The 60681-nt window shown below is 35.1% G+C and overlaps 4 protein-coding genes and 1 non-coding gene across 5 annotated transcripts; 1 reads left to right on the forward strand and 4 right to left on the reverse strand.

Annotated features, from left to right (window-relative positions):
• Positions 1-10429: 10429 nt before the first annotated feature.
• On the reverse strand, positions 10430-12485 carry LOC133032972 (glutenin, high molecular weight subunit DY10-like). Its single transcript, XM_061107462.1, has 3 exons — positions 11562-12485; positions 11397-11486; positions 10430-11311 (listed from the first exon to the last, which is right to left on the reverse strand). The coding sequence occupies exons 1-3, from the start codon at positions 11877-11879 to the stop codon at positions 10430-10432; spliced, it is 1290 nt and encodes a 429-aa protein (XP_060963445.1). The 5' UTR covers positions 11880-12485.
• A 1558-nt stretch (positions 12486-14043) lies between these two features.
• On the reverse strand, positions 14044-16041 carry LOC133032973 (uncharacterized). The gene has a single exon (XM_061107463.1). It carries the CDS (start codon positions 16039-16041, stop codon positions 14044-14046), a length of 1998 nt encoding a protein of 665 aa, XP_060963446.1.
• A 9135-nt stretch (positions 16042-25176) lies between these two features.
• Positions 25177-26478, reverse strand: LOC115720639 (cysteine proteinase inhibitor A). Its single transcript, XM_030649804.2, has 2 exons — positions 26023-26478; positions 25177-25428 (listed from the first exon to the last, which is right to left on the reverse strand). The coding sequence occupies exons 1-2, from the start codon at positions 26332-26334 to the stop codon at positions 25417-25419; spliced, it is 324 nt and encodes a 107-aa protein (XP_030505664.2). The 5' UTR covers positions 26335-26478; the 3' UTR covers positions 25177-25416.
• An 8013-nt stretch (positions 26479-34491) lies between these two features.
• On the reverse strand, positions 34492-34575 carry TRNAL-CAA (transfer RNA leucine (anticodon CAA)). Its single transcript has one exon. It is a non-coding gene; the product is annotated as a tRNA-Leu (tRNA).
• Positions 34576-35560: 985 nt separating this feature from the next.
• Positions 35561-38246, forward strand: LOC115719894 (uncharacterized). Its single transcript, XM_061107425.1, has 2 exons — positions 35561-35671; positions 37109-38246. Exons 1-2 carry the CDS (start codon positions 35663-35665, stop codon positions 37778-37780), a joined length of 681 nt encoding a protein of 226 aa, XP_060963408.1. The 5' UTR covers positions 35561-35662; the 3' UTR covers positions 37781-38246.
• Positions 38247-60681: the final 22435 nt, after the last annotated feature.

Here is a 60681-nt window from a genome sequence, read left to right on the forward strand (position 1 = left end):
AAATTTCAAACATTTCAAATTTCTTTTGCGTAAGGTAAAATCTAGAGTGATCGTTTTAAGAATACAATGAAAACTCATATCCACCCCTGAATGTACATCCATCTGCGAATGAGATGAACTTAATTTCAGTGGATATAGGCATATTAACTCTTTGCAGAGAATGATCTTGTCAAAACCACTATGAACAAGACACAAATGCCATAGATTTATAAAATATGTGGTTGTATCTTTTGATGACTTGAGTTAGTTATATCAAAGAGTTCTTAGAATAGTGCAAGTGGATTCTGGTCACAGAATACTAAACTCATACAGTTTGAATCCATTGAAAGAAAATGGTTATGAAACACTTGTGAAAGTGTAACTGTATAATGAGTAATTCTTTCTTGGACCACCACTACTAATCTAACTCTATGATTTGCCCATACAAGTAGGAGATTTCTAAGATTGAGGATTTATATCATTTTGGGATAGAATTTCGGGAATATAATCATATGCGTCATCTAATTTCTTAAGAGAAAATAAGACTTTATATGATTTATAGACCATTCATCCAATGATATGTCGTTAAGCTAATTCGAAATGAATAAGCTAAGAGGAATTAGGATAATTTCGTTTTAAATAAGAATCCAACGATGCTCCGATTAGCGAGAGTCAAAGTAATCTTATTTATTCAATCTTCTTGTTTCATATTGTAAAACACTAGTTTAAGGTGTCATCAATTGATGAACAGCTAGACCTTGCGTATACAATATTTATCTTTCGAGATTTAACACTATTATGTTAGTCTAATGGTGAAATCCATTAGGGATTTATCTCATTAGAAAAACAAAACAAGTTAGACCAACAATGAAGATTCGAAATTAAACTACAATTTAATAACAGAAAATAACATGGTTCAATACAAATTCATACACAATTCAGAAATTATCAAGCATATAGCAAGTAGGAATGACAAGTGAAAATACTAAAACATACAATCCTAAATAATTTCCAAGGTTTTCAACAAAATGATATCAGTGTCCCGTTTAGGCGAGAGTCAAAGCTACCATCCATTGAATAGAGTTGTCAGCTCATCTAAAATGTCAACATTCTAGCAACCTTTTATTCGATCAAGATTGGAATCCGCATTGTCCTGTTTAGGCGAGAGTCAAGGCTATTCTATCTTATGAGCTTCCACCATTGTTTCATATTCTTGCAAGTCTTATACAGTCGCCACCATTAGGGTGATCATAAACTATATAAAAAACTTACAAGATTACTTATCTTTCGAGATTAAACGGTGCTAACTTGCTAATGAACGTTCCTCCATTAGGGAGGATTACTCACTAAAACAATAGCTATGTAAAACCAACAATGGAGATCGAATATCCTTATAATAAAGCTCATTATTTAATGAAGGGTTGTATTTTCTTCTAATATTTATTTTAATCCATTTATTTTAAATATATATTTATTTAATTAAAATTTCTAATTTAGAATGAAAAATTCCAAATATAAATTTTAATTTAATATTTATAAATTATACTTAGATAGATATGAAGATATCGTGAGTTATTTTTATCTTAGTAATAATTTCCATAAATATTTAGAAAATTATTCAATTTAAGTTGTTTCAAAATTAATTTACAACTCAAATTTAATTTTCTATAAATATATATTGCATTTCAAAAATGCTTTAAAATAAAATAAAAATAAATCCTGGAAAATTACTCTAATTTTATGTTGGCCCAAAATTAATAAAAATTAATTTTCAACAAAAAATATCATTTTCCTATTTAATTAAATATTTAAGTATCATGATTAAAAAATCAACTTAAATATTAATTTTCTATTTAATTAAATACACTAGAAAAATACTTCAAGCAAAACAGATAATATCTATCTAGACTTTTCATAGACTAATTAATTCAATTTCTAATTATTATATATTTTAGTTCATTTATTTTAATTAATCATTAAATGAAAAAATCACTAATTTAAGTTGGTCCAAAATTAAATAAATAATTTTCAACTTTAATCTATTTTTCAAATAAAATTCGAAATTTCTGCATTAAAGAAATGCAATTTCGAAATTTTGGGAAATGATTAATAAAATAAAATAAAATATATTTTGAAAATTATTCAAACTTAAGTTATTCTGAAATAAGATTCCAAACTTAAAATAATTTTCAACTTTAATTAAATAACATGAAAATAACAATATTAAAGTATCATGATGAAAATCAACTTAGATATTGAAATTTTCAATTTAATTAAATGTATTAAATTCAAGAAATAAATAATTAAGTAAAGAGGAAACATAATTATTAATTCTAGTTTAATACTAGGTTTAATACTAGGAAAATATACTAAACTTAGATTGTACCAAAATTAATTAGGAAACAATTAATTTCACAATCTCTGATATTTTCCTATTTAATATTAGAAATAATAACTAGTACTAGAAATAACTGTCTAGAATATATCATTGACTAAGTGTTTTTCTAAAATTAACTTTAAAATATTACAATGAAAAATAAATTTCATATATTTTAAAAGTTAATTATGTTGCTAATTCAATTTTAATTAGGTTAGACTAATATAATTAACCTAATACAATTATTTAAATAAGGCAAATGGGCCTTCACAATTGGGGTAGTTCATGTGAGGGGGAGCTGGGTTCAGTATGTCGTACCCACTTCTATGGCCCCCAACTCTCACACAAGGCCCAAAAGAGAGGAATTTAACCTTAAAATAAACAATTGTTATTCATTGAATAAGCCCAAATCTAATTGGACCTAAATAAATTTTCTTATGTCAAAATTTATTTTAGCAACCTAGTCCATTTACTTAGTAAAAACTTAAATGGGCTCCCTATATGTATCTAAGCCCAAAAGCAAACATATAGGCTCACACAGGTCAAATGATTTGGATGGACCCTATCATGTTACTAGGTTTACACAGATGAAAGAAGTACAAAATTTACCTGTTACAAATTATTTATAAGATCTATCGTCAATTGGACTATGATTAAAATCAGATCATTGGATCATGATCTGTCAACAAGTTAATCATAGCAATTTAGATCAGATAAATAATAGGTTTGTTAAAAAGTTTTGAATAAACAATATAAATAAACAAACATTGTCCATGTAACAGATGTGAAAACAAGATATTAATATAATTAAATTATTATTCTTAAACTAACCAAATAAAGGAAACTAATTTTAAAATATCTAGGTTTATTTGAATCAAATAAAATTAAATATCTAATAAGATCAATGATTTAAAAGGAAAGAATCTTCAATATCACTTTCAGATCTTATAATTTAATAAAATAAACCAATTTTAAAATAGATTTGGTTAAATAATAATTACCATAATTATATGTCAAAATATCTCAAATTAAGCAATATTCAAATCTCTAAAAAATATCTATGTTATTTAAATATTTAAGATATGATTTATAAATTTCTAATAAGGAAAAAATGATATATATAGAAAAAATATCATTTGTATACTTATAATTTATAAATAATTAAATATTTAACAAAATAACAAATTTTTGAATTTGAAAAACATTATGGTAAGTATATCTATAAAAATATCTATGTTAATTTCAAATTTATTAATTATTTAATTTGTCATATAAGATAATTTTAATATAATATTTTAAATAAAAAGACAAAGTTATCTTTTAATTTAAAATATCTTAAATATCAAAATATCTAATCTTATAATTAAATAATAAATAAATATTAAAGAACTTAACAAATTTTTAAATCTGACCATAATAGGAAATATTTAAAAATTTGAAACAATCCAAAATAGAAATATTTAAAATTGGAAAAATTCCAACTTGAAAATATTTAAAATTGGAAACATTTCAATTTAGAAATATTTAAGAAAGGAAAATTGAATTTTGGGAAACAATCCCATGAAAAAATTGGATTTCCCAGAATTGGGCGTGCAACAGGCTGCACGCAGCCTTCATGCGCGCGCGGATGGGGGGAACTGCCGAGAAATCTCGGTGCCTGCAGGGTGCCTGACCGAGAAACCTCGGTCAGCTGCAGGGTGATGGGCGCGCGCGTGCCTGGCTCGTCCGAGTGCCTGGTGCACTCGATGCACCCACTCGACAGCCATGGCATCCAAAATTCAAAAATTCATAACTTTCTCAATTTTTATCGGAATCGAGTTCCGTAGAAAACAAAATTGCTTAATTTTTCACAAGGAATCCAAATAAAATATTTTCAAAAATTGAAAAAATATTTTTCATGGAAAACGAAACTGTACAACATCAACATTCATCAAACAACACATAAACCAACATGAAGCCATCCAAATCAACACAGAAACATGCAATCATCGTTTTAATTCATATTACATGAAAGTAAATCATTACCATGGCTCTGATACCAGTTGTTGGAAATTATTTTACCAGGATCTAGATTTACTAACAAGTATGTTGGATTAACAACCTAATATGAATTCTAAAACAATGAAAATAAACACATATAAAGTTAGAAAACCTTACAGTGGGTGCAGCGGAATAATATGACTCCTTCCGTTCAGATCTCTAGCCCTTGATTCCTTTCTGTAGCAGAGCATCACCAAGATCTGAACCTGGATCTTCTTTTCTCCTTCTTTGATGCAGAAATTCCATAGTCTTCCATACTATGATTGAGATACCACTTGATGTGTGTGGGCACTACTCATCTCACAAGGATTTCGAAATTTCTCTCTATTTTTCTCTCTTAATTTCGTGGCTTTTCATCCATACAAGAGAAGAGAGCAAGGTTGCTTTATATAGGGAAAAGGGAGAGCACAACTTTCCAAATAAAACAGTTTCCTTAATTACTGTGTAATCAATTAACTGCCTTATTTAGTGTGATCCACCACTTTCCTATTATAGCTAGGCTTTGATTAGCAATTACATGGCAATTAAAAAATAAAAATAATAATTGGGAAACACAAAGGGAGTGCTCGGCCATAGAGGGAAATGGGCCTCACTTGGATTTTGCAGTTTCCTCAATTTTATTTCTATTTCTCCAAAAATGCCATTTTTCCAATTCTAATCATTTAAATGTCAAAACTAATTATTTAATAACTAAAATAGATTGTTAAATAATATTGTCATTTAAAATAATTATTAATTAGACATACAAAGTCTCTTAATTAATAATTAAACCTAGAAACCCTTTTCTTTACGATTTCATCCTTAAACTGTGAGAATTCATAAAGTAGACATAGTCTAACTTTTAGAATTATAATTGATTAATTAAAATCAATTAACTGAGTCTTACAAGCAGTATGGCCTCAACTAGTATGGGGACCATGGGTCTATATAACCGAGCTTCCAATAAGTCGAACCGAATTTACCAAGTAAATTCCCTAACTTATTAATTCCTCATTGAATCCACACTTAGAACTTGGAATTGCACTCTCAGTCATATAGAAACGCTCTATATGTTCCACGATATAGACACGTCATCAGTTATCCATTGTTATAACCCTAATGTGATCAATGATCCTCTATATAGATGATTTACACTGTACAGGGATTAAATTACCGTAACACCCTACAATGTATTTTATCCTTAAAACACTTAACCTTGTATAAATGATATTTCACCTAAGTGAAATGAGATCTCCACCATTTATCTTCGTTTGGTTAAGCTTGAAGGAAATCATCCTTTACTTCTATTTGCCAAATAGAAGCTATAGACTCCATATTTATGTTAGCGCTCCCACTCAATTGCACTACCGTGTTCCCAAAATGTACGTATCACCCTGATACAAAACTAGGCTTAACTAACAAATCAAAGAACACGAGTAACACTCTTGAAATTGAGCCTAACCATATCAGGATTTCGATCATGTGATCTAGGATCAACAGTTGATATTGAATTGAATAGATATTACGGTAAATTTCAACATATCTAATCAAAGTTCAATATCGGTCCCTTCCGATGTATACTCCATACATCCGATACTGGTAAACTTTGCCAATGTCCTGGAAAGGACATAACACTTTTCCAAGGTGTAAGAATACCTATCGCTGATTATACCATGTCAGTCTAAATCCAGTGTTCTGACAAATCAGGGAATCAACTTTTGAACATATAATAAAGATTATATTCCACTGTGCTGACAACACTATAATCTTTAACAAACTCATATGTTCTGGACTTAAAAAGAATTCATACATTATATACATATAATCATGAAATAAATCATGTGAACCATGCAACATAAAATGTTATTTCTGATCTTTATAAGTAAATCTGATTATATGAAATGAGTTTTATTTAGGGCATAAAACCCAACAAGTCGTTGGGTGGAGAGTCGTTTGGACAAAGCTCTAGTGTCTTCTCAATGGATTGATATTTTTAATGATGCAACTCTCACTAATTTGGAGATTTCTTCTTCTGATCACACACCGATCCATTTGGAGCCTACCATTTTTCAGCATAATCGCAGCTGTGTTCCATTTCGTTTTGAGAATTCTTGGACCCATGAACCTATGTGTTATGAGATCGTTAACGATTGCTGGCGTAATAACCAGTCGTTGACCATTCAGGATAAAATAAAGGCTTGTGCTAACACTCTTGCTGCTTGGGGGAAAGACTACACTGGTGGTTTTTAAAGAAAGATTGCAGCAAGTAAACGAAGATTGAAGTTGCTTAAAGGCAAGGAGGATGATCATTCAATTAATCAGTTTCAACAAGCTCAAGAAGAATACTTTGGGGTTTTATCTCAGCAAGATACTTTCTAGCGTCAACGGGCTAAACAATTCTGGTTGCGGGATGGCGACAAGAATAGTAAGTACTTTCATGCCATGGCTAGCTCTAGAGAAAGAAGTAATAAAATTCAAAAGCTGATCAATACGGATGGGGTTTGGGTCGACTGGGATGGGGGTTTGGATCAGTTAATTATTGCTTACTTTGAATCTCTTTACACTGCTGGGTCGACTAATTATGATCAGTTTGTGAATGGTATTGTGCCTTTGGTTTCGCCAATTCAAAATGCAGACTTACTTGCTGGTCCGACGGACGATGAGATAAGAGGTGCCCTATTTCATATGCACCCGGATAAGTCTCCGGGACCTGATGGCATGGGGCCGGGGTTTTTTCAAAAACATTGGGACATTGTTGGTTGTGATGTTACCCAATTAGTGAGGAATTTTTTCGAAACCAGATATCTTCCAAGCAGTTTAAACGCCACCAATTTGGTGCTAATTCCAAAAAAGAAAAACCCTTCGTCTATGGGAGAGTTAAGACTGATTGCCTTATGTAATGTACTCTATAAGATTGTTTCAAAAGTGTTGGCAAATCGAATGAAAGGTCTTCTTGATCATGTTATCTCTGAAACTCAGAGTGCTTTCATTCCGGGAAGGCTCATTTTAGATAACATTATGGTGGCCTTTGAGGTCATGCATTTTTTGAAAAGAAAGACAACGGGAAAGAAAGGTTTCATGGCTATTATATTAGACATGAGTAAGGCGTATGATCGTGTTGAGTGGCCTTACTTGAGAGCTATTATGATTAGATTGGGGTTTGATGTTCGATGGGTTGAGATGATTTTTCAGTGTGTCTCTACGGTTCATTATTCGGTTGTTCATGGTGAGCATGTTATGGGCCCAATCACTCCTACCCGTGGTTTGAGACAAGGGGATCCGTTATCCCCTTCTCTTTTTATTTTCTGTGCGGAAGGTCTTTCTCATTTAATTGGTCAGTTTGTGATGAACAACTTACTTCAAGGTATTCGGGTGGCTAGAGGTGCACCTGTGGTTTCTCATATATTTTTCGCCGACGATAGTTATCTCTTTTGCCAAGCAACACAAGATGCGACTGTTCATGTTCGTGACTTCTTGGCTGCCTTTGAAGAGGTCGCTGGTCAGAAGGTGAATACCAGTAAGTCTTCAATCTTTTTTAGTCCTAATACTACTGGTAGTGATCGGGAGCAGATTTGTGGTACTCTTGGGATGGTTGAGGCTAGTGAAGACAGTAAATACTTGGGACTGCCAAATATAATTGGTCGTAATAAATCATCTATCTTAGGCTTTTTGAAGGAAAAAGTAAAGAATCGTATTAATAGTTGGGATGGAAAGTTATTGTCTCGGGCGGGTAAGGAAATTCTCTTGAAGACAGTTGTTCAATCTCTTCCAACTTACGCAATGAGTGTCTTTCTTTTGCCTATCAAGACATGTGATGAACTACAAAAGATGATGGCCAAGTATTGGTGGAAAACTTCGTCTAGTAGGGGGAGGGGCATAATTTGGATGAGTTGGGAACGCATGGCTAGGGACAAGAAATTTGGAGGTATGGGATTTAGGCTTCTTCATGAGTTTAACATTGCTATGCTAGCTAAACAGGGCTGGCGTTTGTTGGTTCAACCAAATTCCCTTGTCGGTCGAATTTATAAAGCAAGATACTTCCCACATGGTGATTTTCTTTCTGCTGAAATTGGGGCCAATCCGAGCTTTGTTTGGCGTAGTGTTTGGGCTTCGCAATCCCTTATTAGGCTTGGGATGGTTTGCAAGTTGATATTCTTAAACACCCTTGGCTTCCTAATAATGAGCATCCTTATGTCACAACTCTTAATCCTGGCCTCATTAATCAACCCGTGGCCTCTCTGTTCATGGTTGATAGTAGGACTTGGGATGTTGATCTCATTCAAGACATGTTTAACCAAAGGGATGCCAATCTGATCTTGGGAATACCTCTTAGTTTCACTGCTGAAGGTGATTTTTGGTCTTGGAGAGGCGAAAGTTCAGGGGACTTTTCAGTAAGTAGTGCATACAAGCTTCTTGAGGATCAAAGAGGAATGCGGTCTGGTGCAAGTAACTCAGGTTTTTGGGTTAATTTGTGGCAGTTAAAAATACCACAGAAAGTGATTTTTTTTTTGTGGAGAGTCTGTTCTCCTTGTCTCCCCACTCGGGTTCAACTACATATTAATCATGTTCCTCTTTCTCTAGACTGTCCATTATGTGGTGAAGCCCAAGAAACTGAATTTCATCTATTTGTTTCTTGTGCTTTTGCTTCTGTCTGCTGGTCTAGGATCGACTTGGCTATTACAGAACTGGATAATGCCAATATAGCCTCCTGGTTTATGCAGCAAATTGACAAGTTAGATGAGGAGATGATGTGTAGAGTGGCTATGATCTCTTGGGCCATTTGGAAGGCTCGAAACAGTCTTATTTGGGAAGAAAAAAGGCTTTCGGTTGTGGAAGTTATGGCATTAGCAAACACTACTTTACACCATTGGAGAAAAGCTCAAAACAAGGATAGCATTCCATCCTACGATCTGCAGCAGCCAGGGGATGGTAATGAGCTTTGGACAAAGCCGGTTGTTAGTGTAGTTAAAGTAAATGTGGATGCAGCCTTTTTTGAAGATGAAAGTTAGTTTGACTTTGGTTTGGTTGCTAGAGATCATACGGGAAGACTAATTGAAGCGTGCTGTCAGCCGGTTCATGGGCAGCAGAACGTTGCAGCAGCTGAGGCTCTAGGCGTCAAAGAGGCCCTCAGTTGGATTAAAGGAAAACAATGATTTCAAGCTGTTATCGAAACTCATAGTAAAAGGACTGTGCAAGCAGTCCGTAGTTCAATAGTCATGAAATCAGTTTTTGGTATCATTGTTGATGATTGTCGTTGTTTGCTTAAAGCTATGCCTAATGTCAGTTTATGTTTTGTTAAACGGTCTGCTAATCGAGTTGCTCACTATGTTGCTAGGCAATCTCGTTCTTATGCTGATCGTAGAATCCTTAGTTTAAATGATTCTGCTATTTTGCAGGACTTATTGTATCAGGATTCGTGCTATTAATAAAAGTTTGCATCTATTTAAAAAAAAAAAAACACTACAAGAAAAATGAGCATTACTGAGGACAAATTTCGTTGGTAGAAACCCCTGTTTTCGTCAGTATTGCGCATCAATGAGGACATTTCGTTGGTAAAAAGTCGTTGGGAATACTTCGTTGGGAAAAACGATTATCAACAACAACTTTTTAAGTCATTGGGAATAAAAATTATCAACAACGATAATGTCGTTGGGAATAATATTTATTTAATTTTTTTTTTACATCTGAGTGCATCAACAACGACATTGTCGTTATTGATATTATTATCAATGACGACAATGTCGTTATTGAAGAGCTTCTACGAAAAAAAATAAATAATTATATTAAATTTATTTGTAATTAATTATTTATATATATTATTATATTAAAATTATTAATTTAAATTTTAATTATTTTTAATTAATTAATATATAAAATTATTGAATTAATTAAGATATAAAATCATTTAACTAAAAGAAAATATTTAAAGTCACTAATATTACAATAAGAGTAAGTCATAAACATTATAGTACTGCCTACCTAAATATAAATTAGTGTTCATAAAATATTAACAAACATATTAGACCGATAGTTCGTAAAATTAAAATAGATATTCTAAAAGAAGTTTGTAGTAGCATCGTCCTCATCACTAGCATCTCGAGGAACATCCGACCCAGGAACATCCGGCATTTGTGGGTAGTATGGCGGCATTTGCAAGGTGGGCATCATTTGAGATGTCTGCTGCCCATGTAGTGTCGGCATCATTTGAGATGTCTGCTGCCCTTGTTGTGTCGGCATCATCTGAGAAGTCTGTTGTCCTAGATGTGTCGGCATCATTTGAGATGTCTGCTCCCATGGTTGTGTCGGCATCGTCTGCGATGTGTTCTGATATTGCTGCCCTTGTGTCGACATCTGAACATTTTGCGGCATCTGTGACATTTGTGGCATCCGAGGCTCTGACACATGAGACGTCTGAGGCGACTGCGTCATCATATTCAACAATACTTGCGAATTGTTTGGCGACTGAAACACAAACTGCAAGTATGACTGGTACATTTGACTGTGAAATTTCTCAGGACTTAACCTTCCAGGCGAAGGAACAAGAGGCTGTTGTAACAGTTGCTGAAACGAAGTAGGAGTCTGATGCGGCTGCTGAAAACCCATTGGGTTAAAACCCATTTGAGAGCGAGACGGTTGAGGACGTATGGGTTGGGTTGGAGCTGCATCATTCATCTCAACATCCATTGGTTCCCGACGTTCACGTGACATTTGTTGAGTCAACGTCTGTATTTGTTTCTGTAACTCAACAACTGTTTCCCGTAAGTCCGGTTGATCAGCAGTTGCAGGTTGTGAGCGTCGTCCTGATGATTGGCCTTTCAACTTGCGACCCACTCCTCGTTGATGGCCACGCCTCTCTCCAAGTGTTTTCCGAAGAATCTCAAGTTCTGAAACTTGTGAAGATTCAGGAGCACTATTTCGAGTTGTCAACATCTCTTCCTATAATTAATATAAATAAGTTAGAAATCAAGCAAAGTTACAATTATTTGAAAATATTTAAAAGTTATTATTTTATATATCTTACATATTTATTTTTGGCAGCCTCATTGATGAAGGTGTTGGTGTCTTTCTTAGTATGACATTCTTTCCAAGTCTCAATGTAACCCTTTCCTTGCTGATAAATATAACTTGTTAGAAAATTATATATAAAGTAAACTTTGTAAAATAGAAATTTAATATATTAACTTACTTTTTGACGAAGAATCTCAGCCATAGTTACCGACCCTGTTGTTGAAGAGAATTTCATCTTCTGTCGATTGATAGAGTTTTGCTTCGACCGTTGAATGAAATCAGGAGTTGTGAACAATTCACATATTAGTCGCCATTGGTCTTCATTAAGTTCATTGGGAGGGTTCTTCACTGCATTTTCAAAGTCTTCTGGGTTTTTGTAATATTCTCTGAAGTGTTGCAATCTAATATTCTTTCGTGTTTTGTACTTCTCGGCCATCTCAGCTATCGAAATAGCTACTAACTTTGGATGACTGTCCAACTGGTAATAATGCTGCATATGACAAAAATAAATTAAAATAACATGGTAATAATCACATTTATTAGTGTAGATAAATTAATAATTATTTACCCGAAGCTTGGTTAAGATGAGGTGTTCGTACTGCTCCGGGACATTTGCCCAACTTGGATGATGTCCAGGCACATGCAGTGCAACCTCTCGCCCTACCAATCGAGGAAAAGCTTTACTCTCCAAGCCTACTATTTTGTTCGAGACACTGTCAACTTCTAATGGCAACGGGCCAGTAGAGTTTTTTCTTCTCTCTTCTAACTTTACTAAAACATTCCTCCCACGGCCTTTTCTCGCGTCACCACCTATGTTGCCATCAAAAATGTATATGTGTGAATAGTTGAATTAAAAAAATTAAACACTTAGATAGAAAAATAACAAAAATACCTGAAGCCTCGCACGCAGTCGGTACCCTAGTAGGATCTAATGGGTCATCCCCGCCACCATCTCCACCATGATAGTTAGCAACATCTGCTGACATTTTATGCTAAAAATAGAATAATAAAATCATATGAGTCCTTACTTAAGAGAATACGAACAACTCATTAACTCTTAAATTTGTTCTTTTACAATAATTTGTTGAGACAAAAGGATTAAAAAAATATAACTACTCATCAATACAAACAGTACTAAAATCTATTATTCACAATCATCATCACTAATGAAATGCAAATTTGTTGCGGGCGCTTCTTCAATTTCATCTTCAAGATGATCAATAAGCAAATCATCCTCTAGGTCTTCTGCAATTTCTTCATCTTCATCATCCCTACTATCATCAACATTTGCAACCATCTCAGAACGTTGAGGGACATCTACAATTGTTGGAGAATCATTAGTTCGTTGGACATTCAACTCCCCCAAATCTACTGATAGTGTAAAATTTGATGAGTTTGTGTCATGTACAACATCAACATCATCTGGCTCGTTAGAAGAATCCAAAATATTTTCCCAAACTTGGCGGTGATGGACATTATGAACAACTCTCCAATTACGACCTCTAACTAGATCATCCACAAAGAAAACTTGCTTAGCTTGACTGGCAAGAATGTAAGGATCATCTTTGTACCATACACCACTAACATTTATGCTAGTGATATTCTTTTCAATAATGATTTTTTTCTTTCTCGGATCTGTGTTGAACCACTTACACCGAAATAATACAACTGAATATGCACCACTAAAGGACAAATGCAATATTTCTTGAAGTTCCCCAAAATAGTCAAAACCTTCTGTCCCTGCAACGGACACCCCACTATTTTGAGTATTACGGTCTTTATCTCGACTGTGTACAACAAATCGAACTCCATTCACTATACATGCCGGATATGAATACACAACGAGATCAGAGCCAGCTGCTAAAGCTAGCAATTCATCACTGTGTTCTAAAGACCCGAGCTTATACAAATCAAAAATCTGAAAAAACACGCATAACAATCAAGATTTGAGAGAGTTGATAATTTACATTAAGTAAATAGTACAAAAAGGAATACTTGCACACCTTCTTATGAAACTACGTAGGAAATTCTTTTTTGTGTAAAAGATTATGGTTGGCATTCGGGTCCCTCTGTGCGATTATTTCAAGGTGCTCTCTATTAAAAGAAAAAAATTATTACAAATTTAGCTATATAGAATAATATAAATTATTTATTAAGCATTATGTAATAATTTTGATTAACTTACGTCATATAAGAGTCGATCTCGCTAGAATTCTGCAATATGTACCACTCAGCTCTTTTGCGAGTCTTCTCATCGAGAGTTGTTATTGTTTGCTTACCGAGTGGACGACATTGAGATTTATACACTGTTAAATAGCGAGATACACTAGGAGCATCTTCATTGCGCTCAGGACAGTTGAATTTTGTATGCACACCTTTGAAGTACATGGAACAAAATGTCAAAGCCTCATCTATAACGTATCCTTCAGCAATAGATCCTTCCGGCCTTGCTTTGTTCCTAACATAATTTTTCAACTTTTTCATATACCTCTCAAAAGGGTACATCCACCTCATAAAAACTGGCCCGCCCAATATGGCTTCCTCGGGTAAATGGATCACCAAATGTATCATGATATCAAAAAATGCTGGAGGATAAATTCTCTCCATTTTGCACAAAATGTGAATAAGGTCTCCCTGGGCCTTCTCCATGTCTTTTACGTTCAATGTCCTTGAACATAAAATTTTGAAAAATTGCACAATTCTATAATGGTGCTTGATACTTCCTTCGACAAAAACTTGCCAATACAAGCTGGAAGTAACCTTTGCATTATGACATGACAATCATGGGATTTCAATCCAACAATATTGTCATTAGTTACTTTCTTCTTCAAGTTCGAACAAAATCCATCTGGCAATTTAACGTCCTTCAAAAATTTACAAAACAATTGCTTATCATTAGCAGTTAACACATAAGGGGCATGTGGTTTTAGCAATCTTTTACGAGCATCTTCGAAAATCCATAAGGATTGACGAATTCTCATATTTTTCAAATCTTGTCTTGCATTAGTGGTGTCTTTAGACTTGTCATTATCCAAGAGAGTGCCAAGGATACTATCACAAACATTCTTCTCAACATGCATAACATCGATGTTGTGTTTCAACTCATTTGCACTCCAATACTCAAGTTCATAAAAAATACTTTTTTTCCTCCAGTTATTTTCAATGTCGCCTCTTTTTCGTTTCCCCGGAGCACGTTCAGATAGAGCATTCACTTGTTCTAATATTTCAGAACAAGTAAATCGTCTTGGCGGAGGTCTCTTCTCAACATTTCCATCAAATTCACGGTCTTTTCTCATACGATGATTGGATGGCAAGAAACGTCTATGACCAACATAAGATGTCTTACCAATCACTCGAATAGAAGTAGTATCCTCGTTGCATGTAGGACAGGCTTTATATCCCTGTCCACTCCATCCGGACAAGCTACTACGGGCAGGAAAATCATTAATTGTCCAAAGAAGAGCTGCGCGCATGTTGAACATTGAGTTGGTTGTAGCATCTCTTGTTTCAACACCCTGAGTCCACAATGCGTTTAGCTCGTCCACCAATGGCCTTAAAAAGACATCCATGTCCTTACCAGGTGACTTCGGTCCGGGAATAAGGAGACTCAACATGAAATTGTTATCCTTCATACACATCCAAGGTGGCAAATTGTAATTCACCAACACTACAGGCCACATACTATACGAGAGGCTCATGTTGCCAAAAGGATTAAATCCATCAGCAGCTAAGCCTAGGCGAACATTCCGAGGATCTCTTGCAAAATCAGGATGTCTGGAGTCAAAGTCTTTCCACGCGGCAGAATCAACAGGATGACGCATAACACCATTTTCTCTCACACGACCAGTACGATGCCATACCATCTCTTTGGATGTATGTCTTGAACTGTATAATCTTTTCAATCGAGGAGTCAACGGAAAGTAGCGCATCACTTTATGCGCTACTTTTTTTCCGCTTGTCTCCTCATTAATCCATCTACTGGTCCCGCACACCGGGCAAAAATCTTTCGAGGCATGCTCATTGTGAAACAAACAACAATTGTTCACGCACACGTGGATTGATTCGTACCCTAATCCTAATTTTCCTAATTTCTTCTTCGCCTCATAGTGTGTTGCAGGAATTTTATTCTCCTTCGGAAATGCAAACTTCAACAACTTCAACAATTCATCAAAGATATAATTTGGTATTTTTCCCAAATTTTTTAAGTGCATCAACTTTGCTATAAAGTTGAGGGACGATATCCAATCGCAACCAGGATACAACTCTGCCTCAATCTCCTCAAACATGTCATCATAATACTGACCCCTCTGCATTTCATCATCACCAGCTCTTTCGTCGTCATCTATAGGAGGGAAGAAATCTTCAATGACACCAGCCATCTCATCCGCATCGACATTGATGTTAGCCTCGACAGGTTCATCTGGCTCCCCATGGTAAATCCACCTCTCATAGCTGCTCTCGAAACCCTTTGTAAAGATGTGTGCCTCCACAGTATTCAAAGGATGCAATCTAGTATTCTTGCATTTAACACAAGGACAGAAAATTCTTCCGTCACAATCCTTGTGTTTAGACGCAAGTTCCATAAAGACTTGGAGACCTTCCCAGTAAGCTGGATCCTTACGATTTCTCATGGTCACCCAAGTCTTATCGATTGCCATCTACCAAAAAATTTACGTTTACTACATTATAATCAAATTGTCTACTGTCAAACGAATTTGGTAATTTTGAATGTGTAGTTGAACTAAGGCTAATCTTACGTCATTTTATGAAACTTTTTTTAACTTTTATTTTAAACTATACTTACATTAAATATTATAGTATTTATCAAATTATTTGTTAATTTTTTTTATTACAAGAATTTATTAATTATAAAATTTATCACTTATTCAATTATTAATTATTTATATTCAACTAATTAAAGTTATTTATAATTATTTAATTATTTATTATTATTTTTTATAAATATACAAAAAATATTTTAAATTAAATTACTTAATTTTAGGATTTATTTCATTAATTTTGTTAAATAAATATTAATTTAAATAATTGTCCATTTAAAAAATAACTTGTTACTAGTTTTATAACAAACTATTAACTTATTATAAATTATTAAAATAACAAAATTTTTATTATCTCAAAATTTTACCGAAATTCATTTATTTAAATTATTTTTATTTAACAAAATATTATATTTTTCATTAATATAATTATTTCTTAATATTTTTTATTGTAAGAATTTATTCAATATTAAATTCATTACTTATTCAATTATTAATTATCTATTCTCAACTAATAAAAGTTATTTATTGATTCAAAAAAAAAAGTTATCTATTAAATATTTAATTATTTATTATTATTTTTTAATAAAATACAAATTTCATTTACGTCATTTTATGAAACCTTTTTTAACTTTTATTTTAAACTATACTTACATTAAATATTATAGTATTTATCAAATTATTTGTTAATTTTTTCTATTACAAGAATTTATTAATTATAAAATTTATCACTTATTCAATTATTAATTATTTATATTCAACTAATTAAAGTTATTTATAATTATTTAATTATTTATTATTATTCTTTATAAATATACAAAAAAAATCTTTTAAATTCAATTACTTAATTTTAGGATTTATTTCACTAATTTTGTTAAATAAATATTAATTTAAATAATTGTCCATTTAAAAAATAACTTGTTACTAGTTTTATAACAAACTATTAACTTATTATAAATTATTAAAATAACAAAATTTTTATTATCTCAAAATTTCACCGAAATCCTTTTATTTAAATTATTTTTATTTAATAAAATATTATCTTTTTTATTAATATAATTATTTCTTAATATTTTTTATTGTAAGAATTTATTTAATGTTAAATTCATTACTTATTTAATTATTAATTATCTATTCTCAACTAATAAAAGTTATTTATTGATTCAAAAAATAAATAAAAGTTATTTATTAAATATTTAATTATTTATTATTATTTTTTAAACAAAATACAAATTTCATTTACTTAAATTACTTAATTTTAACATTAATTTTATTAATTTTTATAAATAATTATTACCTTATAATTTTTCTTTTTAAATACCACTTTAATATTTTTTATAAAAAAATTACTAATTTATTAAATTAACCTAATTTTTTTTACTATATGAAATTTAAAAAAAAATTGGACAGCATAACATTTATATTTTACACTATACCCAAAAAAATTTTAACCTGATTTATACAATCTTTACAACTTTAAAATACATTACACATTTTTAAATATTACAAAGTTTCAAAGTAAATCAAAAATTTATTACAATACAAAAAATAACAAAAAAACAAATACAAACACACATACTATTTTCAGATTATACACATCTATATTAAAAAGAAAAAAAAAATTACAATCACTTAAAACAATACATACATTATTAAAAACACATACATATAACTCAAATACATATATATTTAAACATATATTTAAAATAAATATTACAAACATCTAAACAACAAAATTTATCTACATATTTATAAATACATATATAAATATAAAACAATATATATACATATTACAAATGAGGGTATACCTCAAAAATCGCCGCCGGTGGCGGTGGGCTGACGGAGGTTCAGGCGGAGGAGAGACCCGGTGCTGGGCTGAGCTGACGCGCGACTTCAGGTGGGCGATGGTGGTGGCCGGACGTAGCTTCAGGCGCCTGGGTTGAATGGGTTAGGGTTAGGGTTGAATGGGTTGAAGGTGGCTGAATAGAGAGGAAAATGGGTTAGGGTTTTTAGTTTTGGCTGAGAAATGAGGAAGGCTCGCTGCATTTTTTTTATATACAAAGAACTTCCCAACGATATAGACCAACGACATTGTCGTTGGTGACAGACTGATCACTGCAACGTGTCAGTCTGTCACCAACGACAATGTCGTTGGGAGCTGAAATGAGAGGGAAAATTACCGCCCTTTTACAACGGCCATTTTTCAAATTATACAAAACTTTTCCCAATGACAATGTCGTTATTGAAGTATTTTCAATAACGACATTGTCGTTATTGATGATAAATTTTTTTTTTTAAAAAAATAATAATAGTTGTCCCAACGACAGGTAAGTGTCGTTATTTATAGTACCATTTTTAATGAGGACTTTTTGGCGTTGGTAATAGTGGCGTTGGTATAAACCATTATTGTTGTAGTGAAAACAAGTATGTTTCATTAACATCCTGATATGAATTCTAAAACAATGAAATAAATATAAAGTTTAGTAAACCTTACATTGGGTGCAGCGGAATATGACTCCTTCCATTCAGATCTCTAGCCCTTGATTCCTTTTTGTAGCAGATCATCACCAAGATATGAACCTGGATCTCTTTCTCTCATTCCTTTGATGCTGATTCTCCTTCTTAATGTTTGGAATCTCCTACAGTCTTACACACTATGCTTGAGATACCACTTGATGTGTGTGGGCACTCACTCATTCACTCAAGGATTTCAAAAATCAAGAAGAAAGAAGAGGGAAGTGGTTTCTGCTATAGAGAATGGAGGCTCAATTTCATCTGACAAAAGTTAACAAAGTTCAGTTTGAATGAGAGCCATCACTATCTATTTATAGGTAACCACCTAGGTTTAGGTTAGAATTATTTGGCATTAAAATAATAGAAAAATAGGAAAATTGCACTAAGTGTGCCGCCCATGGATAGTGGATTGGGCCCACTTTGCAATTTTGCCATTTTGTCATTTTTTCTATCCCATATTCTCAAAAACGCAAATTTTCCAATTTCAACCATTTAAATGCTAATTCTAATTATTTAATAACTAAAAATTAATTATTAAATAATATTGTCATTTAATATATTTATTAATTAGACATATAAAGTCTCTTAATTAATAAATAAACCTAGAATTCTCTTTTCTTTATAATTTTGCCCTTGCTTAGTGAAAATTCATAAACTAGACATAGTCTAACTTTAGAATTATAATTGATTAATCAAAATCAATTAACTGAGTCTTACAAGCAGTATGGTCTCAACTAGTATGGGGACCATGGGTCTATATATCCGAGCTTCCAATAAGCAGATCAAGAATTTATATCTTAAATTCACTGACTTATTAATTCTTCGTTCAATCCACGCATAGAACTTAGAATTGCACTCTCAGTATATAGAACGCTCTATATGTTCCACGATATAGATACGCCATTAGTTATCCATTGTTATAATCCTAATTTGATCAATGATTCTCTATATAGATGGTCTACACTGTAAAGGGTTTAGATTACCGTAACACTTAACCCCGTATAAATGATATTTCAACTAAGTGAAATGAGTACTCCCTCATTTATTTTCGTTTGCTCAAGCTCGAAGGAAATCATCCTTTACTTTCTATTTGTCAGATAAAAGCTATAGATTCCATATTTATGTTAGCGCTCCCACTCAATTGCACTATCATGTTCCCAAAATGTACGTATCACCCTGACCCAAAAGTAGGCTTAACTAACAAATCAAAGAGCATGTATAATACTCTTGAGATCGAACATAAACATATCAGGATTAAGATCATTTGATCTAGGATCAACAGGTGATATTGAATTGAATAGATATTACGGTAAATTTAATATATCTAATCAAAGTTCAATATCGGCCCCTTCCGATGTATACTCCATACATCCGATACTGGTAAACTTTGCCAATGCCCTGGAAAGGACATAACACTTATCCAAGGTGTAAGAATACTAATCGCTGATTATACCATGCCAGTCTAAATCCAGTGTTCTGACGAATCAGGGAATAAACTTTCGAACATATAATTAAGATTATATTCCACTGTGCTGACAACACTATAATCATTAACAAATTCATATGTTCTGGACTTAAATAGAATTCATACATTATATATATAATCATGAAATAAATCATGTGAACCATGCAACATTAAATGTTATTTCTGATCTTTATTAATTAGTAAATCTGATTATATTGAAATGAGTTTTATTTAGGGCATAAAACCCAACAATTTGCCTGTAATCCTGGATGAGATTTTGGTAGGTAAGGCCGGTATTGGGGGAGAATAGGATGGAAGATTTATTGAAGTTCACCAACTGACTCGAGATACTCTCATACTTGGCAAGAGCCTCTTTGATAGCATTACAAGCCTGGATGTTAGACCAACAAAATAGTATGCTATCATTAGCAAAAAGAAGATGTGAGATTTTTGGAGCAGTACATGCAATATCCAAAATTTGTTTTAGTGTTTTCAAATTGCTTAAGAATAGTAGAGAGACCTTCTAAACAAAGGAGAAAGAGGTATGGTGAGAGAAGATCCCCTTGGCAAAGTCCTCTAGAGGGAATGACATTCCCAAGGTCATGGCCGTTGATGTTGAATTTAAAGGAAGCAGTTGACAGGAAAGTCATGATTAAAGAGACAAACTTAGAGGGGAAACCGAATTCAGCATGATCTTATTAAGGAAACTCCATTCAACTCTGTCAAAAGCCTTGGCCATGTCCAACTTGACTGCCATCCAGCCAATCTTGCCTTTTTTCCTACATTTGATGGAATGGAGTATTTCTTGGGCCATGAGAATATTATCAGAAATTAATGAGTCAGCCCTTAAGAAAGGTACTTTGGTTGGGAGAAATAAGAGGGTTTATGACTAACTTGATCCTATTAGCCAGGACTTTTGAAAAAAAATTTATAAACAGTAGTGCGCAGGCTAATAGGGCGATAGTCTTTAAGGGTAGAGGGATCCTTGATTTTGGGGATGAGGGTAATAAGAGTGGTATTGAAGTGTGTTATATCAGATTGGTTATTTAGAAAATTGAGACTTAGAAAAAATTTCTCCCGAAGACCCACACTTTTTCAAAGCTTCTCTTCAACCTATTCTATGAATAGTATGAGATCATAATAAGAAAACTAAAACCTAGTTGAATACTCTAGGTTTCTTACATTGGAAACACTCTTCTCATAAAGAAAGATATGAAAGTATGAGAATAGAAGAGATAAAATCGTTTGACTGCTCTTTAGGTCCTATTTATAGAACATAACAACCTTAGAGACAACCACAAAAATATTTTTCCAGCTGTACAAAGCTTTCTTAAAAAAATTCTTGATTTGTAGCATCAGAATCGGACTCTACAGCAGCAAATCAGGACCAGATAGAAAACTTTCTAAATTAAACTAAGATCACGAATTTAGACTTCAAACCCGCCAAATAAAATTTATTTGCTCTGTTCTAATAAAAGCAAAACCGAAATCATCAATTAGAGAAAGAGAGTTAAATTTTTTAAAGTTAGACAACTTTCCATAAGAGAATTTTTTTCTCTTACAAAAAGCTTCATAAACCAAAGAGACCAAAATTAATGTAATAAAAATAATTTAAATACTCAATAAAAATACATAATAATTAAAACATATTTTGACAATTAAATTACCAAAAAAGAACCTAACACAAACAAACAAACAAAAATATAGAACTTTAGGAGAAAGTAATATTATAACATACATTATTGAAAAATAAACATATATAATAAAAACTAATTAAATAAGTAGTTTAGACTTGTGTAATAACTAGCAAATAGTCAGCCTCCTTTGAGTTGTCTTCTTTGACCAAAACCCCAGCACTGCAAAGAAGGACTTTAAGCTCATCAACGTCTAGTGCATGGAATTGCATAGAGTACATTATACCAGAAACCACCTCTTCTTGAAACACACCAATTATCTTTACAAAGGCCAAATTCAGAGATGGGTAATTCTTATTCTCGTTATGAAATTCGATGGCAAAACGAGCAAGCTCCTTCATCTTTGGATCACTCTCAGATCCTTCCACTTCCCTCAGTTTTCCCACTATATCTTCCATTATATTATCAATATCTTTTATATAAATATATTAACTTCTTTGTTTTTCTTATTTAGGATCTTAATCTTCTCTCTCAAAGTTCTCTATATTTGTGTATTGTTTTTGCTTAATTATATCAAAATTGGACATTATTTATATACTAATTCATTTATGCATGTTTGGTGTTCTATTGTTTCGTGCCTTTGTTGAATGAAGCACATACAAATAGTCTTCGTTATTATTATAATGAAAGTGTACGGTTTTTGACTATGTAGTTTTAAGACCTCTGACTTTCATATCTTTTGATCAATTGGGTTTATCCAATTGATTGAGTTGTTTAAACACATCTACACATATATAATATTTGGTTGATTTTTTCTTTTCTTCCATATTATATATATTGTTTGTTTATAAAAATACTAAACAGGGTAAAGATGGAGCGTGGCAGGTACTAAGTATTGAAACTTTCTCTTTTTGTTGAATTGAGATTATATATACATACACAGCTGCCCATATGTGCTTAAATACATGTACGTGTGGCTTGTTAAACTCGACTAGATTTTAATTTGTATATTTTTTGTTATGATAATTGATAAATAACCCAACTGGAATTAAATAAGGCATTGTTTGAAAGTAATGCTGTAATGGAAGAGAAATGAATACATATATAAGAATAGTAATGAGAATGATAATAGGAATAAAAATCGAATGCAATTAAATTAAAATGTATAATTGATAAAAGAATTAGGGAAATTACTTTATATACTATTTTTAATTTTTTTTTTTCAAATTTACGGTTTGGGTTTCTAAAGTGGTTGCAGCGCTAGTTGCAATAGAGATTTCTATACGATTTTTTGTTGCAATTTAGGTTGCAGCGCTAGTTGCAATAAAGGTTTCTATGTACAATTCCGTAAAAATACAAAAAAAAATTATTTTGAAGTGTAAAAATGAAAAAGTCCCAAAGAATTATTATATATTTTTTTCATTTTGTATTGGAATAGTCATTCTTTTCATTTTAAAATGAAATAGTCATTCCACTAAAATGCAACTAAACAAAAATGAATGGAATGAAAATTATTTTATTTTCATTCCATTTCATTTCATTGTCTCCAACCAAACATCACCTAAGTATATTCAATGTATTATCCCAAATCACATAGAAAATAATCTTATGTAACGCACTATTCTTCATCGCGGGTTGTGCAAAATTGAGGTAGAGTCAGATTATTTTTTGTCGTCCAAGTTATTTGAAGTTCATGTACCATAAAAGCAATATGACCCACTACTGATCGAGGGAGAACCACATTTTTTATTTCTGATCGAATTTGCTCGTGGGCAATGCTCCTTTCGAGTTCATTTTTGTAATGATGAATGATTTGATTATGTAATGAAGTTTTACCTTTTATTTTTTTTAACAAAAAAAATATAATTTGAGTTTTTTATTCTAATTTTTAAGGGTATTTTATCCTATTTTTACTAAAATATAAATTAAAATACATGCTAGTAGAATAGAAAATTTTAAATCGGGATAAATAGTTGTGACCCGATCAGTAGAAAATAGTTCAGCGTTCAAAAGTTCTAAGTTACATAAGTGATAAAAATTGAAAACCAAATTTCAGAAATTAATCCTCTCAAGCTTTTAATACTCCCAACAACTTTTTTACTCTGTTTTTTAAAATACATCACCAAAATTCTATTTTTTTTTTTTATTTTACAACATACTTTTACATTACATCATACATTAATTTCTTTAAAATACATTATCAAAACTTCATTTTTTTAACTTTTTTCTAATATATTTTATTCATTTTTAATATGTACTATTAATATAAACTGATATATATCCTGGGGACAGACCCATTAATACTAATGTGGAGGCTATAGTCCCACTAATAAAAATATTGCTTTTTAAAAAAATTAATGTAAAATTTTTAATTTGATAATTATAGACCAAAGTAGTAGAAAGTCCCACAAAATTAAATAAATCTAATAAAAATGATTATAATGTAAGTATAAATATTTTTTTAATGATAAATAAGACTCCACAAAGTAAAAATTCTAGGTCTCCTATTTATAAATAATTATTCAATCTCAAAAAAATTAATAAAATATGTTTAGAGTAATAAATAGTTAAGTGTAGATCATGAATATATAGTAAATTTTAATATATAACTTTAAAATATAAGGGCTCGTTTGGTACACCATATAAGAGTCGTATTATATTAAATAATAAATAACACTATGTTTGGATAAATCAATGTATTGTATTAATTATTACGACCAAATTTTTTAATACAATGTATGTTGTATTATTTAATACCTAATAAATGGTCCGTATTAGCTTGTATTATAATATTTACAAAGAATTTGGAGTTAACACCAATCTCTGATTCGGACCCAGAGCCGAGACCCGAGACCCGGGACCCGGGACCCGAGACCCGGACCTGGACCCTGACCCGGACCTGAATTCGGAGCCGAACCCAGACCCGGACCCAAACCCGTAGTTGGTGTTAGGATCGAGTGTATTAAAAATATATTATAACTTTACACAATCAATTAATACAAGTCAATACCAAATATTGTATTGTATTAAATAATACTAATACAATACAATACAATACAATACAACACAATCCAACACAATACAATACAATACAATACATTACAATACGGTGTACCAAAAGAAGAGTTTAGAATAATATTTGCTGTAACGTATTTTTAGTACGATTTTTTAAATTTTTTAAAACTTCTCTATTTTAAAGAGGCTCTTGTGAGTGCTATAAGTCTCTTACTAGTCTTTATTGTATAAATACTGTCTTGTATTTTTTTCTTTTTCCTTTTGCATAATGATAGAGTTTTCACTCTGCTTTTACTGAAATACTTTATTTCTAATATTCAAACTCCAATCTAAAAACGTTTATAAGGTTAAAAAAAATAAAGTGCCTTTAACATTATACACAAATAGTAACACAAGTAGTAAAGTAGAATACATTCTTCTGAGTAAAATTCCTTGATTTTACACATGAGTATGACAATAAATAATAATAATAAAAAAAATACAACAACATCATATCAAAGTATAAACGAAATAATACATTGAAAAGAAGAAAGACGTCACGTGAATCCGAATCACTGTTCTGGCATTATATATATATATATATTCTCAGAATTATTTTGGCTCCATTAATCGATTAACTCCCCCACATTAGTCATCATCCTGAAAATATTAATTAGTTAATTAATTGACAAGTGGAAATGGTTTAGATTAGTTTAATTACTGTTAAATCATACATACATACATACATATTAATTAGTTATATGATTTATTCTTTTCATATAGTCTCATACATTATCAACAAATCAAGGATGTATGCACATAGATATAAGTATATGAATCAAATTAATCATGATAATTAATAGACTAATTAGGATTTTTGTCCCTGAATTTAAAAATTTTTGTTGAATTTCATTCAATTTACGTGATTATTTATGTATTGAATCATGCTCCCTAAACTTTGATATCTACCAAATCATGTTCCTGGAACTTTGATATATACTAAACATGTCCCTTGAACAGTCATCCATGTTAGATTTTTTTTACTAAAATTAGACAAAAGTCCTTAAATCTAACAATCTCAATAGTTCAAGAGATATTTTTAACGACCTCAAAAATTCAGAAAACAGGATTTGATACGTCTAAAAGTTCAAGGGTAAAAATCCTAATTAGCCTTAACAAAATGAATCAAGGATGTATGCACATAGATATACGTATGAATCAAATTAATCATGATAATACATATTAATTACGTACCTTGAGTACTCTAAGAAGTACTAAAGACTGGGCTTCCTTTGAATTGTCTTGAGACTTGACCAAAACTGGGGAAACGTAAAGAAAAGTGATACCCTGATCGGTGTCTAGTGCATGCAATTGCATATAGTACATCATACCAGAAACAACCTCTTGTTGATTGGCATATGCTATCTTCACAAGCTCAAGAACAGACCCACCATTTTTAACATTCTCTTTCTTGTTATGTTCATCGATTGCAAAACGACCAAGTTCTTCTATCATTGGATCATTCTCAAATCCTTCCACTTCCCTCAGTATCCCCACTTCTTCCATTCCTATATATGTTAATTAATTAACTTAATTTCTAAACTCTCTGCAATTGCTTTCCTTTTCGATATCTTGATTGATCTTCTCTCAATCTTTTATTATATATATGCTGATTTTGCTTTATTTTTAACTACTCAATTCAAGACTAGCTAGACAACATTTATATACTAATTCATTTATGTAATAAGTTTGGTGCTTAGTTGATCATCTTTGAAAGGAACCCTTTGAGATTATTATTTTAAAATAAAAAGTTAGTGTATAATTTTTGACTAGTTTTAGGACCTCTGACTTTCTACAATTGCTTGAGTTTATTTATTTAGTATTGAAAATTTGCACAACTATATAGATCTCACACTTATATTAAATAACTCTATTTAATTAAAATTATTGATTTAAAAGTTTTTTTTTTTTGTTAAAATTAATGATTAAAATTAACACTGTTAAATTAATTAATTATTTTTTTTCCTTTTTTTTTTTTAAAAAAAATAATTTTAAATATTTAAATTTAATTTAAAAATATTAAAAAATTAGAGATGTTTTTTTTTTTTTCACAAAGGAAAACTTCATTAATCAACAGAACAAATACACTCTTAAGCCTCTTTTATACAAACAACAAGAAAATCAAAGCCATTTGTGATTGTTCCAATGCCCAAGGATTACAGTCCCACAACCTCTCTCTCGTGGGCTAACCAATGCGCCCCTACTAACATCTATCTAATGCAAATATCTCATTTATGAGCAGCTTAAAGGCAACTGAGAGTAAGAAAATCGTAAGGCCCACTCGACCTGTATGGATAAACAGATTAATTACATTGTAATCTATTCAATAAAAGCCTCTCTTGTCTAGTCATTTTCCTATTTTTTATAAGGTATAATCTATAAAGTACTATACTCTTTACTTTGGCAGCATCTATCCTAGAAAAACAATTAAAAATGCACTTGCTCCTGTTCAACCATATAGAGTAGCAAATGAAAACTAGATTAGCAATGTATATACTTCTAATCAAACTTGAATCCTTTAAGGAAAGGCAACTTTTCCAGCCCTCATACTTAACTGGCCAAGCTTTGTACCCAAACTAACTAAAGATTCAGTCTACTACCCTTTGAGAAAGGCCACAATAAAAAAAGAGGTGATCATGAGATTCCAATTGGTCTTCACAAACAGGGCAAATCCGAGTATCAAGCACAACATGAAGCTTACTCAAGTTGTCACGAGTGAGAAGGTGAGAATTCACAATTTGCCAAAGGATAAATCGATGTTTTGGCAAATTCAAGTAGCTCCAAATGGCTTTACTATGGCAGTCCTTGTTCTGAGTAAGGAGGCCATTGTAGAGAGTCGCAGCGTTGAATTTACCAGTTTTACCTGCCCTCAAAATCTCATCACTAGAAAATTTTTGTCACAATCTGCATAATTTTTTTCAATACCAGCTCGTGTCTAGTTTTTGAATGTAAGACCAAAAAAGAACACATTTGAGATAAATGAGATTCACCCACTTAACCCAAAGTAAATCCTTTTTCTTCATTATAGCCCAAACATACTTGGATAGCATAGCCTAGTTCCACTTGGATCCCTCTTTGAAACCGAGGCCTCCATAGGCTTTTGGGAGACAAACTTTCTCCCAAGAAGTCATATGGATTTTGCTCTTATCATCATTATTTCCCCAAAGGAAACCTCTGCATAATCTTTCCACCTCTTTTGTTACACTTTGAGAGAGAATGAAAATGCTCATCCAGTAATTCCGGAGGCCAAGCAAAACATTGTGAATTAATTAGGCTCTTCCTACAAAGGACATGTGTCTACTAGCCCAATTATGTAAGTTGTGCTTAATTTTAGAGATATCAATCCTACAATCTTCAAACTTTTATTTCGTTGGTCTCAAAGGCACCCCGGGATACTTAAGGGGAAAGTCTCCCTCAATAAGAGACATATCTGCAATGATTCCAGCTTTTGCTCTGCTATCCACCCCACCAAAAAAGATGTGGGAATTTTGCAAGTTTACGAGCAACCTTGTAGTAGACCAAACTCATCCAACACTACTTTGATAACAAGCATGTCTAGTCCCTTTACTCAAAATTATTAAGTCATCTGTAAAGCACAAATTAACAAGCTTTAAACTTTTACATAAGGGATTATACCTGAAATTGGAGTTTTGAATGGCATGTTGCTATAACCGAGTTAAGTATTCCATGATAAGAACAAACAACAAAGGAGAGATGGGATCTCCCTGTCGAAGCCCTTTAGCACCTTTAAAATTGCCTTGAACCCGACCATTCATGAGCAAAGAGTAGGAGGTATTCCTCACATAGATCATAAATCTGTTGACAAACTTCCTCGACAAATTGTAAGCATTGAGCAAATCTTCTAGAAAATCTCAGTCAACCGTATCATAAGCCTTGCTAATATCTATATTCAAAGCACACCTAGGTGAAGTGTTCTTCCTTCTATAGTTCTTCGAAAGATCTTGGAGGATCATCACATTGTGAGCAATGGATCTACCTTAAACAGTAGTTCCTTGATTTTGGTTAGTAATAAAAGGAAGAACCTTTGCCAACCTAGTGCACATGAGTTTCGATATGCATTTATAGATGGTAGTGCGGCAAGCTATTTCTCTATAATCAACAACCTTTGTAGGATTTTCCAGTTTAGGTATGAGAGAGATCATGGTTCTATGTAGCTCCATGGGGATATTACCTGAATCAAAGAATTCATTGACTACTCTACAAGTTTCAGCACCTATATTAGTCCAAATTGACTTGAAAAAACCTTATCCATATCCATCGGGACCAGGCGATTTCGAATCAGGGATACTAGATAAGGCTTTTTTGATCTCCTTGTCAGTGAACAACTTTAGCATTTCCAGTTGCTGATCTAAAGTCAAAACAACCCCATACTTCAAGCATTTCATATTTAACCCCTTCGACACCTTGTTGCTGCTCCCCATGTAGCTTCTAAAATGGCACAAGAAATGCTCCACAACTTCTTTGAAATTGTCATTAACCACTCCATGATCTATTGTAAAAGAAACAATCCTATTCTCAATCTTTCTCTTCTTAAGACAAGCATGAAAATAGGATGTGTTGGTATCCCCTTTTCTTATCCATATCACCTTGCTCCTTTGTTTGAGGAAACTGTGATAGCTTTTTTCATGTTTACTGAAGACACCAGCTGCAGTAAATTCATTCTGTTGAAGGTTAAGATTAGTTGGATGAGTTTGGGCTTGAAGACGAGCTTCAAGGTATCTGGTTTGAGCTTCATGATAAGTTCTCCCTATGTCCCCAACGGTTTCATAGTTGAACTTTTTAAGTTGATGCTTCAGCCTCATAAGTTTCAAGTATATACCCGTAAAACCCCTAACTGCTATAGGTTTCTCCCAACTCTGCATTACAACTTCCTTAAAGTCACTCTGATCTACCCAAAAACTGTAATAACGAAATGGTTTAAGGCTAATTCTTCAGTAGTTGTTGAAGAAATTACACAGGAGCAGTGGTATAATATTATTTCCCATTTAAACATTGCTGAAGTGTTGGGGAAATGGTCACTCCAATCTTCATTCACAAAAGCATGGTCTATTTTTGAGTAAATCCTCCTTGACCCCTCTTGCTTGTTAGTCCATGTAAATCTCGAGCCGCCCTTTTTCAGAACATCAACATGAGCTTAAGCAAACCAAGAACTTGAATCAACCAATTCATTATGAGTTATTGGATTCCCACCAACCCTATCCTCAAAAGTAAACATAGAATTAAAATCCCCCCAATATGATCCACAATTTGACAGTGTGCTTCAAGTTTTCCAATAGTACTAACCAGAGTGCTCAAGCTGTTATTCCCTCAATATTGGAGTCCTAGGTCATGTAGGCAAATCCATAGAGGCATTGATCTTATCAATTTAACATCATTCAAATCCGTGGTCCAAGGCCTAACAATAACAGGGTTTTCTATCAAATTGAATAACACCATTCTACAGGACTTGATCCCTTGTAGCCTCATCATTAAACCTAACCATTGTTAGACCATTGGCCATTCTTGCAATTTGTGCTATCTCCAGGTGCCCCCAAACACGCTTAATAAATCCCTTAAACACAGTATGTGGTGGATTTGTACCTAACACCATACAAATTAATGTTGAACTCCAGTTAGCTGCCTGTTCTTTAACTTCATCAACATCCACTTGTGCTATCTTGACACCATCTTTGATCATTGGCTCCGTAGCTAAAGAATTCCAGTGATTCTTTGCTGAAGCTTGATAAATCCCCTGTTCGAGCTCTAATTTTTCCTCTTGTTCCACTATTTGAGCCCAACTGCGATTCGATCGAGTCCCAGTATGTAGATCATACTCAAACTCCTTTTCTTGATTTCCATTCCCCCGCCCCAACTCTCCAACTTTTACAACCTCAGCTATAAGATTCAGACCATCAGTCTCACCTTTTTCTCCTGTTTCATCAGCTTCATCAATCAGATCTTCAACTCGAGATACTGGCTTTTGGATCACTCTCTTCTTCTTCGCCATGGAAGAGAGAAAACAGAGTCACACACGCCAAATTCTTTTTAGAGATTATATATATATATATAACTATTAATTTAAATTTAAACTAGATGTTAATTCAATTAGGTGACATTTGATAACACTTTTATTTTAAAATTTTTTAATCACAAAAATAAAAGTAAAATTTTGTTTTTGAAAAATAAAAATGCATTTTATAACTACTTTTGTTTTTTAATTTTAGAAACAAAAAATAAAAGTGTGTTCTGTAAATTTTTTTTTTTATTTTAATTTGTTGATTTTAAGTCGGGTTCGGGTCCGAGCCCGCGTCTGGATTAGGGTCGGGTCTGAGTCTGGGTCTAGATTTTAAGGTCTAGGTTGGGGAGGGAGTCCAAAATATTGATATAAAAAATTGTTTAAAAAAATTTTGAAAGTGATTTTTTTTTTTTGTTTTCAAAATTTTTAAAATTTTAATTCTCAATTAAACATATTAAAAAGTAAAAACTGTTCTATACAACATAATTTATTAAAAATAAAAAATAATTGAAAAAGTATTACCAAGCACACTCTTAATTAGTTATATTTTATAAGAAATTTATTAAATATATTGTTTAAAATTTAAATTTATTTACTTGTTTTATTATTTGATAAAATTAGTTAGATATATCATTTTATAAATAAATTTAAAACTAAATTAAATTTTATGTATTTAAAAAATATAATTAAATTAAATTATATTTAATTTTATTATTATTATTTAAGTTAATAATTAAGTATATTAATTCTAATATAATTCTAAACAAATAACATATTTATTTATTTTTTTAAAATATATTAAACAGTTGCCAAAAAATATATAAACATTAAGAAAGGAGGGTGATGGGCAGGTACTAAGAATTGAATCATTCTTTGTAGTTTGAGATAATATGGATATGGAGAGCTGCCCATGTTCTCAAATACATATCCATTAATTGTTAATTGTTAAATCACCCTACTTGTTTTATTTAAATAAATAGAAGTTGGAGTTTATGGAAATTTAAAGTTGCCACCCTCCCTTTAGATAAGATTTAACAAATTTATATCATTATGTTTTATCATTGTTGTATATATGATCCCTGATTTGTTAGTGGACATGGTCAAAATAGCATGTGCTTATTACAAAATGAGATCAACTAGTATGACAAGAGTTGAGTAGCTCAAAATGCATACTTGGCTCATAACACTATATACATTTTATTTTTATTTATTTATTTTAAAAAGAATGGTAAATATCATTTTAGATTTTGTGTTTTGTAAAAATTATTAATTGGACCTTTTATTTTGTTAAATAATAAAATGAATCATGTATTTTCCAAAATTGTACAAATAGGACACTGAGCTGATTTTTTTGTCAAAATAAAACTAAATAATAATCTAATCTACAAATGTTATGGCAAAACTGGTTACATTTTTCTATATTTGTTCGTGTTAGAAATTGTCTTATAATTGGCTATATTAAAAAATAAAATTGTTAAAAATTGAGCTTAGAATCTTATTTTACTATTTTAAAAAATATAGAATCTAATTTGTAATTTAATAAAATATAAAGTTTAATTGATAATTATTTTAAAATATAAAATCTAAAATAATATTTATCCTCGTTTTATTTTTTATTTTTTATTTTTTAAAGGTACTTATACATTTAATTTGAAAAAAAAAGGTACACACATTTGATATTTGAAACACAAATACAAATTACAGATTTATATTGAGAACTTGTATTGCATAATATATTTTTAATTTTATTTTGGGAATTTTACAAAAATACTGTTTTTGGACCAAAACTTTACAATTATACTGGGACACGGCAAAAATAACATTTTTACTGCCCCAGCCCAATTTCATTACTTTTGTACTGCCCAAGCCCAACAGCATAACATTTATACTGTGTGTGTGGGGAAACAACGTTCTTCGTGTGTGGGGAGACGCCGGAGACGGAAATCACCAAGAAAAAACCATTAAAACCGGCAAGAATAAACAAAAGCAGTAAAATCGACGTCAATAAATAATCATGGCAAAACAATAGTAAAACAACAGTAAAACAACACTAAAACAATCAAAAAAAACAAAAGAAAAAATGATTAAAAACAAACAATCACGTACAACCTCAACACCAGATGCAAAATCAACTATATTTGCAAGTCTATTCCTAGAAAATTATAAAAAAAACTACTAAAACAACACTGAAACAACACAAAAACAAATGAAGCAAATTTAACTACTTAGAAAAATATAAAAGAAACACACACCTCCATCTTCCACACTCACAGACATAACCATCACAACAACACGAGAACACCCAGAAAATACCTATTAATTCAAATAAATAAATCATGAAAAACAACAGTAAAACAATACTAAAACAATACTAAAACAAAAAAAACAATAAAAAAATGATCAAAAATTAACTATGTTGTGCACATCCTCAATACTAAATGCACTATATTTGCAAGAAAAGTTCTAGAAAATTAGAACAAAAAAAAACCACACTAAATCTTATATTTTAAAAAACGTAACTAAGAACTTCAAAAAATTAAAAAAAAAAAAGAAGAAAAGAAAAGAAGATGAAGAAGAAGAACCGAACATGAAAAAAATAAAAATCATGAAAAACAACAAGAAACAATACTAAAACAATACTAAAACAAATAAAACAATAAGAAGAGAGAATAACCACAAACCTTTGTAAACCAGAGAAGTGTAATCAGCTGCAGATTCAGTAAGTGGGACAAAGCTCAAAAATTGTTAGGATTGGAAGAATGAAGAGGATGAGAAGAGAAAAGGGTCTAGTGGGAAAACCCATTTGGGGTTTGGAGAAAAAAAAATGAACTTTTTTTGAAAGATCAAATCATGACAGTTTTTTTTGGAGATTTTAGTTGATTTTCAGAGATGGGTTTTGGTTTGAACAGAGGAAAAAGAAAGAACTCAATAGAGATTTTTGTGATGTTATAACCCTATTGTGTTTTATCAAAGGGTTTTTGGTCTTTGTGTCGTGGTGAATGTATTTTTTTATTATTTATTATTTTATTTATTTATTTACTTTTTGATTTTTAGTGTGGCCTACCTCTGGAGATGTGCATAGTGGTGAGGCATCTTTTTATTTATTTATTATTATTTGCATAATTTTAAATAAATAAAAAAATTTATTTCTTGAAGAAAGGGATTGATGAGTAGAGTGTATTTCTTGAGGAAAGGGATTGACAGTGAGAGATGGATAAATAAATAATATATTTTTAAATTTATAGAGTATATCACTATTTTAATAAGAAGCTCAAGGATCGAGGGGTACTATGGCTTAACATTTTAAAAAAGAAAAAAAAAAGATTGATGGGAAAGGACCCCATAATTGCCAAAAAAAAAAAAAAAAAAAAGACAAGACAAAAAAAAAAAAAAAAAAGACAGTACAAAAGTTGTATTTTCCGTGCAACAGTAATAATGTAATAAATGGGGAAAAAACAGTAGTGGGTGTAAATTTCCCTTTTATTTTTTGTCACCCTTTTTCTTTAAAATAGTTATGCAAATTTAATTGAATTCAAATTCATTGCTTTCTCCATTAAAAAAAATATAAAGAACTTAAGTTTATTGATGTTTAAAATGAAACTACTTTTGCTCTAAAAAATTCAGCTTGAAAAAATATAAAAAAAATATGTCAGAAGTGGGATTTGAACCCACGCCCTCTTTCGAAGACCAGAACTTGAGTCTGGCGCCTTAGACCACTCGGCCATCCTGACTTTGTTGACATTTTTACACTATAGTAGTATAATACTATGATATCATGTTGTCCAAAAAGTTTAATAAACATTATTATTAATTGTTTGGCCTTTTATTTTATTTTTCTATTTATTTTTTAACGTATCCACTGCTAAATAATTCAAAATTAATAAAGTGGATGTCTACAAATAAATAAAAAGTTACTAATAATAACTAACTAGTAAACAAAATAAAAACATATGAACATGAATATAAAAATAAAAGAGTTATTAGTTAACATATACAATATTTAATATACAAAATAATTCGTTTCAAAAAAAAAAAAAATACAAAATAATATACTTTAAAATTAAAACATCCAACAACTAATCTTTACTTCTCTCACCCCAAACTACCACACCAAACACTACACGTTTCTACTCATTTACACGTTCTTATATATATACTAGCAAAAAGCTACGTGCGAGACACATATACTAAATTTTATATTAGTTTTTTTCTATGTTATTTGAAAGTGATACAATATAAAATTAAAGAAAAAATATTATTAGTTATTATGTGAGATTATTATTATGTGTATCTAAATATTATATTTTATAATGTTGTCAATTAAAAGTGAATACCGAATGCAATATATTAGTGTTTAAGAAAGCTTGATGATTTAAATATGTTCTTAAGTTAATCCAAAAATAAATTAAAAATTGATGTTCTAATACTTAAGGAAACATTACTTAAATGGATGTAAGATAAAAAGAAAATTAAAAATCAATCTCTAAATTGTTAATAATTGAAGGGAAATTTGAATTCCTATACTTACATTACCCAAAAAAATTTCTCCTAAATGCAAAGTTATTAAAATTGGTAATATATGACCATTTTACCAATTTTCCTAAACTACCCCTGTCATTTGAAATCAGTCTCTCTCATCCTCTCTCTTCGTCTCTCTCAGCCGAACACCAAACCCACACCAAACCCAAAAGAAAAATCCCACACTGTCGGCTGAACTCGCAACCCCAACGTTGAGCACACAGTCGGACCAACTCGCAACCCCAACGCTCGCAACCCCGACCCACTCCGACGAACTCCCAACCCCGACCCACTCCGAAAATGTCAAAGGTATGTGGTTTTTTTTGTTTTTTTTTCTAGAAAGGGTTTAGATTGTTTGTGAAATATTATTGTTTAGATTTAAGAATTTTGTTGTGAAAATGGGATTCGGATCCGTGATCGGACTGTGAAAATGGTGAAAATGGGACTGTGTGGCCATTCGGATCTGGGGAAGAAGCTTGTCCGATGGTTCCAGCTGGTCCGATGGTTCGAATGGCTCGGGTCCGATGGTTAGATGATAGGGTCCGATGGGGCTGGGTTTTGGGGTGATGGGCCGATGTTGTTATGGTGGGCCGATGCTTAGTGTGTGGACCGATGGGTCCGATGGGGCTGGGTTTTGGGGTGATGGGCCGATGTTGTTATGGTGGGCCGATGCTTAGTGTGTGGACCGATGGGTCCGATGGGTACCCTATCGGGCCAATCGGACCCATCGGTCCCGATTGTTTTTTTTTCGTTTTTTTTTTAAATATTAATGATTTAGTTATTGTGTTATGTATTATTTTATTTGTATTGATTTATTAAGTATTGTTTAATTAATTATTGTTTTATTATTAATAATTAATTATTGTATTTTGTTTTATTATTAATTAATTATTGTATTATTTTTTATTTTTTTATTGATTATTGTTTTTTATTAATTAATGTTTTATTATTAATTATTAATTATTGTATTAATTTATATTTTTTTATTAATTATTATTTTTTTTACTAATTATTAATTATTAATTTTTATTATTTATTAATTATTGTTTTATTATTAATTATTAACTTTTGTATTAATTTTTATTGTTTTATTAATTATTGTTTCATTATTATTTATTAATTATTGTTCATTGTTAGTTATTAATTAATGTATTATTTTTTATTTTTTATTAATTATAAATTATTGTATTATTTTTTTATTTTTTTATTAATTATTATTTTATTATTAATTATTAACTTTTGTATTAATTTTTATTGTCTTATTAATTTTATTATTTATTGATTATTGTTTTATTATTAATGATTAATTATTGTATTATTTTTTATTTTTTTATTAATTATTAATTATTGTTATATTATTGTTTTTTTTTATTGTTTTATTAATTATTGTGTTTTTATTAATTATTGTTTTATTATTAATTATTGTTTTATTTTTTATTGTTTTAATAATTTGTAGTTATTGTTTTATTTTTTATTTTTATATTAATAATTAATTATTGTTTTATTAATTATTAATTATTGTTTTATCTTTTATTGTTTTATTACTTATGAATTATTGTTTTAGTATAAATTATTAATTATTTTTTTTAATTTTTATTGTTTTATTGATTATTGTTTAATTATTAATTATTAATTATTAATTATGAATTATGAATTATTGTTTTATTTTTTATTGTTTTATTCATTATTGGTTATGGTTTTATTATTAATTATTTATCGTTGTTGGTTTTTTTTTTTTTTTTTCAGGGAACTGCACATCTTATAATTCCAGTGTCGGACCATTACACTGGCCGTGTCACATGGCGCGGGGGTAGTTACTACTACCCGAAGATTAAGGCTAAATTTGAAGAATTCAACCTATTGGACAGGGTGAGGGAATCCCCTTTCAAAATTTTTTTCGAGAGAGCGCCCATACAATTTTCTGGAGCATTTTTTCATCAGTTGATGCTTCACAAAATAAAATCTGACAAGCCGGACGAGGTGCATTTCTATGTGGGAAGGAAGAGATGTAGATTTGGGAGGGTGGAGTTCGGCTTGGTCACCGGGTTAAACTTGTTGCCCAGCCCTACTGAGGAAGACATCAAACAAAATGGAAGCTCTGACCGGTTGATTCAGGAATATTTCAACGGTAGTGCTTCGATAACCTTTGGCCAACTGCGTAGAGTTTTTGAGAGCTGCACAGAAGCTGATGATGTCTACAAGTTGGGGATGGCCTTGTTTGTTATGACCGTCCTCACTGGTAAGGAGGAGAAGACTGTCGTTCCTCCTTTTGTGATAAGAATGGTTGATAACCTTCCATTCTTCTACGAGTACCCCTGGGGAAAGATTTCTTACACCAAGCTGATGGAAACTTGTAACAAGGATTACTTGGATGTGAAGAATAAGATGTTGAAAAAGATTGAGAAGGGAGTCACTTAGAAGGAGGCAAAATACTCAGCCTACGGTTATGCTGCAGCGTTGCAGTATTGGGCATACGAGGCCATATTACAGCTGGGCAACGAGTATGCAGTGAGGAGGTCGCATCACTTTCCGAGAATGGTCAACTGGGAGAGTAAGCCGAACACTACACTCGGGAAGGATGAAGTGACCAAATTATTTGCTAAAAATGTAAGTTTGTTACGCTTTATGTTGAATTCATGTTAATTTCCATATATTATATTAATATATTTGTTATATTTTTCAGTTGACAGTGTACTCCATGTTATGTCCTCGGTAGAACGAGATTGAGTTTGTGAGTTACATAACCGGGGGTCAGCCTCCGTTATTGGTTGACTTGGAGGAACTTGTGTTGGGTGAGGATGGGCAACCAACACAGGATGCTTTGCGAAGCCAGGCCGAAAAGCTTGCCTCCACATTGGAAGAACGAGCGGAGGCAGCCCGAATATTTAAAATCTCTACCTCCACCGTCTCCTCCACGTGCACCGCCTGCAGTTCCAGATGGGTCTGGTGTTGACCCATCTCCAGCTTCAGTTCCTGATGGGTCTGGTGTTGAACCTGTTGAAAATTATTTTACCAGGATCTAGATTTACTAACAAGTATGTTGGATTAACAACCTAATATGAATTCTAAAACAATGAAAATAAGCACATATAAAGTTAGAAAACCTTACAGTGGGTGCAGCGGAATAATATGACTCCTTCCGTTCAGATCTCTAGCCCTTGATTCCTTTCTGTAGCAGAGCATCACCAAGATCTGAACCTAGATCTTCTTTTCTCCTTCTTTGATGCAAAATTTCCATAGTCTTCCATACTATGATTGAGATACCACTTGATGTGTGTGGGCACTACTCATTCACTCAAAGTTTTGAAATTTAGAGAGAAGAAAAGAGAGAGATGCGTGTGAGGTTTTTTCTGAGAGAAACAAAGTGATCAAAGATGTATGTCTTCGTTTCCTCAAGCCAACACTTTCTATTTATAGAATTCCCTCTAGGTTTAGGTTAGAATTGCATGGCATTAAAATAATGAAAACTACAAATTGTATTTCTCATGCATAGGGCCGGCCATACAAAGGGTATTGGGCCTCACTTTGCAACTTTCCCATTTTGTTATTTTCCATTCCCATTTTCTCAAAAATGCCAATTTTCCAATTTAACCTTTTAATGCCAATTCTAATTATTTAATAACTTGGAAATAATTATTAAATAATATTTCCATTTAATATATTTATTAATTTAGACATATAAAGTCTCTTAATCAAGAAATAAACCTAAAATCTTTTTTCTTTACAATTTCGCCCTTGCTTAGTGAAAATTCATAAAGTAGACATAGTCTAACTTTTAGAATTTTAATTGATTAATTAAAATCAATTAACTGAGTCTTACAAGCAGTATGGTCTCAACTAGTATGGGGACCATGGGTCTATATAACCGAGCTTCCAATAAGTCGAACCGAATTTACCAAGTAAATTCCCTAACTTATTAATTCCTCATTGAATCCACACTTAGAACTTGGAATTGCACTCTCAGTCATATAGAACGCTCTATATGTTTCACGATATAGACACGTCATTAGTTATCCATTGTTATAACCCTAATGTGATCAATGATCCTCTATATAGATGATTTACACTGTAAAGGGATTAAATTACCGTAACACCCTACAATGTATTTTATCCTCAAAACACTTAACCCTGTATAAATGATATTTCACGTAAGTGAAATGAGATCTCCACCATTTATCTTCGTTTGGTTAAGCTCGAAGGAAATCATCCTTTACTTCTATTTGCCAAATAGAAGCTATAGATTCCATATTTATGTTAGCGCTCCCACTCAATTGCACTACCGTGTTCCCAAAATGTATGTATTGCCTTGGCCATAAATTAGGCTTAACTAACAAATCAAAGAACACGAATAACACTCTTGAGATTGAGCCTAACCATATCAGGATTTCGATCATGTGATCTAGGATCAACAGGTGATATTGAATTGAATAGATATTACGGTAAATTTTAACATAACTAATCAAAGTTCAATATCGGTCCCTTCCGATGTGTACTCCATACATCCGATACTGGTAAACTTTGCCAATGTCCTGGAAAGGACATAACACTTTTCCAAGGTGTAAGAATACCTATCGCTGATTATACCATGTCAGTCTAAATCCAGTGTTCTGACAAATCAGGGAATAAACTTTTGAACATATAATAAAGATTATATTCCACTGTGCTGACAACACTATAATCTTATCAAATTCATATGTTCTGGACTTAAAAAGAATTCATACATTATATATACATATAATCATGAAATAAATCATGTGAACCATGCAACATAAAATGTTATTTCTGATCTTTATTAATAAGTAAATCTGATTATATGAAATGAGTTTTATTTAGGGCATAAAACCCAACAAACTCCCACTTGCACTAATATAAAACAAAAAGTGCATTTCAAATAATCATTAACACCTTGATATACCAATCAAGTGTAATAGTAGTAAACTCCTCGTAATAGGATCCGACAGGTTGAATTAAACACAACCTCTTCTCCACCATTACTCTTCCTTAATCACAAAATCCTTGATAATGTAAAATTCCTCTCTATATGTCTACTTTCTTGGGATACTGGATTCTATACCTTTGGGCAACTACTCTGTGGTTATTCAGGAAGTAACCCTAGTAGTTAAGGCAAGTTGGAACAGTGCCACAAATGTATAGAACTTTCCTTAGACTGAATAAGTATCTTTCCTGCAACTTTTAACATTCAGTCTCTTTCTGGTAGACCAAGAGATTTCAGATAGGTTTTTACACTTCTCCAAAATCACTACTCCACCCCCAAAGTAATCACCATCTCATCAGCAGACTTTCTAGCACACCGGCAAGTCTCGAAATCTGATGTGGTGTAGTCTAAGAGTTTTAAACACACCCTTATCGACTAACATATAGTTCCTCTTCTTAATCTAAAAATTTACTTGATTGTCTTCCAATGTTCCTCTCCTGGATTAATCTGATACTTACTCATTACTCCCACTCAACAGCAGGTGTCTGGTCTAAGGCATACTAAAGCATATCTGAGACCTCTCACTGTTGATTCAAGAAATCTTTCATGGCTTTATCTTCTCTGGAATAGTTGAAACTTTTCCTTAGATAAATAAAATCTATGCTTAGAAGTTGTGAAGCTTCTATAGATTGCCATTGGTAAGAAAATGCATCAGCATCTCATGCTTGCATTAGAGTAAGTAGTTTCCAGGTATACCACAAGCCATATGTTTAGATAAACTCAAACCTACAATACTAGGAACAGGAAGTTTTGTTAAGTCCATTGAATAGACTTATTAACGAAAATTTCCTTTCATGTCCTTGTAATAGAAAACTTTAGGTTACTCCATGTGAATGGATCAAACAATAGTTCTATTGGCTTTCTTCTTAGTTTCTTATCTTGACAATCCATTACTTGTTTAAACTCACAATGAATTTTAATCACTATTGTCTTCCAAGTTATAAGAAGGTGAGTTCCTAGAAACTCTCCCACTACAACAAGGTACCGTGAACTATGTCAAAGAAAACTAAATGGTATAGACCTCTTCAGTTGTATTAAGACAACAGAGGCAGTGGGATCATCTTGTAAAATAAGATGATAGAACACTTATGGAATCAAAAAAAAAAAACTCCTTTATTTGCTACTTTATTTTCAGACTTAGTCATTTTCTTAGAAAAGTAGTATTTGTTTAAACAAACACTTTCTTGTCTAATGACTACGGGATGCTCCACCCCTAATCACTTAGTATAGCTAACAAACATGCAAACCAGGGGTAGCAGTTCTAGCTTTTCTTAAGATTTTGATTAGGTCATCCATGAATCTAGTAATGATTTACATTAAGTATACAACCATTGCATCATTCTGAAATTTTATTTCCATAGAAGGATTTAGGCAACGACTAGTAACTAATCATCAATATGCAACTCGAATTTCTGGGGAGGTAAGTTTGGATATTATTCAAAATCAAATTAATTATCTTTGAACTGCATATCTACTAACTTTTTCTCCACCCCTATCAGTTCGCAAGATCTTTAACCACTTACCATTGCTAGAAATTTATGAAATTTTTCAAACATTTCAAATTTCTTTTGCATAAGGTAAAATCTAGAGTGATCGTTTTAAGAATACAACGAGGACTCATATCCACCCCTGAATGTACATCCATCTGCGAATGAGATGAACTTACTTTCAGTGGATATAGGCATATTAACTCTTTGCAGAGAATGATCTTGTCAAAACCACTATGAACAAGATACAAATGCCATAGATTTATAAAATGTGGTTGTATCTTTTGATGACTTAGGTTAGTTACATCAAAGAGTTCTTAGAATAGTGCAAGTGGATTCTGGTCACAGAATACTAAACTCATACAGTTTAAATCCATTGATAGAAAATGGTTATTAAACACTTGTGAAAGTGTAACTGTATAATTAGTAACTCTTTCTTGGACTACCACTACTAATCTAACTCTATGATTTGCCTATACAAGTAGGAGATATCTAAGATTGAGGATTTATATCATTTTGGGATAGAATTCCGGGAATATAATCATATGCGTCATCTAATTTCTTAAGAGAAAATAAGACTTTATATGATTTATAGACCATTCATCCAATGATATGTTGTTAAGCTAATTCGAAATGAATAAGCTAAGAGGAATTAGGATAATTTCGTTTTAAATAAGAATCCAACGATGCTCCGATTAGCGAGAGTCAAAGTAATCTTATTTATACAATCTTCTTGTTTCATATTGTAAAACACTAGTCTAAAGTGTCATCAATTGATGAACAGCTAGATGTTGCATATACAATATTTATCTTTCGAGATCTAACACTATTATGTTAGTCTAATGGTGAAAATCCATTAGGGATTTATCTCATTAGAAAAACAAATCAAGTTAGACCAACAATGAAGATTCGAAATTAAACTACAATTTAATAACAGAAAATAACATGGTTCAATAAAAATTCATACACAATTCAGAAATTATGAAGCACATAGCAAGTAGGAATGACGAGTGAAAATACTAAACATACAATCCTAAATAATTTTCAAGGTTTTCAACAAATTGATATCAGTGTCCCGTTTAGGCGAGAGTCAAAGCTACCATTCATTGAATAGAGTTGTCAGCTCATCTAAAATGATCAACATTCTAGCAACCTTTTATTCGATCAAGATTTGAATCCGCGTTGTCCCGTTTAGGCGAGAGTCAAGGCTATTCTATCTTATGAGCTTCCACCATTGTTTCATATTCTTGCAAGTCTTATACAGTCGCCACCATTAGGGTGAGCATAAACTATACAAAAAACTTACAAGATTACTTATCTTTCGAGATTAAACGGTGCTAACTTGCTAATGAGCGTTCCTCCATTAGGGAGGATTACTCACTAAAACAATAGCTATGTAAAACCAACAATGGAGATCGAATATCCTAATAATAATAAAGCTCATTATTTAATGAAGGGTTGTATTTTCTTCTAATACTTATTTTAATCCATTTATTTTTTTAATTAAAATTTCCAATTTAGAATGAAAAATTCTAAATATAAATTTTAATGTAATATTTATCAATTATACTTAGATGGATATGAAAATAATGTGAATTATTTCCATCTTGGTAATAATTTCCATAAATATTTAGAAAATTATTCAATTTAAGTTGTTTCAAAATTAACTTAAATTAATTTACAACTCAAATTTAATTTTCTATAAATATATATTGCATTTCGAAAATGCTTTAAAATAAAATAAAAATAAATCTTGGAAAATTATTCTAATTTTATGTTGGCCCAAAATTAAAAAAAATTAATTTTCAACAAAAAATATAATTTTCCTATTTAATTAAATATCTAAGAAAAATTTCAAATATTTAAGTATCATGATTAAAAAATCAACTTAAATATTAATTTTCTATTTAATTAAATACACTAGAAAAATACTTCATGCAAAACAGATAATAACTATCTAGACTTTCATAGACTAATTAATCCAATTTCTAATTATAATATATTTTAGTTCATTTATTTTAATTAATCATTAAATGAAAAAAATCAATGATTTAAGTTGGTCCAAAATTAAATAAATAATTTTCAACTTTAATCTATTTTTCAAATAAAATTCAAAATTTCTGCATCAAGGTGATGCAATTTCGAAATTTTGGGAAATGATTAATAAAATAAAATAAAATATATTTTGAAAATTATTCAAACTTAAGTTATTCTGAATTAAGATTCCAAACTTAAAATAATTTCCAACTTTAATTAAATAACATGAAAATAACAATATTTAAGTATCATGATGAAAATCAACTTAGATATTGAATTTTCAATTTAATTAAATGTATTAAATTCAAGAAATAAATAATTAACTAAAGAGGAAACTTAATTATTAATTCTAGTTGAATACTAGGAAAATATTCTAAACTTAGATTGTACCAAAATTAATTATGAGACAACTAATTTCACAATCAATGATATTTTCCTATTTAATATTAGAAATAATAACTATCTAGAATATATCATTGACTAAGTGTTTTTCTAAAATTAACTTTAAAATATTACATGAAAAATAAATTTCATATATTTTAAAAGTTAATTATGTTGCTAATTCAATTTTAATTAGGTTAGACTAATATAATTAACCTAATACAATTATTTAAATAAGGCAAATGGGCCTTCACAATTGGGGTAGTTTATGTGAGGGGGAGCTGGGTTCAGTATGTCGTACCCACTTCTATGGCCCCCTACTCTCACACAAGGTCCAAAAGAGAGGCATTTAACCTTTAAATAAACAATTGTTATTCATTGAATAAGCCCAAATCTAATTGGACCTAAATAAATTTCCTTATGTCAAAATTTATTTTAGCAACCTAGTCCATTTACTTAGTAAAAACTTAAATGGGCTTCCTATATGCATCTAAGCCCAAAAGCAAACATATAGGCTCACACAGGTCAAATGATTTGGATGGGCCCTATCATGTTACTAGGTTTACACAGATGAAAGAAGTACAAAATTTACCTGTTACAAATTATTTATAAGATCTATTGACAATTGGACTATGATTAAAATCAGATCATTGGATCTGCCAACAAGTTAATCATAGCAATTTAGTACAGATAAATAATAGGTTTGTTAAAATTTTTTTTGAATAAACAATAAAATAAACAAACATTGTCCATGTAACAGATGTGAAATAAGATATTAATATAATTAAATTATTATTCTTAAACTAACCAATAAAGGAAACTAATTTTAAAATATCTAGATTTATTTGAATCAAATTAAATTAAATATCTAATAAGATCAATGATTTGAAAGGAAAGAATCTTCAATATCACTTTCAGATCTTATAATTTAATAAAATAAACCAATTTTAAAATAGATTTGGTTAGATAATTATTATTTTAGGAATAAAATAATAAATGAATAATAATTACTGTTGACCGAGGTTTTCGGCAACTAATAAAATATGAATGTAATAATGAGCTGTAAGAAAGCGAGATGAAGACTTTTTACGTGGTTGGGGCGTTAATGAGCCTTAGTCCACGAGCCACTGTTATTTATGGATATCTTTAATACATATTCTACACTTGGGAGAATGTTTCTCCCTTTAATACAAAGAATGTTCTTGGTGAGTTTTTTCTCTTCTTGCTCTTAAGCAGCCAAGATTCTTCGACCCCATTAAATGAGCATTGAGGGGGTATTTATAGTGTTTTGGTGGGGCAATCCCTAGAATTGTTCTTACACATGTGTCTGTAAGTATCCATAAAGTTGGGCATTTCCGATGAATATACCATGGGTGATGCATGGTCAAATCCCTAGGTGCTGTAGGGTTTTTATGGAGAATGTCCTTTTTGTCTTATGATTGACGTGACTCTTCGCAGAGTAGCCGTCGCTAGACTTAAATGATCATTACTGTAGCGCTGCTGTTTGGGGGTTGTGCCGTCAGACTTTATTGCGTGTTACAGTCCCAACACGCTTCCTCCCATGCAGCATTAAATGCGACTTGATTTCTCGGGAGAGACCTGACACATCCCGGAGTGCCTTCAAGCTATGCTCGCTTCCGGGAGTACCTTGTACTCCGGGTACATCTTCCGGGACCCATGCGAATAATGCTTCCTGGTGTCATACAAAGACTTAGCAGTTCTTCCCAAGTAATTTGATCCACGTGTCCCTTCCTGACTGGTCCACGTATATTGGGCGATTTTAGGAGCAACATTTACCCCCCAAGCCTTGTTTACTTAGTAAAAATAAACCAAGGCTTGTTCAAGTGTCTCCAGTTGGCCCCTCGTTTCCCCAGCTCGAGCCTCGAGCGCGTGGGGGCACATTAAATGATGTTATTTAATGCGACAATACGTTTGTTCGCAGGAATGTTTCCAGCCGCCTCCTCGGTCTTATGATACGACTTGGGGGCGCGTGAAGGTGTGTCTAATAATGGCATTAAATGCAGTGATTCACTTTTGCAGAGGTCGATTCGTTTCACGCCCCATGATTGATGCGGCGCATTGATGGTGTCAGGCGGATACTCAAACGTTTGCACCGCCTTAATGGTAGATTGATCTAGCCCGTTGATCTTTTGGGAATTCGAATCGTGCGTTTCCCCTGCCGTACGATTGGTAGGTGAAGACGCCTGTTCCTCATGCACTTTTGCCTATAAAAGCCACCACCTTTCCTTCATTTCGGTTACTTTCCCTTCCTTACCATTTTTGCTTGAATTTCTCAGAAAGAAAATTCCTCGAAGTAGCACAAACTGCCCTAACACTTAAACACTTCCTGTAATTTTCCAGTGTTCGGTTTTGCCAGTGCTTCTCAACTCTCGCTCAATCATACCCAGTACCCCCAGTTCAACAATCAACTGTAAGTTTTTTGCATCTTTAGATAATAACATGCTTACATTTATTTTGTTTGTTTTCTGGGTTCGCACTTAGAGACTTCTGGAGTGTGAGTGTTTGAGTTCTTCGAGTTCTGCTTTACGTTTTACTGTATTAGTTGTAGGCGTACAGTTTCGTTTGAAGAAGGCCGTGTATCCTTCGTTTAGCAATTGCTTAGGGCATAGGAAGACTTTTCTTTTCCTTTTTGCAAAACCACTTTTACTGCGATTTTACTGCACCCGACACTTGTTCAGGGATTCTCTTTTGAGTTTCCCAGGTGACACGTGTCCGGAGGGGGCCTCTTTCCAGCGGTTAGGGGACCCCCACTCCCTTTTTTCTGATTTAGGGTTTGGTATGGAGCCTAACTGCTGGGTTTTTTTTGTTTTTCTCAGAGCACAACATGTCTGCTTCTGGCTCGAAGTCTTCGAAGAAGAAAGGGAAGAATATTGCCACCCTGGAGGAGGTTTCTCTGGGACCTGTTGCCCAGGAAGGGTACAAGTCCCGCGCTACTGGTTGGGAAGCGGCCGAGCTTCGATCGACCCTGACCTGCCCTCACCAGCTGGAGAACATCATTAATGTAGCTGGAATCAAACCCTCTACCTCAGGGACCTTCCACCGGCCTCCCCGTGACTCGGAGACGCCCAACCTCAACTATGATGGCTTCGGGGCTTGGAGTCAGACCCATCTGATGGCCGGTGCAATGCTCCCGCTCCAGGATTATTTTGTTAATTTTCTTGTATTTGTCGGCCTTGCGCCATACCAACTTATTCCTCAAGCTTACCGCCTGCTCTCAGGCTTATTTATTTTTTACTCCGCGCGCGGCTGGGGGTCTCCCAGCCCGGCGGAGATTTTGTATTTTTATGAACTTGTATCCGTCCCCAAGAAAGGGGACAAACTTAAGGACGGTTTTTATGGGTTCCGGATCCACCCTGCTAACGAAGGGGTGGTTCCGTATAATAGGCAGACTCATGTTAAGGAGTACCGCCACCGATTTTTCTTCTCCTCCGGTTTTAGGGCCGTGGACCATCCGGAGCTTCTCACGGAGTGGGTGCGGATCCCACCTTACCAGCGGACGCTCACCACTCAGGCTTTCCTTCGAAGGGCCCAAGCCTTCGCCTCCTACGACCATGCCGATCTTGACGTCGGGGGCCTGGTCACCACGGAGAATTGCAGAAAGGCTAAACTTATCCTTTCCCACCAATCCGTGGATGACTCCAACCTCTCCAAGGTTATCTGCCCTAACGTGAGGGCGCCGGTCGCGGAGAAGGCCTTCCGGGATGAGCTCATTGCTACGGCAGAGAAGAAGTACCAAGATTATCTCTACCGGAAGGCCCAGGAGAAGGCGTATTCTAGTGCCCAGGCTGCCTCTGGGAGAGGGCTTCGCGTGGGGAGCCCGGTGGTGCGGAGGAGCCAAGCCATTGGCGGGAAGTCCGAGGCAAAATTTTTTGACAAGATTCTTCAAGAAGAGATTGGAGGTCCTTCCGCCGGGGGACCCCTTCGTCTTGAAGGTTCTTCTGAGAACCAGACTTCCCGGCCTCAGCCTTCAGTCCCCGAACCAAACTCGGGTGCTCCCGGTGCTAGCACTTCTGGTGCTGGTGGTAAGTCTCCTTTGATAATTCAGTATGTCCCTTCCGTTGATGAATATACCAGTCGTAGGCCCATAGGGTTCGACGAGCGTCTCCGTAGGTTTAAGATGCCGTCGACCCGGTGGGGGGATCATTTGAAGGAATTTTATTTTACAAACTTAGGAGATTACCTAGGTCGGTCCCGGATGGGCCCCGGCCCTCCGGAACCTATCCCCTTAGGTCCGTCGACTTACATAGCGTCCAGCTGGTTTCGGCCCTCGGACAGTTATCTTGGAGATGATGCTGCCAGCATTAAAGTTCGGGACTTTGCTAGGGCCGAATTAGGGAGTCCGGGTAGGAGTAGTTTATTTGCTGCACCTTTCGCAAACAGTTTCTCACGAACTTCTAACACTTGCTTATTTTATTGGAACAGGTACCTCCATGGATGCCATCCTGGAACAGCTGGCCGGGGTCCATACTCCGGTGGCTCCTCCGGCTTTCACCCCCTCTCCCCCGGCCCCTTCCTTGAAGGTTTCTTCCGGCGCTCCTCCCGAAACCATCGACTTGGTGGATGACGAGGAGGTGCTTCCGGGAGAAGGCCAGGGGAAAGGGTGGGACTTCTCGGAGGAAGCCGCCGAGGGTGCTGGAGAGCCTCAAGCCCTTCCAGTGGTAGCAGAGGAGGACGAGGAGGAGCCTGAAGTGGCTCTGATTCGCAAGCGTAAGGGCAAGATGATTGCCCAGGACGAGCCGAAGAGGCCTCGGAGGGCCGACACTCCCGCTCATGGCCTAGACGGCGGGGTTTCTCCGATGGAGGAAAATCCTGCTCCTCCTCACATTGAGCTTACCCCAATTCCGGGGGATGAGGCAAGGCAGGAGCTTCGCATAGCCAAACACAACTACGCTATGGATGAGTACTCCCGGGGATATGCCGAGGTGGAGGCCCTTAGGAGGATTTTGCGAGCGGAGGTTGAGGCGAGCATCAGCCATCCGGACTATCATGATCCGTGGAACCTCAACCTGGATCCTTTAGCGGACTGGTTCCGTCCCCTCCTAGGGCCCACTTTGGCTCCCTTTGCCGCGGAAATGACCGGTGAGTTCGCTTCTCAGCTTACACGCTGTGCGCCCAAGCGGTTTGCCACTTGCGCTTCCCTGAACTCCATCTTCCAGGTCCAGGACCTCAGCCATTCCCTCACAGTGGTAAGTACTTTGCAGTTTCTTGCGTTTCCTTTTTGGTGTTTGTATTTTGTTTTCTTCCTTTGAGAAATTTTTCCTTATACCCCGTTATGGTTCAGCTTGCAGCTGAGGCTGGTCGCCTCTCCAAGAACATTATAAGCCATGGCTTCGCTCTGTCCGATTTTGGGGACATGAACGACGTCAAGAAGGTCCTCCAAGACCTTACAGCGGAGAGGCAGATCTACCAGGAGGCGGCTGAGCGCCAGGAAGCAGCGGCCAAGGCCAAGGAAGAGAAAGCCAAGGCCAGGGAGGAGGAGGCCATCCGGAGGGAGGCTCAGGCGGAGGACATGATCCAGGCCGAGGCCCAGCGGAGAGGCAGGATGGAGGCCCACCATCAGGAGGAGCTAAGGGCTCAAACCGAGGCTGCCGAGAAGGCTAGGCGGGATCTTCGGGAGGCCAGGGAGGCTTTGGACGAAATGGCCGCTAAGGTGAGGTCTCTAGAGGAGACTCACCAGTCGGATATCGAATCCAAGGCCGCTCTGGCTGCGGAGTTGAAGGAGCTTCGGGACTACAAAGATCAGTCGATCAGGAAGGCCAAGAGGGCCGAGCTCCTTTCTCCCGTCTCCTGTGCCCGGTGCCCGAAGCGCTTTGATGATGGTGTCTACATGGCTTGGGCCACCAATGACCAAAGTATCAAGCTTTCCTTTTATCCCAAACCCGAGGACATGATTGCCAAATTTCGGGAGAAGAAGAAGAGACTTGATGCTGAGCTTGAGGCACGGATCGGACCTCGTCTTCCGCCGCTGGCTGACTGAGCTGCCCTATTATTGACCCAGATTGTACCCGTTCTCTTTATAACTCTTTTTTTTTTCTTTGTACATACTTGCTGCTGCCTTAGAACAATTTACTTACAGGCGGCAGCTTTTATTTGAAGGGGAGACAATTTAAGGCCTGTCCCCGGGCCATTTATATGTGTATGACCTACCCTTCGGGCTAGGATATTTTATTTTTATTTATATATATGTGCGATCTTTTTTCACACTTTATATATTTCAACCTGTCCTTTGGCTCAGGGTTTCATACTTACGCTCTTTATTTTTGCGCATGTTTTTGACCTGCCCTTTGGGTCAGGATATTTTACTTAGCTTGACCTGCCCTTTGGGTCAGGATGTTTTACTTAGCTTGACCTGCCCTTTGGGTCAGGATATTTTACTTAGCTTGACCTGCCCTTTGGGTCAGGATATTTTACTTAGCTTGACCTGCCCTTTGGGTCAGGATATTTTACTTAGCTTGTTTTTGTTTGTCCGTGCGGTATACCCTAGTACCCCCCTGAGTGGCATAGAAACTTTGTTTTTAAGGCACTCAGTTTTATTTAATATAGAGGAGGCATACATTTGGACGGTACAAACCCTTTGAACAAAAGCTAAGTCTAATTCGCTACTGGTAGTATTTTCTGAGGTGATCGGCATTCCAGGCTCTCGGGACAGTAGTTCCGTCCATTCTTTTCAGTTTATAAGTGCCAGAACCGATTTCGTCCTCGATTTCATATGGTCCTTCCCAATTTGGTCCAAGTACCCCCACTCCGGGTTCTTGGGTGGCTGGGAAGACCCTTCTTAGGACCATGTCACCAATAGCGAATTTTCTGTTTTTAACCTTGGAGTTAAAATACTTGGTCACCTTCTTTTGATAAGCGGCCATCCGTATTTGGGACTCATCCCGGAGTTCTTCGACTTGATCCAGAGCTTCTTGGAGCAGGGCACAGTTAAAGTGGCCGGATCGTAGGTCGTTCTCCTATGGGATGGGAATAATGTTTCCACCGGGACCATTGCTTCACAACCGTATGCCATTGAGAACGGCGAGTGACCGGTTGTGGTTCTGGGGGTCGTCCGGTAGGCCCACAATACCCTTGGCAATTCTTCAGGCCAGTTATTTTTACAAGCCAGCAGCTTCTTTTTCAAGGTGACCTTTAGGATTTTATTGACTGCCTCCGCCTGGCCGTTTGTTTGAGGCCGGGCTACCGCGGAGAAGCTTTTCACTACTCCGTGTTGGTTGCAGAAGTCAGTAAATTCCTCGCAATCAAATTGCTTTCCATTGTCCGAGACTATTTTGTGAGGTAAGCCGTATCGACACACTATGTTTTTGATAACAAAGTCCAACGCCTTCTTAGCGGTTATTGTCTTCATAGGCTCAGCCTCTGTCCACTTGGTGAAGTAGTCTACTGCTACTATTGCATACTTTACTCCTCCTTTTCCCGTAGGTAGAGACCCGATGAGATCTATGCCCCAGACCGCGAAGGGCCAGGGGCTTGTCATCAGCGTGATCTCATTTGGAGGAGCTCTCGGTATGTTCGCGTACCTTTGGCACGAGTCACACTTTTGGACATAGTCTATACAATCTTTTTTCATTGTTGGCCAGAAGTATCCCTGCCTCAATATTTTCTTTGAGAGGCTGGGTCCTCCCGTATGATCTCCACAGAACCCTTCATGGACCTCCAGCATGATTTGTCTAGCTTCAGGGTCCGATACACACCTTAAATAAGGCATGCTGAGTCCTCTTCGGTAGAGAATTTGATCCATCATTACATAACGATGAGCCTGATACTGAATCTTTCGAGACAGTGCCCTCTCTTGGGGCAACTCACCTGTGGTTATGTATTTTATGATGGGGACCATCCAGCTGGGTTCTTGCCCAACCGTTTGTGTGGTCTCTTTTATTTTGATGCTTGGCTCTGCCACACGTTCCACTGGTACTACCCCCAGCTCTTCGATCTCACTGTCCGAGGCTAACTTAGCCAGACAGTCCGCGTGAGCGTTCTTTTCTCGGGGGATTCTTTCTATTTTATAGTCGGTGAACTCGTGGAGCAGTTCTCGGACTATTGTTACGTACGCGGCCATCCTTTCGCCGCGGGTTTGGTATTCTCCGGATACTTGGTTTACGACCAGCTGAGAATCGCTGTAGACTTCCACCCTCTTGGCTCCTACAGCTTTAGCCAATTTTAGCCCTGCTATTAGGGCCTCATATTCGGCTTCATTGTTCGAAGCTGTGAAGTTGAATCGGAGTGCTGCCTGGAGCCGCAACCCGGTAGGCGATATCATAGCCACTCCGGCTCCTGAACCGTTTTCATTTGAAGCTCCATCCACAAATACTCTCCAAGTGGGGATGGGTGGCTCCGGAGTATTGGCTGTTGCCTCGGCTTCATTACATTCGGTGATGAAGTCCGCCAAGGCTTGGCCTTTTATGGAAATCCGGGGCACGTAATGCAAGTCAAACTGACTCAGTTCCATTGCCCATTTGAGGAGTCTTCCGGAGGCTTCAGGTTTCTGGAGAACTTGCCGGAGTGGATGATTGGTCAAAATTCTGATCGGATGGGCTTGGAAGTATGGTCTCAACTTCCGTGATGCCATCAGGAGGCAGAATACTAGCTTTTCAATGACCGGGTACCTTGTCTCGGCCCCTATCATGCGTTTACTAACATAGTACACGGGGTGCTGGATCTTTTCTTCCTCCCGGACCAATGCAGCACTGACCGCATGTTCGGAGACGGCCAAGTAAAGGAACAAGTCTTCTCCAAGGACGGGCTTTGATAGGATAGGAGGTTTGGCCATATGGTCTTTTAACCTTTTGAATGCCTCCTCGCATTCATCCGTCCATTCGAACTTTTGGCATTTCTTCAGTATGTTGAAGAAGGGTATGCACTTGTCCGTGGATCGCGAGATAAAACGGCTCAGTGCGGCTACCTCTCCAGTCAAACTTTGCACGTCCTTATGTTTTTTGGGGGATGGCATGTCCAGGAGAGCTTGGATTTTCTCCGGGTTCGCCTCAATCCCCCTCTGGCTGACTATGAAGCCCAGGAATTTTCCCGATTTGACCCTGAAGGTACACTTTTTCGGGTTGAGCTTCATGCCGTATCTCCGGACGACTTCGAAACATTCTTCCAAGTCGCTTGCATGGCTATTGCATGCTTTGGATTTGACGAGCATGTCGTCTACATATACTTCCATGTTTCGTCCCAGGAGGCTTTTAAACATCCGGTTAACCATTCTTTGATAGGTTGCTCCGGCGTTTTTCAGTCCGAAAGGCATGACTAGGTAACAGTATACCCCCTTATCTGGTCCCGAAGCTAGTGCACTCGTCCGCCGTATGCATCTTTATTTGATTGTACCCGGCCATAGGCATCCATGAAAGATAGCAGTTTAAATCCGGAGGTGGCGTCCACCATCTGGTCAATCCTGGGCAGCGGAAAGCAGTCCTTTGGGCAGGCTTTGTTTAGATCTGTGAAATCTATGCAAACCCGCCAAGTCCCGTTCGGCTTGGGCACCAGGACCGGATTGGCTAGCCATTCCGGATAGTATACGTCGCGGATCATGCTATTGGACAAAAGTTTATCCACCTCTTTCTCTAAGGCCTCGGCTTTCGCCGAGTCGAGCGGGCGTCTCTTTTGCTGTATAGGAGGCATGTCCGGGTTGACGTTGAGGACATGGGTGATGACATGAGGGCTGATGCCGGTCATGTCCTCTTGGCGCCATGCAAAAATGTCAATGGCGCCCTTCAGTGTTTTTATTATTTTATCCTTTTCCTCCGGATCTAGTCCTCTCCCTATCCGGAGTACTTTGGTGGAGTCGTCGTCGCACACTGGTATCTCTTCGACGTCCTCCATTGGTTCTACGACCCTTTCGGATCCTATACGAGGATCCAACTCGTCTTCTTCGGCCTTCTCTACTTCAGGGGGCCCCCGGACCATGAGCACTGGCAAGTGGGTGGCAACGTTGTAACATTGCCTGGCCTCTCCTTGATTTCCCCTCACCGTTCCGACTCCGGCTTCCTGGGTAGGAAATTTTAGGCATAGGTGTCGGATGGAAGTTATTGCACCAAAGTCGACGAGGGCCGGTCGGCCTAAGATTGCGTTGTAGGCTGTTGGACAGTCTACTACCACGAAGGTGCAATACTTGAACGTGCTCTGGGGAGTATCCGGGCACAGGGTAACTGGGAGCCTGACTTTTCCCATCGGGATTAGAGTTGTCCCGTTAAACCCTGTGAGCTGCGATCCGCTAGGAGAGAGGTCCCGGTCGGTCAACCCTATCGCAGTGAAGGCCTCTTTGAAGAGCAGGTTCACGGAACTTCCATTATCAATCAGGACCCTAGCCACTACTTTATTTGCAATGGGGGTCTCTATGACCAGCGGGTCGTGATGAGGAAAACGCACTGTCTTGGCGTCCTCTTCCGTGAACGTTATGGGCTGGTCCATTAGCCGAGGCCTTTGAGCTGGGAGTTGAGTGACCTCCCACACCTCACTGTGCCTTGCGGCCTCGGCGTATCTTTTTCGCTCCTTTCGAGTGTTTCCTCCGATATGGGGACCTCCGGAGATCATAGCTACCCGTCCATTAGGCCGGGGCGGTAGTCCGGGTATATGCTGGGTGTCACCTGCGGGAGCAAACTCTCGAGGCAATGCTCCTGCTGTACCCCCTGGTGTTCCCGAAGGCATGCCCCCTGCCACCTGCCCCGGGTTAAGGTGGGGTAACCTATTCTTGATCCACTCATAGAGGTGGCCCAACCGGATCAGATTCTCAATCTCATCTTTGAGATTTTTACACTCGTTGGTGCTGTGGCCAATGTCGTTGTGATATTCGCACCTTTTACTCGGATCTCTCCGGGAGCTGTCCCTGTACAATGGCTGGGGTCTCCGGTAATGCGTGTTCTGCCTTGTGGCAAAATAGACACGTTCCTGAGAGTCCGTGAGCTCTGTGTACTGGGTGTATTGGGGTGTGTACCCCTTCTTTTGGCGCTTCTCTCCCGTTCGGGTGCTGCCCTTGGAAGACCTCTTGCTTCTAGACCCCTGGGTAGGGCCTGTTAAGCTAGCGGTTGGGGCAGCCTGTGAAGGAGCCCGTCCATTCACCCCGGACGGATTGCCGTAATGGGAAGATGCCGGGGGCAGAGCTTGGTTGTATCCGGGAGTAGCAGAAAACTGTATGCCACTAACCGGAGGGGTCGCGGTCGGGACAGTACCCGAGGGCGATACTCCTGGCATGTATCCTGCTATCCCGGTGGGATAATAGCCTCCGTAAGCCACGATCTGGGCTTCTTCGAGGTTAATATATTTTTGGACTCGCTTCTGGAAGTCCTGAAGGCTAGCAGCGCCTTCTTGCTGTAGTTCGTTCCAGAAGGGAGTCCCAGTGCGGATTCCTGCTTGGAGAAGCGCAAGCTGTTGTCCGTCGTCGACCTTCTTGGTCTTCAAGGCTTCCTCTCGGAACCTCTTGATGTAATTCTTCAAGGTCTCGGTGGGTAGTTGCTTGATGTTGGTCAAGGCACTAACCTCCAAATTGACCTTCCTGGCGGCGACAAATTGTCTCCGGAAGTTGGTTTGGAGTTTGTTCCAACATCCCACCGATCCTGGTTCTAGTTTCTTGAACCATTCCTCTGCCGAACCGCTCAGAGTGAGGGGGAAGCATAGGCATTTGGCGTCATTGCTGACCCGCATGACCGTCATGACTTGGTTGAATCGTGACAAGTGATCGCTGGGGTCGGAGTTCCCAGTATATGCCGCCATTTCGGGCATCTTGAAGTTTTTAGGGAGCTCCGCCTCCAGGATATGCTTGGCACAAGGCTCCCGGTCCTCACTGTCCGAGTCGGAGTCATCTCCCTTCTGCCTCCGGGAGACTCGGGCGATATCTTTTCGAAGGATGGCAAGCTCTGCCATAATCCCTTCGTTTACAGTACCCGAGGAGACTCCGGGTCTGTATCTTTTTTGATCAAGGTGATCCCGGAGGTCACCTTGATTCCCATTGATTTGATTTCTCAGATCAATGGGTGGACATCTCTGTCCTCCTCTTCCTCTACCCCCTGGTTCCTGGTGCACGGAAACGCTTTTCCGGTCCCCTCGATCCTGAGGGCCAAGACTCCCTCTTTGGGGCTTGCCCCTCTGCGGACCTTTCCCTTTAGGGAAATCTGAGCGGACCTTACGCGGATCCTGCGCCTTTTTCTTTCGACCAGGGGCAGAAGTAGGGTTTTTTGCTTGGTTTTCCTCAGCAGGGTGCCTTATAGGGCTAGGTTCCCTAGGCCTTTGCTGCTGGGAATTAGGCGAAGACGTAGCTGGGTCCCTGTCGAGTCCAGCGGCCATTGCCTTGGGATGCATGTGAATGCCAGCCGCCTCCATGGCTTTCTGCATGGCTAGCATCACCTCATGCATCTTTTGATTTTGCACTTTCTGAGCTTCGATCTCAGCTTCGTGATCGATAGCTTTTTGTCTGAGGAGCACCAGCTCTTGGTAGCTTCCATCATCGTAAGCGTACTCGTCGAGGTGTTCCTCGTGGTTTTCATCTGGAACTTCTTCCTCGGACTCCTCTGCTGCCCTTGAGGCTACATCCTCTTCATTGGGATCTTGAGCATCTTCTAGAGGGCAAGGGTGACGTGTAGCTCTTGTCTCCACCATTTTTGTGAAGTTAAATGCTTGTTGTGAAGCAGCTTTCCTCAGCTCTCAATGAAAGCACCAAAATGTTGACCGAGGTTTTCGGCAACTAATAAAATATGAATGTAATAATGAGCTGTAAGAAAGCGAGATGAAGACTTTTTACGTGGTTGGGGCGTTAATGAGCCTTAGTCCACGAGCCACTGTTATTTATGGATATCTTTAATACAGATTCTACACTTGGGAGAATGTTTCTCCCTTTAATACAAAGAATGTTCTTGGTGAGTTTTTTCTCTTCTTGCTCTTAAGCAGCCAAGATTCTTCGACCCCATTAAATGAGCTTTGAGGGGGTATTTATAGTGTTTTGGTGGGGCAATCCCTAGAATTGTTCTTACACATGTGTCTGTAAGTATCCATAAAGTTGGGCATTTCCGATGAATATACCATTGGTGATGCATGGTCAAATCCCTAGGTGTTGTAGGGTTTTTATGGAGAATGTCCTTTTTGTCTTATGATTGACGTGACTCTTCGCAGAGTAGCCGTCGCTAGACTTAAATGATCATTACTATAGCGCTGCTGTTTGGGGGTTGTGCTGTCAGACTTTATTGCGTGTTACAGTCCCAACACGCTTCCTCCCATGCAGCATTAAATGCGACTTGATTTCTCGGGAGAGACCTGACACATCCCGGAGTGCCTTCAAGCTATGCTCGCTTCCGGGAGTACCTTGTACTCCGGGTACATCTTCCGGGACCCATGCGAATAATGCTTCCTGGTGTCATACAAAGACTTAGCAGTTCTTCCCAAGTAATTTGATCCACGTGTCCCTTCCTGACTGGTCCACGTATATTGGGCGATTTTAGGAGCAACAATTACCATAATTATATGTCAAAATATCTCAAATTAAGCAATATTCAAATCTCTACAAAAATATCTATGTTATTTAAATATTTAAGACATGATTTATAAATTTCTAATAAGGAAAAAAATGATATATATAGAAAAAATATCATTTTTATACTTATAATTTATAAATAATTAAATATTTAACAAAATAACAAATTTTTGAATTTGAAAAACATTATGGTAAGTATATCTATAAAAATATCTATGTTAATTTCAAATTTATTAATTATTTAATTTGTCATATAAGATAATTTTAATATAATATTTTAAATAAAAAGACAAAGTTATCTTTTAATTTAAAATATCTTAAATATCAAAATATCTAATCTTATAATTAAATAATAAATAAATATTAAAGAAGTTAACAAATTTTTAAATCTGACCATAATAGGAAATATTTAAAATTTGAAACATTACAAAATAGAAATATTTAAAAATTAAAAAAATTCCAAATTGAAAATATTTAAAATTGGAAATATTTCAATTTAGAAATATTTAAAATTGGAAAAATAAATTTTAGAAACAATCCCATGAAAAAATTGGATTTTTGGGAAAAAACCTCAAAAATTCGCAATTTGTAGGGAACTGCCAGGATAGGTTGCATGCAACAACCATGATTTCCAATCTTCTAAAATTCATATCTTTCGCAATTTTTATCGAAATCAAGTTCCGTAAAAAACAAAATTGCTCAATTTTTCACAAGGAATTCAAATAAAATATTTTCAAAAATGGAAAAAAATATTTTTCATGGAAAACGAAACTGTACAACATCAACATTCTTCAAACAACACATAAACCAACATGAAACCATCCAAATCAACACAGAAATATGCAATCATCGTTTTAATTCATATGACATGAAAGTAAATCATTACCATGGCTCTGGTGCCAGTTGTTGGAAATTATTTTACAAGGATCTAGATTTACTAACAAGTATGTTGGATTAACAACCTAATATGAATTCTAAAACAATGAAAATAAACACATATAAAGTTAGAAAACCTTACAGTGGGTGCAGCGGAATAATATGACTCCTTCCGTTCAGATCTCTAGCCCTTGATTCCTTTCTGTAGCAGAGCATCACCAAGATCTGAACCTGGATCTTCTTTTCTCCTTCTTTGATGCAGAATTTCCATAGTCTTCCATACTACGATTGAGATACCACTTGATGTGTGTGGGCACTACTCATTCACTCAAAGTTTCGAAATTTAGAGAGAAGAAAAGAGAGAGAGGCGTGTGAGGCTTTTTCTAAGAGAAACAAAGTGATCAAAGATGTATGTCTTCGTTTCCTCAAGCCAACACTTTCTATATATCGAATTCCCTCTAGGTTTAGGTTAGAATTGCATGGCATTAAAATAATGAAAACTACAAATGGTATTTCTCATGCATAGGGCCGGCCATACAAAGGGTATTGGGCCTCACTTTGCAACTTTTCCATTTTGTTATTTTCCATTCCTATTTTCTCAAAAATGCCAATTTTCCAATTTAACCTTTTAAATGCCAATTCTAATTATTTAATAACTTGGAAATAATTATTAAATAATATTTCCATTTAATATATTTATTAATTTAGACATATAAAGTCTCCTAATCAATAAATAAACCTAAAATCTCTTTTCTTTACAATTTCGCCTTTGCTTAGTGAAAATTCATAAAGTAGACATAGTCTAACTTTTAGAATTTTAATTGATTAATTAAAATCAATTAACTGAGTCTTACAAGCAGTATGGTCTCAACTAGTATGGGGACCATGGGTCTATATAACCGAGCTTCCAATAAGTCGAATCGAATTTACCAAGTAAATTCCCTAACTTATTAATTCCTCATTGAATCCACACTTAGAACTTGGAATTGCACTCTCAGTCATATAGAACGCTCTATATGTTCCACGATATAGACACGTCATTAGTTATCCATTGTTATAACCCTAATGTGATCAATGATCCTCTATATAGATGATTTACACTGTAAAGGGATTAAATTACCGTAACACCCTACAATGTATTTTATCCTTAAAACACTTAACCCTGTATAAATGATATTTCACGTAAGTGAAATGAGATCTCCACCATTTATCTTCGTTTGGTTAAGCTTGAAGGAAATCATCCTTTACTTCTATTTGCCAGATAGAAGCTATAGATTCCATATTTATGTTAGAGCTCCCACTCAATTGCACTACCGTGTTCCCAAAATGTATGTATTGCCCTGACCATAAATTAGGCTTAACTAACAAATCAAAGAACACGAATAACACTCTTTAGATTGAGCCTAAACATATCAGGATTTCGATCATGTGATCTAGGATCAACAGGTGATATTGAATTGAATAGATATTACGGTAAATTTTAACATATCTAATCAAAGTTCAATATCGGTCCCTTCCAATGTATACTCCATACATCCGATACTGGTAAACTTTGCCAATGTCCTGGAAAGGACATAACACTTTTCCAAGGTGTAAGAATACCTATCGCTGATTATACCATGTCAATCTAAATCCAGTGTTCTGACAAATCAGGGAATAAACTTTTGAACATATAATAAAGATTATATTCCACTGTGCTCACAACACTAAAATCTTATCAAATTCATATGTTCTGGACTTAAAAAGAATTCATACATTATATATACATATAATCATGAAATAAATCATGTGAACCATGCAACATAAAATGTTATTTCTGATCTTTATTAATAAGTAAATCTGATTATATGAAATGATTTTTATTTAGGGCATAAAACCCAATAGAACCATCTGCAGCTTCAGTTCCAGATCAGTGTGGTGTTGACCCACTTGCAGCGTCATAGGGTCCTCGTGTTCTCCCGTCAGCTTCTATTCCCAGCACCTCGGAGGCTCGCGATCCAGCATACCCTGCCATTTTGGCAAGGTTGGAGACTGTGGAGAGGGGGCAGGCCGCTCTGCTAAGAGG

Source organism: Cannabis sativa, unplaced genomic scaffold (assembly GCF_029168945.1).
Source record: "Cannabis sativa cultivar Pink pepper isolate KNU-18-1 unplaced genomic scaffold, ASM2916894v1 Contig1, whole genome shotgun sequence".
Lineage (NCBI taxonomy): Eukaryota > Viridiplantae > Streptophyta > Magnoliopsida > Rosales > Cannabaceae > Cannabis > Cannabis sativa.

Excerpts from the sequence above, each read along its gene's own strand:
- LOC133032972 (XM_061107462.1), bottom strand. The coding sequence starts at position 11,879 with ATGCAGCATTATTACCAGTTGGACAGTCATCCAAAGTTAGTAGCTATT. Across the intron at positions 11,487-11,561 it reads CTGAGATTCTTCGTCAAAAA|CAAGGAAAGGGTTACATTGA; the intron begins GTAAGTTAATAT and ends TATATTTATCAG. Across the intron at positions 11,312-11,396 it reads AGGCTGCCAAAAATAAATAT|GAAGAGATGTTGACAACTCG; the intron begins GTAAGATATATA and ends TATTAATTATAG.
- LOC133032973 (XM_061107463.1), bottom strand. The coding sequence starts at position 16,041 with ATGGCAATCGATAAGACTTGGGTGACCATGAGAAATCGTAAGGATCCA.
- LOC115720639 (XM_030649804.2), bottom strand. The coding sequence starts at position 26,334 with ATGGAAGAAGTGGGGATACTGAGGGAAGTGGAAGGATTTGAGAATGAT.